The 72,089-nt window shown below is 39.0% G+C and overlaps 1 protein-coding gene and 1 long non-coding RNA gene across 2 annotated transcripts; both read right to left on the bottom strand.

The window, feature by feature from the left end:
- Positions 1-26,309: 26,309 nt before the first annotated feature.
- Positions 26,310-29,288, bottom strand: LOC147623626 (pentatricopeptide repeat-containing protein At5g39350-like). The gene has a single exon (XM_086820065.1). It carries the CDS (start codon positions 29,286-29,288, stop codon positions 26,310-26,312), a length of 2,979 nt encoding a protein of 992 aa, XP_086676191.1.
- Positions 29,289-29,793: 505 nt separating this feature from the next.
- LOC147623625 (uncharacterized) lies at positions 29,794-30,336 on the bottom strand. Its single transcript, XR_015269183.1, has 3 exons — positions 30,192-30,336; positions 30,029-30,084; positions 29,794-29,926 (listed from the first exon to the last, which is right to left on the bottom strand). It is a non-coding gene; the product is annotated as an uncharacterized LOC147623625 (long non-coding RNA).
- Between the last annotated feature and the right edge of the window lie 41,753 nt (positions 30,337-72,089).

Here is a 72,089-nt window from a genome sequence, read left to right as displayed (position 1 = left end):
TTCTTAGGATTGGTTGGATGGTATGAAAGAACAATATCCCATTTCAGTGGATCCAAGAGTGTCAAAATTCTTTTAATAAAATAAAGACTATCTTAGTAACTGATCGTATTCTGATTCACCTAGTGAAAAATTTACAATGAAAAAATTCAAGGGGATACCTAAATTCTTGTACTTAAACCTAGCAATGACTCTAGAGAAACTAGAATTAGTCTATCAATATAGAATTTTCAAAGAGAGTTGAATATCTTAGTAGATTGAATCATCTTGGTCTCTATATACAAGGGAATATGTTACCATTGTAGATTATTTGAAATTTGGAGCTGAATGTAATAATTTTATAAAAGGTTAATAAAATCAGAGTTCCTTTTTCTCCTTTTTTTGTAGTGAATAGATTAGAATAAATGTTACCACCAAGGTTAACGTAAATATTTTTTTATGCTTAGGTAATCATGAGTTGCAAAGGAAAAGGAAAAGTTGAACCCTCAGTCAATGAGAGCACGACGATGGTGTCAAAAGGAAGGCACTTCACAAGGCCCAACCCAGTCCATTCAAGGGTGAGAGGAAGAACCTTGTTTTGAATCCATTGAAACATGGATAACTTCAATGGGGATGATTATTTTGAAGTGGCCGGCTACAACGAGAGAAGAAAAATGGTCCTTGCTCATCTCAAGGTTATAGGGAATGCTTGTACTAGCTAGAGAATTATTGTGCTTCCAATCATTTAGACCAAAACCGACTAGAGTGGAATGATATGAAGAGGTATCTCTGCCAGAGGTTTTGTCTCCCAGAAAGAAGAAAAGATAAATGGATTTTTAGAATTGACCTAAGAAGGGAATACTATTGAAGAGTATCATCAGGCTTTTGTGAATCTTCTGTGATTTACTCCCGACCTTATTAAACTATTTTGTCAAGAAGCTTAATGAACCCTTATGCATGCTAGTCAAGAATGCCAAACCTTCATCAATATTAGAAGCTGTGGTAATGGTTAAAGAATTTGTTAAGTCCTTTCTAGTTGTATCAAAACCTTTGCCGTCAGTTACTCAAAGAAAGAGAAAGATGCCCCCGATTTGTCTAAGCAAAATCATGACATAGAAAGAAGTCAAAATTAGGGGCCAACTAGGTCAAACTTGAAGAAAGAACTTATTCTCAATCACCATCCGTAGATATGCCTTTTTGGATGGATGAATAACAAAAAAAAAAATCACAAAGAATAGGTGGTACATATGTTTTTATCAAGGCTATCATCATATAGGGGACTACCCAAACAACCCACCAAGACCTACTACCCCTAGTTATTAAAGATCCCAATATCAGAGGCCTGTAGTATTTATTAAAAGTAATTATGGACCTACTCCTTGAAATTGGGGGAATCAAAGAAGTCAGTTTCCTAATCGGTTAGCCCCACTAATCCTGTTACAATTCCAGATCATGTAGAGGAAGAAAAAGGACAAATAAATCATTAGCGAATATAAATAGGGTCAGAAAGTATAACTTAAGCTTAAAATAATATTGATGTTATTTTTACAAATAAATTATGGGTCCTCTTAGTCTTTTTATATATCAGTATAATCTAAGATGAGGATTGCAAAAAGATTCAAGATTCACATCATTCTAAGGTTTCTTAAGCCTTGCAAATGCACCGCCTATTTGGTAGAAATCGGTCCCTACATTAAACAAGGACTTGTAGGTTACCATCATTAAACAAGGAATTGTAGGTTACCATCATCTCAATAGATAATTCTACATAGCTGACCTGACTGTCATGATTTAGTTGCAGAATTTATGGTAACACCTAACATGAAGCCATGATCACGACGCGTCTACTATGATGACGAGCTATTCATCATGGATCATTATAAAACTCTTTTTGTATGCAGCTAATGGTGTAGTGAACAAGAGTAAACAAGAAGAGTACAAGAAGTTGCATCCTAAGTCTGTACAAAAAGCTACCTGCTAAGGGTGTAGCCTAGCCTAACACTCATAGCACTATATTGATAGTCCTTAGCAATAGGATAGGGTTTTGGGGATTAGCCCTTCTAGATTAGAGTCAATATTTATCATTATTGTATCTCATCTAATTCAGTAATATAAACAGTGCTAATTTGGTTTTAACATGCTCATTCAATCTGATTGTTGATCGTTGTGTCGCATTTCCTTTGTCCTCACAATTTTCACATGGTATAAGAGCCTCATTTACTCCATTGCATAGAATCTGCCTAGGCACCACCTAGCCTCTGAGATCAAGCACACCAGCATTATTTGCATCAGCTTTAGTCACATGTTGCCTTAGATCTGTAGCTGTTTTGCTCCACGTCGTCACTGCACAAACTACTAAGTCGGTATTCTACATTCTAGCATTTAGCATTCTGCACTTAGGTAGTAGATTTAACATCAGCCACTTTCGGTTACAGACTCAGATCTACATAATGTGCATCAGCTTCTAACCTTCTTGATGCCATGTCATCTTTTGATCTATTTGAAACCACATCATCTTTCAACGTGCTGAAGCCACATCATCGTCCGATCTATTGAAGCCACATCATCATCCAATCTCATGATGCCACATCATCTTTCGATCGTAGATCAGCTGTGTCTGAAACAGCTACTGAAGTCAGCTAACAGAATCAACTGTCAGAATCAGTTATCGAAGATAGCTATTTGAAACAGCTACTAGAGTCAGCTTCTTAAATCAATCGATGGAATCACGATTCACTTATCTAAAATAGCTGTCAAAGCAAGCTATCTGTACCAACTACTGGGGCCAGCTGCCTAAATCAGCTTCCTGAATCAGTTGAAGAAATCAGACCAGCAACATTAACTATCAGAGTCAACCATGTGAATCGACTTGCTACTGCTGACAAGCCATCGACCTGCTATCAACAAGCGTCAACCTGCTACTACCTATCATCAACCTGCTATTACTGTCGTCGACCTTCTACTAACATCAATGACTTACTCCTCACAGTCACTGTCTGTTGGCTTTCCGCATTCCGAAGTTGACATTCAGCGTTTGTTTGGATTTACTCATTTACCCAAGTTTACTAATTTAGTCATGTTTACTCATTTGACCAAGTTTACTACAGCCAAAATCACCTTTTGGAGTCAGCTCTCCAGGTGTCAAAATTTGAAGTCAAAATCAACTACATGTTCTACTGACTTAATGGCACCCAACTTAAGTAGTCTACACTTAGAGAGAGCTGAAAAACTCAATAGTATAAACCATGCAACTTGTAAGCTGAAGATGAAACCACTATTATTCTTCCAAGATTATTGGGAGATGATTTCTATGGAGATACCAATTGATCTGACTGTTGAAGCTTTAGCAAAATGGGACAAGAAGACCGTGTTTGTTCTCTACATGATAAAGATGAGTGTGATGGATGACATCCTCAGCTATTTGAGGAAGGTGCTAACTCCCAAATAACTTGAAGAAGCTGTATAAATCTAAAAGCACTTCAAGGCAAATTGCCTTGAGAGCTAAACTAAAAAATGAGATAAGGAAACCCAATGAGACTGCCCTATAGACTTCATCAAGTAGGTGAAAGGTCTGCATCCGACTGGCGAAGAATTTTGAGAAGCTCAAGGTGGCCCCATCGCACCAGTATTGAGCATTGTGGACCCCAATGAGCCATTTGTTTTGGAGACAAACTCTAGTGGGAGGCCATTAGGGTGGTTTTATTGCAAAGGGGATGCCCGGTTTCATTTGAAAGCAAGAAGCTTGATTGTGCCCAACCTAACTACTCAGCTTATGAGCAAGAGTTACTTACTAATATGCATGCTCTAAAAAAGTGGCAACATCGTTTGTATGGCGCTATGTTTGAGGTCTAGATGGATCATGAAAGTCTCAAGTGGCTTTCAAGTCAAATTAAATTAAAGGGAAGAAAAGCTCAGTGGTGGGCAAAGATCCTACATGAGTTTGACCTTACACTCCGTTACCAAAGAGGTAAATTTAATGTAGTGGTAGATGCGTTGAGCCGCATGCCAATGGTGGTAAACGAGTTGAGTTTTACAACCTTCAAGAGTGAACTCTTGGAATCATTACGTGGGTTATATGAGCATGATTCATCTTTTTCAAAAGTATGGCGTGTTGTACGCTGTCGCACTTATATATAGTAGCAGCCACCTCCCTCCTTAGAAATGAGTGCTAGTCCAAAGAGATTAGTCAAGGCTTCTACGAAGAGAAGAGGAGAGAGTTCTAGTCTGGATCAAGTGCTAGTCCAAAGAGACTAGCCAAGGCTTCTACGAACAACAATAGGAGCGAGTGCTAATCTGGAGCAACTTGACGAGTCTCTTGGGTTATATATCGAGACGAAGAGATCGGGGGTGGACTCTTCACAACCATTTGACACTAGTTCACTTGGGGGTGATAAAGTTTATCGAGGTGAAAAGTATAGACACTATTCCATAGATAATGAGTACCTTCTCTACAAGGCTAGAGTTTGCGTACCAACTATTGGTGATTTGCTGGCCCGAATTCTTATAGAAAGTCACGATAGTCCGAGTGCTGGTTATCTCAAGATACAAAAGACCTATGCACTAGACAAAAGATAATTTTATTGGCCTAGTTTGTTTTAGGGCATCCAGGAATTTGTGTTGAAATGCAAGAAGTGTCAGGTCAATAAGCTTGAGTGCCTAAATGTTGGAGGTTTAGATATTCCCAAAGGGACATGGGAGAGTATTTCCATGGATTTCATCACAAGTGGGCAACGGGGTGGAGTCGAGATCTGGGTACTTTCTAAACAAAACCAAACTTGGATCTTGACCTTAAAGCACAAACGAATGAGTATCATTGGGTTAGGAGCGATAGGAATCTAGAGAAGGTCACTTCATTAATCAAGGAGTAAGACCTATCTTGTTAGGCCTCAAGGAGCCACTCAATGAGGGACTTATTTGTGAGAATTAATGGGGTGAAGCTTGTTAAATTCTTAGAGGAATCACCCATGTTTCAGGCAAAAGGATTTTTTAGTTACGCCTACAAGGATCCACTAAATAGCCTTTTGCCAATGATAGCGTAGGGGGCCCCGAGTGAGTCACCTAGTCTCGTTAGGATAAGTCTTTCACTGTAAATTTTGATAAAATGTATGGGTAGGAGTCTTACATACATGTATCCCCACCTTTCAATGAATCTCTCTAGGTTTGTTGGAGAACCTACTCAAAACAGTAACTATATAGAAAATGTATGGTCTAGCGTTGCATGAAAAAATCAAGGTCCCACCAGCTTTTTTGTACTTTTGGATCTCAACAAGTGGTGATGAATCCTCTGAACAAATCTTAGGGTTTACCTCCATAGGTGTACTTACTATCTTGCACTATGTCATGTCGAATGCCTTCAAGATCTCCCAAGCGTACATTTGTTGAGAGATAAAGATCTTGTCCAAACTTCAATGCCCAAAAAATAATAAAATAGGCCCAAGTCCGTCATCTCAAACTCAAAGCCTAGCATCTCTCGTCTTTGTTGGATCAGATCTTCATGGTCACCAATAATAATTAAATCATCCACGTAAAGGACAATAATCACATACTTGCCATCCTTCCTCATAACATAAAGTTAGGATCAGATGTACTTCTAGAAAAGCCAAAGTTTTTTTACAAATTGTGTATCCTTTGGTACCATGCCCTTGGGACTTATTTTATCTCGTATAATGTCTTCTTTAGCTTTCAAACTTTATTCTCTCAATGGGGCAACTCAAAACTTTGTGGTTGTGCAACATATACCTCCTCCTTGAGGTGCCCATTAGGAATGCTGATTCAACATTCATTTGAAATACTAGCCACTTTTTGTGAGTAGCCAATGCAAGTACTATATGAAAAGTTATCATTCAAGCTGTTGGGGTAAAGGTATCACTGACATCAAAACCCTCCAGGTATGAAAATCCTTGTGCAATCAATCTAGCCTTTTACTTTTACAATATTCCATCACGTTTGTACTTAGCTTTCCGTACCCACTTGGTGCCTATTACCTTTCTCATTTGTACTTAGCTTTCCATACCTTTCTCATTTGTACTTAGCTTTCCATACCCACTTGGTGCCTAATACCTTTCTCTTTGGCGATCGATCAACAAGCTCCCAAGTGTCATTTTTTATAATGCTATCATACTCTAATTGCATTACCGCTTTCCACTTTGGATCCACCAAAGATTCTTCTAAATTTGTTGGCTCCTTTATTGAACCCATTATCTAAGCCACCATCAAGGCCATGTTAACAATGTGTTATGAAGACATTCTGTGCTCCTCTACCCTCTGATTTATGTGGTCCATTTGCTAAATTTTTTGGAACATCAGGTTGGGGATTGCGGTCATCAAAGAGCTGTTGTGCCCACTTTGGAAGTGGCTTACCCTGTGGAGTATTGGCATGCTGGTGATTGGTATAAGAGTCTTATTCCTCAAAAAACTCCTCCTCCTCCTTATCTTTTCCTAGTCTTTGAATAGACTCATGGTGGATTAAATCTTTGGTTCACAATAAAGTGGACAGATCTATGACCTCTATTGAGAAATGTGGTGCTAAAGAGCACAAGAAAGAGGTAGGGAGTGAGTTGAGTAGACAAGAAAGTGTGAAGCCTAGCATGAAGCCACATGAGCAAAGGGATATATCCCACATTGTTGTGCAAGCCCAAGGGTGTACCTCATATAAAAGGGGGCCATTTCAAGCAATTAAATCATATCTTTTGCACACATCTCAAGCCTCTCTATGAGTACAAGTCTTAATCTTGTAACCTAATTGTGCTTGAGTCTATTGCACACACTCATCATCATGAGTAAGCCTAGATTACACCCACATTAGATTAATTCACTCTAATCACATTAGATTAATTCACTCTAATCACATTAGATTCATTCACTCTAATCACATTAGATTAATTGTAGGATTAATGCTAACCATCTTGCTCATGCACATGATATCCATGGATTTCAACATGGTATTAGAGCCTCCCTCTCTCCTTAGAGCTTCTTTTAATCATTTCATTTAGTTAATCTCAACCCATTAGTATGTTTAAGTCACTATATCACCCACTAATCACAAGCTTATCTTCTTCATCCTCTTGTGGCCTGAATTTCTCAAGCTTGCCATTGCCCACTCCCTCATACATTAGCCAAGCCCTCTTAGTAGATTTCTTCTCACTCATAGGCTAATCTACAGCCGGGAGGATTCAGCGTATTTTGGTGTCAAGCAAAATTTGGCGCATTTTTGCTGACTAGTCTTTCCTCCTATTCTCCCACTACACATCAAATCGGGTCAATCCCTTTTAGGTGATCTTGGATGATGGTATAAGATACCCACATCTTAAATCTCATGCCGTTTCATCAACTAGGCATGGTAGAATCATCAAAAAACCAGTTCTTGGAAAACGAAGAGATCCGCCTGCTCTGATTTTGAGGTTTTTGAGCTAGGGTTTTTAGCATAGCCTAAGTTTCCTCATAAAGGCTACACTAAAATCCCCTTCAATGGATACTCCCTCAAGCTTAATTGAAGCCTCCAAAAATCAGTCTTGCTAATCATTATTTTTAAACAAAAATTGGGCTTATTAGGGTTTAAATTTGAAAACTTTGGGTGTGAATCTATAGTGGGAATCCCTCTCTTGCATCCAAGTCCATCTCATCCATTTTTATTACTCAATTTGAGCATTTTTCACTGCATTCAGCTCATTTTTCACTGCATTCACCTCATTTTTAGTTCATAGTTTACAATTGAATCATCTTTATCAACTTGAAATTAGTCATTACACAAAATATTAGAGTTGAATCTTGTAAGAGAGTACAGACACTGCCATAGAGACTTGTCACAAGCTCATGGTAAGACCCTCTCATGGTATCAAAACATTGGAAGTTCATTGGGGAAGGGTTAAATCCTTAGGAAACTTATCATGGAAAAATGCATGTTCATAAGCATCAAAAGTAAAGGAAAGGTGCATTAAACACTATCATGAGCATGCTTAAAGCACCAGTGCATGAGATAACCATAGCACACAGCATCGCATCCACATTAAAAGCATCAAAGGAAGCATCAAAGCCCAACCATCAAGTGGCAACAAGAAGAATCATCAAGTGGCAACAACAAGAAGAATGACGTCCACACCAAAGAAGCTGTCAAAGAGCCAAGAGTCAAGTGGCAACAAGAAGAATGACGTCCACACTACAGAAGCTGTCAAAGAGCCAAGAGTGAAGCCAAAGAGCAAAGACCAAGAGTCAAGCCAAAGAGCAAAGACCAAGAGCCAAGAAACAATCAACAAGGTGAAGAAGGACACGAAATTGACATGAAGAACAAAAGAAGCAACAAGGTGAAGGACACGAAATTGACATGAAGAACAAAAGAAGCAACAAGGGATCTTCATCAAGAAAAAGCAAGGAGATCTCGAGCCAGCAAGAGCACTAAGAAACATCTAGCTACCACCACTACCCTAGCCATCTGTTGTAAAAGAGGGGTCACCATATGAGTAGACACCCATCTTATCATCATTTTTGTGTCGTGTATCATACCCGACCACCTAAGAGTAGCCAATTGAGCACCCAAGGGGGGTAATGATCATTGTAACTCATACCCAACCACCTGAGAGTAGCCAATGGAGCACCCAAGGGGGGTAATGATTGTTGTAACTCACACCCAACCACCTCTAAAAGTAACCTTTAAGCTAGAAAGTAACCATGACAAAGAGCCTCTGAGTTACCCAACCAAGTTAGAAATGAGGGGGGGTGATGACACGTTGTAAACCTCACATCTGACCACCTTGAGTAGTCCAAAGATTTGGCACCAAGGGAAGGGGGGGTTGAGAAATGTGGTTGGCAAAGAGCACAAGGAAGAGGTAGGGAGTGAGTTGAGTAGCCAAGAAAGTGCAAAGCCTAGCATGAAGCCACATGAGCAAAGGGATATATCCTACATTGTTGTACAAGCCCAAGGGTGTACCTCCTCATATAAAAAGGGGGCCATTTCAAGCAATGAAATCATATAACTTGCACACATCTCAAGCCTCTTTATGAGTACCAGTCTTAATCTTGTACCAGTCTCTATGAGTACCAGTCTTAATCTTGTAACCTACTTGTGCTTAAGTTTATTGCCACTCACTCATCATCATGAGTAAGCTTATATTACACCCACTTTAGACTAATTCACTCTAATCACATTAGATTAAGTGTAAGATTAGTTCTAATCGTCTTGCTCATGCACATGATATCCATGGATTTCAAGAACCTCCACTGAATGTGGTTGTTCTACAAATACCATATCTCAGCTGGTCACTATCTTCTTTGACTCTAGATCATAGAGCCGATAAGCCTTTGACTCTTGACTATACCTAAGAAAGATACATTTCTTGATTTTGGCATCCATTTTTATTCTAGTAGAATCTAGAATGTGTATAACAGTCATAACCAAATGTTTTGAAATGTGACACTGAAGGTTTCTTACTCTCGAATAGGCCTCTTGAGCTGTGATCCCTTGGAGTGATTGTGTGTAGCTCCGATTGACGATGTAAACTGTCATATTCATCTGCTTCTTCCCAAAAAGAATTTGTTAATCGCTTCTTCATCATGCATCGGGCCATCTCCACGACTTTCTAATGATGGCATTCTACAATGCCCTTTTATTGAGGTGTATGAGCAGTGGGGTGAGTTGGTGCTTTATGCCATTCTCCTTGCAATAGTTGTCGAATTTTATTGATAAGAATTCTCCTCCTTGATTAGTGCAGAACTTCTTCACCTTCTTCCGTGTCCCAGTTTCCACAAACTTATGCCACATTTTAAACTTGCCAAAAGCTTCAAACTTATCCCAAAGGAAATACACCCAAATCTTTCTACTATAATCGTCGACTAACAGCATAAAGTAAAAAGATCATCCCAAAGAAATTGTAGACATTTTATCACATAGAGATCTTCCTATACCAGCTCTAGAGGAGACTTTGCCACCTAGTTATTGATTTCTCATGGAAATGCCTTCCATTGTTGCTTGCCCACTATACAATATTCATAAGGTTCTTTCAATTCTGAAACTATAGGCAAGTATGCTACCATGCCCTTTTTCTACATCTCCTTTAGCACAGCAAATCCAATGTGGCCAAACCACTCATGCCAAAGTCTCCTTATTTACCTATCTACAGTAGCTATAAAAGTACTTAGCTAGTACATATTGTTATGCCTTATAGCTTTACCAATATTCTTGCCACACCAACATCTAGAATCTCTGTCTTTATCTTCTTAAAGCATACTTCAATTCCATAATTTTTTATCGCAGCAGTAAATTGAGAGCAGGTTCCTCTTGATTTGAGGCACATAAAGCACAGTTGATAGCTTCTCTTCTCTTGACAGAAAAGATATGGTTCCATACCCTTTGGCTAGACATTTAGTATTATTCCCAACAACAATACTGATGGGTTCCTGTAGAGGCTTCCAAGAACTATAACAGACCTTCTCTGGTTATGTGTCGGGATGCACCACTATCCAAAATCCAAGATTCATCAATGCACAGGTAATAGCTTCTCTTCTCTTGACACAAAAGAGATGGTTTCAGACCCTTTGGCTAGACATTTAGTATTATTCCCAACAACAATACTGATGGATTCCTGTAGAGGCTTCCAAGAACTATAACAATCCTTCTCTAGTTATGTGTCGGGATGCACCACTATCCAAAATCCAAGATTCATCAATGCACAGTTAATAGCTTCTCTTCTCTTGACACAAAAGAGATGGTTCCAGACCCTGGCTAGACATTTAATATTATTCCCAACAACAATATTGATGGGTTCCTATAGAGGCTTCCAAGAACTATAACAGTCCTTCTTACCAGTATGAACATACCCTTCTATGGCCATAAAAAACTTGAGCTTAACCATGGCACTGTTGACCCTCTTTTTCCCTCTATGAAGACCTTAGCTTGCCGCTCTTCTCGTCAGCCTGCTTCTTTTTGCAGTCTTTGCCAATGTGGCCCTTCTTGTCAAAATATTAGTAGCTCCCTTGAAACTCCACCTTCTTGGGCTTCTTCTTCTTCTCTAAAAAAGACTCCACCTTTGCCTTTAGCATTAGCCACCACAAATATAGTGTCACTACCGTCACGAGTCTTCAACCACAACTCCTCCTCAAGCAACATAGTACTAAAATCTTCATAAAGTAAGAGGTGGCACTCGAGCCTAAGTGTTTAGTATGGTAACTGAGCCATCAAATTTTTGAGGTAGAATTCAAATGCACCTCCAATCCAACTCCTTGGGGGTCTTTGCTATACCAATAGTTGCAGCCATCTGCTCTTACAGATTTTTAAGCCATGTGATAAACACCTCTATAGTAGCAGTTGCTCCTTCATCAAACTTCTCAGCAATTGATTCTCCAGGTTTTGAATCCTAGTCTAAATCCAAGTCTCATAATGACTTCTTAGCATAGTCTAAGCATCACATTCCTTAGTATAGTATGTTGAATCAAAGTGAGAATAGAGTCACTTACACTAGTGACAATGGCACCGATCCACCCATGTGCTCTAGTGTAGAGCTTAGATGGCAATCTAGCCAGACTTTGGATGGAGGATATACTAAATGTAGAGGGTGTGAACACTCACAAGCATTGAATTCCTTAGCTTGTGATAACTATGTCCATATATAGTGTTACAAGTAATGTGGTAGGCATGTATACAAGGTGGTCAATTATGTTGTATGGGCGTGGCCATCGCCCGCATATCAAAAACGTGGCCAAGCATCCACGGCCCACTAATAATGAACATAGGTGTCTTAGAAAATATTCAAGGAATATTTCCCATACCGTCTCAGGGGGGCCGAGGGCTCTCCCCCCCACACCCCAGGGGCCATTGGCCCTCTTCACCCCCCAGCGAGGGTGATGCCCCCGACCCTAACTAACGCTTTTACCCCTGATCATCTCCTAACCATCAATGGTCACAACAAAGATCCCATTGGTGTCTAAGACGAGTTTCCCATATGTGCACCAATGGCTTCTCCTCATAATGGGGGCCTTACAAATGTGCACCATACATGTGAGATACATGCAAAGAGGTGGGCATTAAGTGTATACTAATATCCTCAAGTGAATTTACCCTACCTAGCACTTAGCTTTAGAGTTTTAGCTTGAGAATAGAAAATTAGGTGTGGGAGAAAATAAAGAGGGCCTTACAAAATAGAGCACATCCATCACCCACAATAGCAACACGAGGGTGGAGCATTTGAGTAAATGCTTTTCCAACATATATAAATTTGTTTACGTTCTTTTAATTTTTATGTGTCTTTGGTTTAAAGTTTTTTATGTGTACTTAAAATTTATAGATCAATATTTATATTTATAGATCAATATAGATCAATATTTATATTTTAATAATATAGATCAATATTTATATTTATAGTATAAAAACTATTAAGGACTAATAAAAAGTTCTTTTTAATATTTATAGATTGATATTTTGCATGTTGGTAATGTTTTAATGTAAAAAGCTTTAATATTATTTATTTATCTAAAACCTTTCATCTGCACATGAAGTAAATATTGCTAAGGATTAAATAAAATTTTAAACATAAATAAAAGCTGAAAAAACTTATGATACATGTACTTAAATGTTATTATATATTTAACAGTATAACATTTGAAAAGCGTCAATGATCATTATGTATTCAAAAATATATTATCATAAGAAATGGGATTTCTAGGTCCTCCAGTCAGAGTGTCAAAACCTCTTGTGAATCAATGGAGCAATCCTAAAGATTTCCTAGTGTGGCCTGAGAGGGTAGGAATTCTCTGGATTTGTCTTTACTCATCATGAGGGGCCAAAAGTATGAATTCCCCAACCTTTTACACAATAAACTTATCACCACCACCACCCATTATAATAATGATGTGAACATGCACTTGTTTTTTCACTTGCATTTAAAGGTGTGGTATCTTCAACCCAATCGTTTGGATAACCCCCCATTCCCAAAGCTTCTCCAAAAATTAAAAAAAAATCCTCACAATTATGTAAAATACTGATAAATGTTGATAAATCCTGCAAATGGTGAGGTTGTTGGCTCATGCATCTTAATGACATCGTTTGGTAACACTCCTTTCCGCTGCATTTTATAAAAACTGATAACTGCATCTTGAACCTGCTGGCCATGCTGCGCATACATGGCGAACATGGTTTTCCACGAGATCACAATATCCCCCACTAGCCTTTTGTCAAACATCTTTTGAGCATCAGCTAGATAGTACCACTAATGGATGTATATGTATCCCTCAGTAGAATATTGAAGATTAAAGTACCACTAATGCACGTGTATATATATCTCTCTGAGTAGCATCTTAAAGATTAAAGTATTGTTACGATTGTAAACGTATTGTAGGTCATTTTTTTTTTAATGCCTAACAAAATATCATTTTTGGTTGCACTTCAGATTTACTACAAGTAGAGATGGATGATAGCTTATCTTTGATTAAAAGTGACAAGTCAGAAAAGAAAAACTTCAAGCATGGAAGTTTAGGATAAAGAGTTTCCTTATATGGGAAAAGGATATTGAGAGTTTATGACAAGTGACGAGGAGGAGTCGGAAGAACTTCTACTGTAGAATAGATACAACAGTCTAAAACATGGCATTAGAACTTCTACTGTAGAATAGATACAACAATCTAAAACATGGCATTAGTGAGCCAAGAAAGTTATACATTGGCTTTCTTCTAGTGTTGTAGATTCCATGATTGGCCATATACAAAATAACCCAAAGGGATATGGGACACCTTGGTTAAGTTGTATATCACAAATAGCAAGGCTATAAATATATATTCAAAGCGAGAGCTGCATACTATCTCAAAGTAAAAGTTTTATATCAATGATTATTTATTGAAGATTAATGGGATTATTGATGCTCTTTTTACTATTGGAGCATCAATTGATGAAATGAGATAGCTTGGTGTGTCAATCACATTAAATGGGCTTGGAAAAGAATCTGATGCATTTTGGACATCTATCAAAACTTGAGGAAAATTTCTTTTACTTTCAAGATCTTATATCCCTTTTGATCACAGCAAGGAGATCAGGGAGGAGATGCATGTCGGGGGTAAATCGTCTTCTAGTAATATGTAGGAGCAAGCCTTCTACTTAGACACAAGTAGAGGTAAAGACAGAGGCAGATCGTCATTTTGAGGCCAAGGTGTAGGTTGATATGGAAACAGGAATCATGAACAATAACAACACAACTCTCAATCACAAACATGTAGAAGAGGCCACTCTAAAGGCATAGGGAGCCAAAGAGGCCGAAGTGGATGGTAAAGAAAATATGCATTGCTATTTTTGTGGTAAACTAGGAAATATAGCAAAGAATTACTATAAAAAATAGAATGAGAAGTTGCAACAAGGAAACTATTTGTGATGTAGCATATGCTTAGTTCCATGACTGCACATGTATCAAATTCATAAGATTTATGATATATTGATTTCGACCGTATAACCAGCAACAATGGTCAGTGATTCAAATAATTAAGAGTTTTAGACAAACCAATTTATGTAAAAATAGGTGATGATTCAACACACCCTATTGTGCATGTTCACAAAGTTCCTTTGTCTATGGAGGATAGAAAAATGAAGTATCGTGTTGATATGCCACCTCCATTATAAGGGTGTAAGCCTGTTGTGTGGATGTAGGTTGTGCATTATTGATGCATGTTGGTGGTTCATGTTAAACTTGAGTTCACATTTTCCCCTCTCGCTTCTAGGTCCATTCTCAGGCCTAGGTAATGGTTTGGTGTCAAAATTCACATCTAGAATAAAGTCGATATGGGCATCGAAAAAAGAGTCGAAAACATTTAAAATTTTGTTTTCTGTATGGTGTGTTTTTTGAAAAACAAAATCCAATGGTTTTTAGATATTATAGTCCTTATTAACCCAATTTTTAGGTACTTTTCAAAAAAATAAGATATGTAACAATATTTATAAGAAATTAATATGACAATATTTACCTACCAAAAATTTTACTAATGATCCCAAATACAAGGATATATGTAGCAATATCCACGTGATCGACCGGTTCATTGTTATCTAGCTCCACATTGAGGCTACTAAGTAGATGTTGCAAGCGCTCCATTGAAATATGCCCCATGCTCGTAAATTCTTCAACGTCAAGAAACTTGGCACTTGCAAAAATGACTACACAGGCACTCCTCTAATCGATGAAATTTAAAATGTTCATAGCACTCACGGGCTGCATGTATGTTGAATACACATGTGAATGTGGGTTTAAATGAGGAGGAGGTGGTACTTCATTTATATTTCATGCATGGCCTAGGTGATATATTCTAATTCTAAATGGAGAAGTGTCAGGCTGCCCAAAAGTTCAAATTGTGAATGAGAATTCAAATGTTGAAGCCACAAGTAACGGAAGTCATTTGAAATAAACATCAAAATAAGCGTCAAAATATTAAAAACGTGTTTTCGATTATTTTTTCAACTGTTGGATATTTTGATACTTATTTCAACTCTCGGGATTTTTAACAGAATCGCGTTGAGTCACTTATTGCATTTTCACATTTTTGCAGGTTGTAGAACATAAGCTTATTTCTTTGGTATTCTCTCCTCTGCACCTCCCCCCATCCCTTAGGAATGAACCTAAGCCCTTTCCTCAGGGGAGTTCAACTAAAAATATATAAGTATACCACGTGAGTTCAAATGAAGGGGTTATTTAATTCAAAATTTTAAGGTAAATTTACAAAAATACATTTACAGAAGGGGTTCTTTTAATCAATTTCAAAAAAAATCCCTATGTTCATAAAGAAAACGGGGTCATTTTATTAATGAAAATTTCATAGGTAAGGGGTTTTTTTTAATGCCCCTTGAACGCATGTGATACATAGGATTTCTTAATAGTGCACCCCCAAGGCCCTTCCCTGAACTCTTGCTTCTAATTTTATGTGTGTGTGTGTGTGGTATTTCAAAATTGCACCCCCAAGGCCCTTCCATGAACTCTTGCTTCTAATTTTATGTGTGTGTGTGTGGTATTTCAAAATTGCTAACATGTGTTTTGTTTGTTTTGCAGGCTCACAAGTTCTCCTTGGTCTCTCACAAGGCAAGCCCTCCCTTGAGAGTCCACCAACTAGTAGGTAGCCCTTGTCCTTTACCCTTGCCTTTGATTGTGTGTGTGTGGGGGGGGGTGTGATTTTGATGCTTTGCTACTAATATGTCTTGTTTATGTTTATTTTATAAGGTTTTCACTCATTTTCTCTCAAGGCTCAAGCTCTCTCTTGGTCTCTCCCACTCAAGCCCTCCCTCGATACTCCAATTACCTTACAATCTATCCGATAAGCACTCTAATATGATTGTCTTCAATTTTTTTCTAATATAAGAAAATGCTTTTGATGTTGTCCGTGCATGTGGGCTTTGGGTAGGTAGATCCTTCAAGACCATGCTCCTTTCCTTATTAGAGTCATGGCGTGAACATGGACATGATGATGCCCCATGCGTATGCCATGCAAACACTAAACCCTAAACAATGGCACCCTTACATAATCATGGTGTTAACATGGGCATGATGATGCCCCATGCTTATGTCATGCAAACCCTAATCCCTAAACATTGGCAACATTGTGCATAATCATGCGCATAACCACCTTTAATTGTGTGTGTAGACCATGGATCGCACACCACCCGCACACACCTGCATATAGCTGCTGCAACATCTCCACCTTGCCTACTCCACATGCAATGTCCCCCAGTCAATTTTACAATTTCATCTCCTAAATGAGCCCCAAGCAAAGGGCTATGTGGCTGAAGCCTACTTTGGGGGAAGGGTTGGCACTTTTGCACAACCTCCAAATCCCACCACCATCATACAAGCCACACCGATTGGATACTCCATGACAAGTCACACAAACCCACGGCTCGCTTGATAAATTTGAGTCATAGAAGACAAGATTGCTTGTCGAATTATTACCGTGGTTGTGCCTCCACACGCGCTTCTACCCCTCCATGCAAGCACCCACCCATTGCATGTTGTGAGGGGATACCACGCCCACACTCATCCCGCCACTTTGACACAAATTCCTCTGCCTTGAATCCGGCTCATTCCCAATACCAAGTAGTGGAGGGAAAGTTGGTCCTCAATGATGTCAACAAACGAGATGAAGACTCAAATCCATGAGCTATACTATATAGTCTTCGCCCATGACTTTATGAGTACATGGCATAAACTCGATCAAGTAAAGAAGGACCGCATCGTCAATCAAATCACGAATGAGTTTAATCCATTGTGCCAGGAAGTAAAGAGGTCCATTGTACATGGATTAAAGATCACATGGTGAATGTGTTGAAGCACTTGTGCAGTGAGGTTACACGCAGGGTAATGATAGGGGGAGAGAAAAGGCCTAGTATTATATATAAGATATTTGGGATGAGGAGTTCAGGAAGCACAATGCAAATCCCTACAGGTATGAGCAGCAAGAGGAGGCCATAGCAGTTGAGTGGATGGAGAGCATAGGGAGCTCCCATCTTGGGAGAGGTGGTGGGGCTGGGACACTTTTCACATGTACTTTGTAAGTATTAATAGTACACTCACTCACTTTTGTTGGCATAATGTGAATTTTATTTCTGTTATGTATGGCTGCTTTAAGAATTTCACTCACTTTTATTATTGGTTTCCAGCAAAGAGTGGTCAGTTGTGCAATGAATGATACGAAGGAAAGGTACGCCATAAAGCACCGCACGTATGCCCTCCTCGAGCAACTTGATCAAGAGGGCATCGACATCAAACTAGACAGATGTGGTCAATATGGTAAGAAATCTAACTTTGCAACCATGCTAAAGTTTTGCATCACTTGTCATTTCTAAGTTTTTGCGTTATAAATGTTTTTTGTATGGACCAATGCCAAACCCTAAGTTCACTGATGATTAGGTTCGGACTTGCTCACAAGGCACTCTGTAATGGAGCAATGTCTCTAAGTACTTTTTGTTGGCTCCATGTGGTTGAGCATATATTGTGAACATAAATGTGTTCTCCTTTTCTTTTTTTGGTTTTTGTTTAGGTGACTGTTTGTGTGTTGTGCTGCCTAAAGGGAAACTAATTTAAATGCATGTGCAAGGGAGTTTCCATTTGGATGCAGTACTATGCTAAAACATAGACTTTAAACTTTACATCGAGAATCACAGTTTTCAATCACTGTCAACAACTTAGAATGGAAAACTGACAATATTGATGACTAAAATAGCAGGTAAATCCTTCTAGGAAGTGTGGTTATATATATGGCGGGTGCACGTGAGTATGTGTGAATGTAAGAAAAGAGAAACCAAAAGCAAGTGTATGCACAAAAGTGAACTGGCCAAAAGCTAGTTCAAAAACCTGAGATGCCTCAAATCAAGAGCACTTTGTATTGTTGTGTCATTAGATCAATGTGCAGATGTTATGTGGGTTCAAATAGTGGATTAGCTCAAGTGAGTGCTATGAAGGTGGATAAGTATCCATAAAAGCATCTTTTAAATGCACTATGTAGTTGGTTAAATCTGTGAAGGTTCATGCCTATGAGCATCACACTTGTGAGGCTCACACTCATGATGAAAAGCTCACACCATGGAGGTTCACACCCGTGAACTCACACTCATGAAGCTTACACCATGAAGGTTCACACCCATGAGGCTCGCGCTCATGAATTTCATACCTCAAGAGCCACACTAAGGAGGCTGAGAGGTGAACAACCCTTCTCTGTAGCACCTGACAAGTAGAAATATGAGGGAACCAACCCAAATAATCATTGTAGATTCAGGATCGTAAGGATCATACCTCGGGGGTACAATGAGGAGACCAAAAGATATGAGGCTCACACAAGCAACCCCATAACCCAAATAATCATTGTAGATTCAGGATCGTGAGGATCATACCTCGGGGGTACAATGAGGAGACCAAAAGATATGAGGCTCACACAAGCAACCCCATAACCGAAAGTCCAAGGATAGGGGATCAACACCCCAGAGGCAACACTAAGGAAGGCCAAGAGGGCATGAGGATCATGTGCATGATGCTCACAACTGTAAGGTGATCCCCACGTGAAGCTAGGTAGGACCTAACCTCACACTTCTCCCGCCGTCAGATGATAGTTGTCAATGTGAGGTGTCATGTCAATGTGAAGTAAATGATGATAAGCATAAATAAATTAAATACATGGATACAACACCACAAAAGATTCCTTAACAACTCACACCTTAATTGCAATAAAATAAAGTGCCAATCACAAGAAATTAACACAGTAGTCTTAATCGCAATTAAACAAACTGCCAACCACACAAGTAATTAACACTAGTCTTGTAGGAAAACGAATATTACAAATTACAAGTTCTAAGTAACTTTTACAATTAGCTCTATATAATCATATAGCACAATACATTGACATAAGTGAAATGTTTAAAAATCAAGTTCTTATATTCAAAGGTACAAAGTGATGAATGACAACAAACTCGAATTAATATGGACAAATATATGATCATACACAAGACCAAGAAAATGTTCTCTCAAATGGAAAACTACAAACAAGCAATACTAGAAGTTCATTGAAGCTAAGAAACCATAGTAGTCAAGAAGATATAGGCAAACTATGAATGAAGAAATCTAGAAGTTGGCTTTTGTTTCCATGCAAATATGCCCTTCAGCTACCAGAAAAAATATGATGGTCAAAGTTAGATGTTGCATACTAAAAATGATAAATCCTAGAAATGCATTGATATAATAAATTTACAAGTTAAAAAAATATAAACCCAAAAACCTTATTACCTTCTAGAACATCAGCAACCTATGATGTTCCTACAAAGCTACTCTGAGGACACATGTGCTAGTTGCGCATTCCAAATGGTCCCTTTGGCATGCCACTTTTTCACTACATCTCCTTCGGCGGAGGCTTTTTTCTCTTTCTTCCACATTTTAACACACATTAATGCAATGTCAAGTGCTAGGTCCATTATGCTTTACAAGAACATGATTTCCAAGTATTACACTATGTGCATTCCCATTTGATTGAAATACCCTAGTCACATGCTCGAATCCATATGCATTATCAACCAAAATTTATTTCAAATCAACTAGGAACTCATGGTGTGATATTTCTTTATGCCAATCCTTATATATAATATAATCATTGGTGTACACTGCATCTAACATCCCCCAAAATGCCTTATGCCACCACTTCCATAATGCCATGCTCTCCTCCACTAAGTAAGTGGTTGTAAGGAACATCTAAACAAAAGTATTGCATGTGAGCATTAGTGGGTGCTAGGGATTGAGGTGGTGGGACTGGTCATTGACCATCTAGTTGAGAAATTATTGAGTGTTGTGGTGAGGTACAAGGTGCCAAACGACTATTCATTCAAGTTGGAACTACCTCATATGTCTCAACTTAGAAATGAACCTCTAGATTTCTTGAGAAACATAGCAACAAGGGCACCATCACATGTATGGTGGGACCAAACCTTTGAGAGTATTCATACAAATGCACCCCATGGTGGGACTCAAAAAAGATCTAGAATACTGTCTTTCATACCAAGAAGTAGCATGGTTGTCTAACACTGACGATCCAGGGGATGGCAGCACATTCCTTTTTTGAACATCAGTCAGAGAGAAAGATGGTCATCATAACATGGCGTGTTTACAGTTGATTCCATCAGTTTTGACCTTTTGAGCTCATTTCGGATGTCAAAAGTGCCAAATTCTACACCTAAAAAAGTTTTAAACCTAACGATGGAATTTTGGGACTCCTTGAGCCCTCCTTTTTAAAAGTGTGCTTCTTATTTCTTTTAAAAATTTCCACCAATGATCTAGAGTTCAAAAAATAAAGATAAAAAAGCTTGCACATGGAAACTCGCAAAAAATATTCACCACGCACGTAATACTGTATCTCAATGTGCTTCCTACAAGCATGAAACACCTAGTTCTTAACAATCACTATGCAACTTTGATTAATCGAACAATAACATTATCGCTTCCTTTTGAGAACCACCAATGCATTGGTTGCAAAGTCATGAAGATTAGTAATAAAAGAAGTAGAAAGAACCACCCAATGCAGTGGTTGGCATTCTACCACACAAAGATCTACATGTATAAGTTCAAAATCTCTAAAGGAGCCTTTGAATTCTTTCTCGCGCGAAAATGTGTGCCAATATTGCTTGCCCATCACATAAGCTTCACACACATGACGTCTCTGAAAATGTTGGTAGATGTGCCACAATCTTAGAACTTTGCATCTCTTTTAAGACTACAAAGCTCAGGTGTCCAAATCTCTCATGCCATAGCATGCTTATCCCGACATCGGCTTGAGAAATAAAAGCTAACATCTCATACAAGTTGTTGTGCTAGATTCATCTCCCAACGACGTTTTTATTGGAATCTATGATGACTCCACCTGCCCTATTGAAGAGAACCTTTAACTATGGCCATAATAGACAGTTGATTCCTCTTAATGTTTGGCACATAAAGGACATCAGATAACTTCTTAGTATCATCATTACTAGAAATAAAAGAAATGGTACATGAACCCATGGCTGGTCATTAGGTGTTATTCCAAACCGCTACTAGAGGGTTATACCAGCCCTTTTGACTGCTCATATATCTGGATGTTCCACTATCAATGATCTATGAACCATCTAATGTTGAGGAATGTTCTACCATTGCATAAATTTCTTTTATTGCCACAAATAGCTCCAATTCTGCTTGAGTATTGTTCCAGACTCCTTCAAAGGCTTCAAAAGTGACATTCTTCTCACTTGCTTCCTTCACACTCTACATGATTTGACCACATGACCAAGCTTGTCTAGTAGAAGCACTTTGCCTTTGACTTCTTCTTCTTCAAAGGCTTCAAAGTGACATTCTTCTCACTTGCTTCCTTCACACTCTACATGATTTGACCACATGACCAAGCTTGTAGAAGCACCTTGCCTTTGACTTCTTCTTCTTCTCAAAAGAATTAGGGTAACCAGAGCCCTTCTCCTTGCGTTTCTTTGCATTTACAAAGAATGTAGCATCACTACCATCTATGGCTTTAAAACACATCTCCTTCTCCACTAGCATTGCACCAAACTCCTCAAAAGTAAGAGGTGTGTTATGCACTTGCATGTTCAATGAGAAAGGTTGCCATATATTGTGACAATCTTAGTAGTATACAGTTGGCCAGGAACCCAGTTTTTCATGCGCGGACGAAATACATTGAGATACATTACCACTTCATCAGGGAGAGAGGTTTGGCAAGCGACATTGACTTGCCCTACGTCAGCACACAGGATCACGTTACTGACATCTTCACGAAGGCCTTGGGAGCTGAGAAGCTCCGCAGATTTTGAGATATGCTTGGAGTTCATGAGCTGGAGTTGAGCTTGAGAGGGAGTGTTGAGATGTCAAGCTCAACATGTGCTTACACTCACGAGGCGCGTGCATGACTGTTCGACATTTATATCACTGGCGGGTTTGGTAGCTGGCACCGACATATCTTCACTAGAGATTCGACAGCTCGACTACACTAAGTAGTCCACATCTACCCACCACTGCTCTTAGTGTCTTCACATTATGGACCGCTTGTATATACTCTATTATGTGTGTTAGTCACTTTATCTTCTTTGTAGACCTCTTTTGTTGTGTGAAGAAGAAGAAGAATTTTCAGCCTCTCACCTTGTGTATTCTCTTCTAGGGTTTGTACAAGCATAGAAATTACTTTTAGATTAGAGAAATGCTTCATGAGAAGCTTTCATTTTAATTGAGAATAGGTCATATGAATGACCATTCTTTGGGGGAGAGAGTCAGGTCAATTTTTCACTAGTCTTAGTGATCCCCACCACTGCCATCATCTGACCTTATAGATCCTTTATCCGTGATATAAACTTCTATGTTGCTTCTCCTTTAAAATGCCTTTCTGCTACAAGTTGATTCTCAAGGTTTTGAATCCTTATCTAATTCCTCTCATACTAGTTCTTAACAACTTGCCATGCTTCAGAAGCTGTGGTAGTATACTGAATCAAGATCATCACCAAATAATCAGTGATGCTAGTGATGATGGCATATAGCATATCTATATTCCTTCCCTCCACGCTAAAGTGAGCACAAGATCTAGTGGTGTGGCCTATATATTGGATCTGCTTAATTCGGAGTAGGACTTGCCTTTGCATCAACCCCTAAATTGTGATTTCCCATAACTCATATGAAGTAAGAATAGACCTAATCTTAAACTTCCTCAGAGTGTGAAATTTGTCCCATCTAGCTTTCCATCACCAAATAGTGAAGGAAGGACACGAGCGGCTATGTTATTTGTAGGTTGGGCCATCTCTCCAAATTTGCCTTCAAATAGCAAACGTCTAAAACTACCTTTGCATAGAGCCTATGCTCTATGGTACCATCTAAGAAAACACAATGGCAGAAACAGGATCAACATAATACAAAGCGTTGAATTGAAAGAAGTGGAGAGTAAACAATATTGCTACTTGCAAACTTTGATGTGACAAATTGATGGTTGTCCGTCCACCTGTGTGCTCCGAATAAGAAGCTTTGATGGTGATCGAGATAGACTCTAGATAGAGGATGAGATAAGGAACTCGATGATAAATTAAGGCTACCAAACTAGTCTATACATGGTACCCACCAGGATCGGTATAGACATAAGTCAGCCACGTCAGCCAACCCACAACTTGGTCCAAACTTACCAACCAACTATATCATCTGACTAGGACCGTATTAGACTACAATAATGTCCCATCTTGAGACCTCTTTTGCAACTCTCACGACTATCTCAGACCATGGGATCCTCAAACAAACCTCATAACCCAAGAACGATGTGTCCTCAATTTGCTGCCTCAATTTGTTATCCAGCACTCACTAATGTAGTCACTTAGCCCGAACAAGTATGCATCCTACTTGGCAAAGTGCCAAGGCTACATAAGCTGTCTCCTATAACCATCTGGGCATATTTGACCACCATCCAGTGTCTAAACTGGAAACTACCAGTGCCACAATAACTTCTACTCATCATAAAGAGGGCCTTACAAAATAGAGCACATCCGTCACCCATAATAATAACACGAGGGTGGAGAATTTGAGTAAATGCTTTTCCAGAATATATAAAGTTGTTTACATCCTTTTAATTTTTATGTGTGTTTGGTTTAAAGTTTTTTATGTGTATTGAAAAATTTCATATTTTATGAAACATTTAAATTTTTAGTCATCATTGGCACCTAATGAGGTCTTTTAAGAAAGTAAAAGAATAGCTTAGGCGAGGTGTGTAAGAGTTGTTTATGCTCTTTTAACTTTTAATGTGTGTTTTAAGTTTTGTCAATTGTGAAATTTTTCCTTTCTTATGAAACATTTTAATTTTGGGTCATCATTATCACCAATTAAGGTCTTTAAGAGAGTTAAAAAATAGCTTAGGAGAGGTGTATATTGGAACCTTTTTGGATGTATAGCTTTTTATGGGAGGTATAGATGTGCTTAGAGTGTGTGTCCATGTTTGTTGTGAATCTACTTGCCCCCATGAGTTTTACAAGTGCATGTAAGACTAAAAATAGCACACACATGTTAATCGCACATAATACATTACCCTGTGAATAAGCATGCACACACACACTCACATATCAAAATTAATAAGAACTCATAAAATATTATTTAAAAACTTTAGATTAACATTTATTATAGATAAATTTTAATATAAGATTTTTTTGAAGTATTTACAAATTAATATTTCTTTAGATTAATATTAATATTTAGTGTATAACTAGATAAATTATAATTACTAATACATATTATTGAATATATTAGTATAGATATATTTATTTATAAATATTATTTTATTTAGTGTATAAATAGATAATTAAATAAGAACAAATAAAAAGTTTTTTAAGAATTTATAGATTAATATTTAGTTTGTGTAAATATTAATTTTAATAATATAGATAAATATTAATATTGATAGTATGAAAATTATTAAGGACTAATAAAAAGTTCTTTTATAATATTTATAGATTAATATTTTGCATGTCGGTAATGTTTTAACACTTAAAAAATATATATTGTTTATTTATTCTTGTATTTATCTAAAACCTTTCATGTGCACATGAAGTAAATATTGGTAAGGATCAAATTAAATTTTGAACATAAATAAAAGTTAAAAAAGCTTATGATACAAGTACTTAAATGTTATTATATATTTAACAGTATAACATTTGAAAAGCATCAATGATCGTTATGTATTCAAAAATATAGTATCATTGTTTGGCTTGAATTGGCTCCTTTAAGTGTTGAAGTGTTAATTAACTTCTTTTAAGTACACGGATATAGATAGATACATATACCTAGGTGAATCCAAGAACATGTTCAAATTCACCTTATAAGAAAGTGCAATTTATAACCTCATGGTAGTCATCTACAAGACAATAAACCATCAACTCCATCATGCATAGTATGGCCTAGATACTATGACATCCCCACTATCGTCAGTGCCCAATAATGGGTGCAAAACTTGGTATCAATATATGTTTGTATAAGTACATAAAGAGAGAGAGAGAGAGAGAGAGAGAGAGAGAGAGAGAGAGGGTGGGAAGGGGGGAGAGCATAGCCTTGATTAAAGTCTTTGGGACTTAGTTGTGTTTGTAAACAGAAGATGGTTGGACGACACAAAGCTAGACTACCAAAACTTGGTATCAATATATGTTTGTATAAATACATAAAGAGAGAGAGAGAGAGGGTGGGGAGGGGGGAGAGCATAGCCTTGATTAAAGTCTTTGGGACTTAGTTGTGTTTGTAAACAGAAGATGGTTGGACGACACAAAGCTAGACTACCAAAACTGAGTAATGTTTTGCATTTATAACGTCTTGATCGGAGAAGATTGCTACAAACATGCCATTAGAAATATGGTAGCAAGGGTGGTTTTTATTAGCAAAAGAAACGGTCATTTTAGGGAGTAGCATCAATGTAGAGGATGCAATGTGCGATGATATACTGAAAGAAATGCAATAGACCCACCGATTGGAAATAGAGCCCCAAGTGATGCAGATAGTAACTCTCCTCAAATAACCCTAAAAGCTGAGCTTATGGAGCTCTATATCCTCTCGGTAACTCTACATTCGAGCATCTAGGGCAAGCAGGATCCAATATGCTGGTCATGAAAATAATTGACCTCACTAGTTGGATTGTGCATTAAGTTCGTGTATCGTATATGCTTTCACATATCTGGAACAAGGTTGGTGCCCCTTTTGACTGTTCTAAAATCACTTTAATTTTTTGTGATCCCCTGGGATTCATTTTGACCCCTGCAGGTGCTTTCATAGATACATATAGTGTCTTTAAGCTCCCCTAGCACGGTGACAGGGAGACAAATTGCTATAGAGCAACACACTCTGGTAGCATGTTTAGACCCTTCAACTCATGACTTTTGCTGCCTTGTACTCTCTGCCAATCGCCAAAAAGGAATTTGACAGCATTATGTAAGCTGCACTATTTTCTGGATCCAGCTCAAAAATCTTCCTTGCAGCATGTGCTCCACGCTCAATGTCTGCCTGATGTCTGCAGGCAGCAAGCAACGCGATGTATGACACAACAGTGGGCTCAAAGGGCATGATCTTGATCAGCCATTCTGCCTCCTCTAATTGACCTGCCCTTCCAAGCAGGTCAATCATGCTGACAAAATGATCTGAAATTGCAAATGCACCACCACTTTGCAACAAAAAACCAAAGCAAGCATCCACCAGACCAGCATGGCTGCATCCATTAAGAATGCTAAGAAGTGTGACATCATTTGGTAACACTCCTTTCCACTGCATTTCATAAAAACTGATAACTGCATCTTGAACCCGGCCATGCTGCGCATACATGGCGATTATGGTTGTCCACGAGATCACATCCCGCACTAGCATTTTGTCAAACATCTTTTGAGCAGCAGCTATGCTACCACACTTCGCATACATGTTTATAAGGGCATTTCGCACAGCAACATTTCTTTCAAACCCACTGTACTGTATATGGGCATGCAACCTGATTCCTTCTGCTAGAGCTGATTGAGAGGTGCATGCAAATAGAGCACTCACAAAAGATAATGCATTTGCCATTTCACCACACTGCTGCATTTGATTGAAGAGTAGGAGGGCATCTATAGCCTGCCCATGCTGAGCATGAATGGAAATCATCACATTCCACGGAACCACCCCGCTACCATCGACCATTCCAAGGAAAATGCTTTGAGCATCCTTCACACTGCCACATTTTCCATACATGCTGATGAGAGCATTTCTGACAACTACTTCTGCCCGAAATTCACAGCTGGTGATGTGGGCATGCATGCGCTTGCCATCTCGCAAAGCCGCTGACTGCGCACATGCCGACATAGTAGTCAAAAATGTGACCTTGTCTGGAAGCTCTCCCTCCATCTGCATTTGATCAAACATACGAACCACTTTGCTGCCAAAACCATGCCATACATATGCTGTCATCATGGCATTCCACGATACCCGATCCAACTTGGGTATTGTCTCGAACACTGCTTGAGCATGTTTCCAGCTTCCACCCTTACCGTACATGTTCAAAAGCGTGTTTCCCACAATGATATCTGACTCAAGATCTTGGTTTCGGATACATGCATGCATTCGCTTCCCCACGGCGAGCACTTCGAAACTTCCACATGCAGAAAGTATGCTGACAAAGGTGACTTTGCCTGGCATCAAGCCTTCTTGCAATAACTGGTCAAATAGTTGAAGAGCTTGCTTTACCTTTCCCTGTTGGATGGACATTTCAATCACTGCACTATATGAAAAGTTGTCCCGGACATGCATTTTATCAAGTGTCCTCCATGCATTTTCCAGGTTGCCGCACTTACCATACATATTGATAAGAGCATTCCCCACAACAATATCCGTTTCTAGCCGGTCATTTAGAATGGAAACATGCATTTGTTTGCCAGCACTAAGCATATGCTGACTAGCGCACATAGTGAGCACAAGGACAAAGGTGACCTTGTCACGAATAAAACCTTCATGTTCCATTCGTTTGACTTGCATAAAAGTATCTTCACTTTTCCTGTTTTGAGCATATGCTGATATCACAGCATTCCACGACACGGTATTCCGAAGTCGCATTTGATTGAACAGATCTTGAACACCTTCTAAACTGCCACATTTACCATACATGGTAAGAAGCGCATTGCATACGGTAACATCCGACTCCAGATCCGAGTCAAGAACAAGGGCATGCAACCACTCACCTACGACTAGCATCTCATCGCTGGCACAGGTGGCAAGGATGCAAATGAAGGTGACATCATTTGGGGTTACTCCACTCTCCTGCATTTCTACAAAGTGATGAAAGGCCTCTGTGCCCTGATTGTGCAGGGTATACACGGATATCATGGCATTCCATGTAGCCACATCTTGCTTTGGCATGGTGTGGAAAGTCCTTTCTGCATCTTCCACACTGCCACATTTTCCATACAAGTTGATGAGGACATTTCCCCCAACCACATGCAGCTCAAATCCACTATCGAGAACACAATGATGAATTGTCCGGCCTTTAGTCAGGCCACCCAAACCAGTGCATGCTTTAAGCACACTCACAAATGTAGCCTCATTAGGTGTAACTTCATCCAGCTGCATTCGTTCAAACACTTGAAAAGCCTCTATGCCATGACCATGCTGTGCATAGATTGAGATCATGGCAGTCCAGCACACCACATCTCGGGTAGTCATTTGGTCAAAAACCTTTCGAGAATCATCCACACATGCACACTTACCATACATGTTCATAATTGCCGTGCATAAAACAGCATCCATATTGAGTCCATGGCTGCACAAGATGCAGGAATGCAACCTCTTGCCTGTGGCAGAATTCTTCTGACTAGTGCATACAGACAGAATGCTAACATAGCTTAACTTGTTTGGCAATAAGCCTTCGTGGTGCATTTGAGAAAAAAGATCAGCTGCAGCTTGATCCTTCTTTTGTCTGACATACCCTCGGAGAAAAAGATTGAACATACCGACATTCCGCCGGGGCAGTTTGGAAAACAATGTCACGGCGTCATCTAAAGCTCCACAGCTTCCATACACTTGTACAAGAAGGCTGCTGAGATTAGTGTTCTGCTCGAAACCACTCTCAATAATCTGGCCATGGATGTGCTTACCACGCAGGATGGCTTTCTCCTTCACACACTGGCGCAATGAAGACACGTACGTTGCAGGACCCACCTGCACATAAGCCTGCCCCACTGGATGCGTTGTCGCCGCCTTGTATGGTTCATGGAAGCATCTCTTGATACACCCACATGTGAGAGCATGTGGAATGGCTGTTACCCATTTCCTTACATGTGGCCTAAGGATGTTTGTGGGGGCCAATCTCACTGAGTTGACCAACATCTAGCATTCATTGCTCGAAGATCATTCGAAAGCCATGAGATACCATCCTGCTACATAGTTTTTTTCCCCGAGAATCCATCCTGTTACATAGTTTTTTTTTTTCGTACACACCCGGGGCCCACTCAAGTGGGTGGAGCCGATTTCCCCTTCCAACAATTAGCCAATTATCATGGTCGGGCAAGGGCCACGTACCATCGGGCAAGAGCCACGAATTAGGCATCCCCCATGACCACCGCGATGAGTCGAGCGCTGGAACAGCGGAGGGGTCTCGTATGGATCCTCCTATCTCGGGTGATCCACCACCCGAGGAGGAGGAGTCACTCGAGTGTTCAAGGGGCAAGAGCCCGAGCAACCAAACACATCAAGCGAGCATAGGTGTCCCTTTATAACATGAGAGAGCCTAGTGGGACTTGAACTCATAACCTAGAGGTTACAAGTCACAAGCTTTGACCACTACACTAACTCAGTTGGGACATCCTGTTACATAGTTTGCAGGTACCTATTCGAGCTTGGACTCGTGAGTACCCCATTATTTGTGTGTACCTATTCGAGCTTGGACTCGTGAGTACCCCATTATTTGTGTGGATTAAAGATGCATGTTGTGATCAGAAGTCGTTGCTTATTCCTGCCAGTGTAAGCTTTTTCATTGAGAGGCAAACATCAAAACCCATATCATCATCACCATCATGGTTGTCTTGCAAATGTTACTCTTTTTACAGAAAACCAAAAGAGTTACTTACCGTGTATATCATCATCATGATCGTTGTCATTGTCGTCATCATCACCACCATCATCACTTGAAAACAAAAAAAACAAGGGTCATCATCATGGCATGGTCTCCGACTTTAAGACCAGTAATATAAACATTAATGGAAAAACTAATCTGTTGAAAGGCATTCTTACATCATGAATCAAGCACCCAATTGTGCGTTGTGGCCAAAGAAGAAGAACGAGGCACGTGCCACGTGAAGCTCGCGCGAGAGAGTGCAGAGAGAGAGAGAGAGAGAGAGAGAGAGAGAGAATTTAACAAAATATAAATAGAATAAAATAACATATCATATTATGATGTGTTTATATCCTTTATAATGCATTATATTATTTTGAATACCACATATTATGTTAAGTTATCAATTGTTTATCTTTTTTATAGATCAATATTACATGTTGCTTTTGTATTGATAATTTTATAGGAACTTATGTATTACTTTTATAGCAACCTTATATATCATTATATATTTACTATGCATTATATTATTTTGAATATCACATATTATATTACGTTATCAATTGCTTATGTATTTTATAAATCAATATTATTATTGTATTGATAATTTTATACTAACTAATGCATTACTTTTATAGTAGCCTTATTTTAATTTTATTAATTTAATGGTTGGCAAGAGATTTTAGGACTTAATTGTAGGTAGCAATTTGAGGAGAAGGTTGGCCCTTCCCTAAGGGAAATAAATATGTACCCTTTTTACAAAGAAATTAAGCAAGCAACTAATTTTGAGTCTACATGTAGTATCTTGTTTCACTCTATTGTTCTAAGCATTCCTAATTTGATTCAAGATCTCACACCTCCATCCACCATGAAATTTATCACTCCTCACCCCCCTAGCCAAAGAGGCTTTGCTGGCAAAGAATATTACTTAGGATAAGGGGGAAAAAAAGCTTAGGAGGGTGGAGTTGGGCCCTTCAAGCCCTCTCATCTTTTGATCCCCCCCAATAGTAGCATCAGTCTAGTGGTACACTCAACCAAGTGTATGGAATTTCTAGGAACCTTCTCTAAGGAGATCGTTAAAGATAAGGGAGTTGACAAACAAAGCGGAGGGAATTACACATGAGATCGGAGAAATAAAAGCAGTATCCTCCTCCCCCCCTTTCTTCTTAATTCAGTTGTTTAAACCTATTATGGTTATAGGTTTTCTATATGTCCCTAGACCACCTATAGAAATCATTTTTAAAAAAATAGCATGAGGCAAATTAAAATACCAAAGGATAGAAAGAGAAAGCACATTATCAACCAAATAGGTATATATCTTTCAAGTTTGAAACCTATGCTTAGGGAACTAGCTCCTTCTGGCGACCCCAGTTTAGTGCTTAGAAGTGTAAACCTTAAAAGCACGTCTAGATTGACTTTCCTAATGACATACCCATAGCGTTGAGATGCTATGTGAACCCCCTTGGGGAATTTTTGGGATGGATTAGCCCCCAAAATTCACCTTTAGTCAAATCAAGCATCAATCTAACCCTAATCCTAAAAATTATGCTTAAAAATTCAAAATGTATGCTTAATAAATAAATTAAAGACAGTGTTTATCTTGTTAAAAGCAAGTACGGTTTAGTGCTCTTAGGTGTGCTTCACTCGAAAAAAGGCACACTGTTTGAGAATCGAGAGTATATAGATATGAGGGGTTCAAGTTTGAAAACTTTCCTCCTAGGGGGAGATTTTTCCCTCATTTTTAGATTTTAAATTTGAATTTTATATTTCAAAATTATGGAAAAATCTCCCCCTGGAGGGAAGTTTTCAAATTTCAAATTTGAAATAGTCTAAGACTCAAGTTTTAGACTTGAGCCTACCACACAAGTCTAGTGAGTCCTAGCCTTTAGCTTTAAACAATAGTCTAAGAGTCAATTCCTAGACTTGAGCCTACCAAACCTAGACTTTGGCCTTAAATAATAGTCTAAGACCCCAAGTCCTAGACTTTAGCCTACTACACAAGTCTAGGACTTGAGTCCTAGACTTATACTACCTCTTCAGTCTAGGACTCGAGTCCTAGACCTTGCTCTTGTACACAAATCTAGGATTCTATTTTGGGAGTCCTTGTCTTGGGCACTCTCTAGGACTCAGGTCCTTGTGATGGGCCTTGGACAAAAGTCTAGGACTCAAGTCCTAGACTTGGCCCCATGCACACACACTAATATATGACCACATATCTATGATGTGTCAAGACGTATATACTACTAGGACTTGACTCCTAAACTTCTACAAAGGGCAAGGTATCGGTAAACTTGAGTCATGGGACTTTGGATAGCTAGAATATGAGGCCTAGACTCTCATCTTGCATACAAGTCTAGGACTCAAGTCCTAGACTTGGTCCTCACATCAAGTCTAGGACCCAAGTCCTAAACTTGGGCCTTGTAGTTAGGTTCTATTGGGCCTTGCACACAATTTTAAGACTCAAGTCCTAGACTTATTGAGCCTTTCACCCAAGTGTTGAGCCTTATACACACAAGCCCTAGACTTAGTGAGCCTTACACTCAACTCTCGAGCCTTAGACACAAGTTTAGGACTGAAGTCCTAGACTTGGGCCTTCCACACAAGTGGAGAACTAGAGTCCTAGACTTGTCCCTTGCACACATTTCTACGACTCTTATTGAGCCTTGCACTCAAGTATACGACTCAATTCTCTATAGCCTAAGACTCAAGTCCTAGACTTAAGCCTACCAACCCAGACTTTACCCTGACATAATAGTCTAGGACTCAAGTCCTAAACTTGAGCCTTGCACACAAGTCTGGTAGTTGAGTCCTAGGCTTATACTACGACTTGTGCTACCCCTAATCACGTACATCTCCCTATATAGGCCTTTCCAATGAAAACTCTTTCTTTTTGCATCATAGGTCACCTAAACGTCTCACCATGGGAGAAGAATGCATCTTAACAAAAACTTTTTACTTGAATGTTGAATGAGGTACAAGATACACTCTTTCCTTGAAGTATTATGCAATAAAAAATGAGGCAAATCATCACCTATAATACCATGCTGTAATTTTTAAACCATATGTGATGGCTCTTCATCTAGCATATACTCTCCTTGAAGTATCATGCAATCGAAAATGAGGCAAATCATCATGTATACCATGCTATAATTTTTGTACCATATGTGATGCCTCTTTATCTAGCATATACCCTTCTTGGATATCCACAATCCGATCCATATGAACTTCTGTGATGGCTACTACCAATGAACATGTCCACATCTTGGAAAGTGAATCTGCCACCACCATGTTGTCCTTCCCCTTCGGTATAAGTGATCTCAAAATCATAATTTTGAAGGGTTGTCAACCACCTTCTTTGCTTGGGAGAGAGATTGGGTCAAGACAAGAAATACTTAAGAACCCTATGGTCACTTCTTACAAAGAATTTTCTTCCATAGAGATAGTAATGCCACTCCTTGATTGGATGCAAGATAGCAATCATCTCTTGGTCATAGAGATGCATCTCCATCTCTTTGTCATCAAGTTTGCGACTTTCAAAATCACTCCATGATCTTGTTACAACATGGCACTAATGCATCTTCCACATGCATCTGCCCTTATAGAGTAAAAGGCTTGGAAAAGTCCGAGCATACCAAAATAGGAGTGAAAATAAGCATACTCTAGCTCTTCAAAGCTCTTATGGGTGGTAGTATCCTAAAAGAAAGCTTCATGCTTAAGCTTATCCGTCTCAATGGAGCAAAGCATTAGTGCAAATTGCTTCAAGAATGTACAATGAGTGTGAAGGAGATTTGTAAAGCTTGATTTTCACATAAACTATTATCTCTTGGAAGAGGTAGTTTCTGTTGAAATATGTAATGTAAACTAAATTTGGTTAAGTGTGTGAATGCATCCTAGACCTACAAGATATTGTGGAAAGATAAGAATGCCACATAAGATATTGTGTGAATGATGAGAGCCACATAAAAGAATGTGGAAAAGGAGGTGCCACATGGCATGATGATGTGTAAAGAAAATTGGGTCAATGGCTATCTATTTTAGAAGTCTTTCATTGTATGGTTAAACTATATACAATAGAGTTTTGTTAAGTTTACTACTCTCTCTCTCTCTCTCTCTCTCTCTCTCATGGATTTCTTGGTGTGGTTGAATCCACCTTAATTTATGCTTAATCTATGTTGCAAAACACCATGATCAATCCCATATTAGGATTTTCAACATGGTATCAAAGCTAGGATGATCATGGTTTAATAATATGTTCATTAGATTGTGGTTTGTTAATTAAGCATATGTTATATTTTTAGCATTTTCTTATGAGAAAATTTAAGCACACTCTATTATCATTAAGATTTCATTAGAGAGGGTATGAACTTCCAATGGAGTGGCAAGAAGAGAATCTTGCATTTGGAGACTTGAAGCTGCATGAAAGATGAAAATGAATATTTTTAGCAATGTAGAGATGTTAGAGATTGCATCGTCGATCATTAAAGAAGCTGCCAACAAGAAGGTTGGTATTTTGAGAGTTTTGCCTCACGAAGTTTGGTTTGAGCATAATAGAATGCTCAGTTTTGGAAGGGTTGCTATGTGTGATGGGATGAGTGGATCCCTAGGCATTGGGACAAAGAGCATGAGAAGGTGCTAGCTCTTAGCCATAAGGGATAAGCAATGTTGGGCTAGGCAAAAAACCCCATTTTTAAGCACACCAAAAGGGGGTTGTGCTATTTGTTTTTTTTCCTCATGCAAGATGAGAAATGTGGTGTGGAATCAAATGAAGGCTTACATGATTGTTTTCACCTGTGGTTTCTCAAGAGAAACCTTATGAAGCACCCTTGGAAAAAGTTGCATGCATGTTGTAAGCTCAAATTTTGAGCTATAGTAGCCATGTGGATGGATATATAAACCTCTTGAAAGAGGTTTGAGAAGATTGAAGCACTAAATGCTACAAGGTTATTTGATGGTAGAAATTTTCACAAAGACTTGAGAATGTGTGGGTGCCTTTAATTAACGATGGCATTTTTTGGTGTACACAAAAGGAAGCAAACAGTCAGCAAGCAAATAGTTCACTTCGAGCAGTGGAAAGCTCAGAATGTAGCTAGAGAAGGCAAACCCATGATGGGAAAATGAGTACAAAAGGTGGATACATCATGAAGGTGCTAACGGTAGCAAGGCATCAAAGAGATACGAAGAGCATGAAGCTTTGGGATTGTGAGCAAGAATAGGAGTTGAAGCTTGGGCAGTATGGTTGAGTAGAGGCAACAAAGAGAAGAGCCAGGCTTAAAAGCTTTGGCTATATTCAACTCGAGCAACATGGAAGGAAAAGAAAGCAGTGAGAAATAGTAGCAGGCAGACGTCCAGTAGTGTAGGCGGCTACTAACCCTTCTAGCTCATCATCGATAGTGGCCACCCCCTCTGCCTTCTTGTCATCCTCATCTTCGTTCTACAAGGTCCTCTACCTCGGAGTCATCTCCCTTTGCTTTGTCTTTCACAAGCGTTAAGGCCAATGCCTTTGTCTCGGTAACCCAGAGGCCTCTCTTAGCTCAAGAACGTCTCCAACGGGAGCTGCGTGAGCTGCATGCTATTAATCCCATTTTGGATTAACAAATATGCTCCTCCATTTAAGGACATCAATAAGTGTCATGCTTGCAAAGGCACTATAAAAGTTGTACACCATGAGATATTGGCCACCCAAGGCCTTAGTTAAGTAAGTTTTGAGCGCCCAAGTGTGAATAAGGGCCAATTGTATATAAGGCATTTTCTCATAAGGCCTTAGTTAAGTAAGTTTTGAGCGCCCAAGTGTGAATAAGGGCCAATTGTATATAAGTCATTTTCTCATAATGAATGGACACAATCTCCCTTTGTGCTATGAGAGTTCTTGCTTTTGTCTTGAGAGAGAGATTGAGAGAGAGTACTCTAGCACATGTGCCTTCTCTATACTTGTATGCTTGTATGCTTGTGTGGAGGAGTGAGAGAGAGTGATTACCTTGTGTGGTGGTGTGAGCGACTCTACGGTGAAAGCGTGGAGGTGGAGCTTGGAGGATTGGATCTTCTTAAGTGAGCTTGGAGACCTCAAGGGATACGAGCTCGAAGCATTGGTAAGTGCCCTACGACAGTTGTGTTCTATTGCTCTTTCCAAAGGTGAATGCATTGAGTTCCTTCTTGGAGGTGTGGTAGCCCATAACATTTTTGACGCCGCTGTGGGGAAACACCTTTGTTTCTTCCATCCTCTTTGAGTTTCATCTCTCATTACATAAGTTTCATCATTGCCTTTGCATTCTGGTAGTGCATTGGGTATGGAATGAATGGATAAGATTTGAGTGGAAGTGAAAGTTTGTGAGAAATTGGTTGTTTTTGTTGTGTCGTTGCATATTGGAGTGACCTTGGAGGAAAACTCCACTGTTTTTTCCTTTCAATTTTGATGTTTGTATCACCAAAATCGTGAACATGAATGAGCAGGGTGATACTCTGTTTTTATTTCATTGAAAAAATCTAAAAAAATCGTAAAAAAAATAAGGAGCCATTGGTTGTGTCTTAAACTCATAGGGTGAAAGCATGTATAGGTGGTACCAAAAAGAAGTGTCTTGGACACTCCTTTTAGCCACCCCTTTGGGAGGAGAAAGAGGCTTAAATTTGAAATAGAGGTGGGCTTGAAAATGCAACTGAGCATTCATTAAGGGAATGGCGTGCCCATTAAACGCTTATGAATATTCTCTCTCCTCCACTCAGTCTGCACTCGTCCTGCAATCCATTGGCCTGCCGTGACTCTCTCTCTCTCACTCTCTCTCACTCTCCGCCTCTCTCTCTCTCTGCCATAGCCTCTGCTTCCTGCCTACACAGAAGGGCCTCTCTTCCTGCCTAAGCGCAAGCTGTATTCATATGTGCTATCTCCCTCTCTCCCTCTCTCTCTCTCTCTCTCCATGAAGACTACAATTGTGCTTTAATGGTCTTCTTTGCAATAACCTCAGCCTCCTAGCTCCCTCATAACTAGCTCCACATGGAGTCTCATAGTATACAGAATGGCAATATAGGCTCCGTATATCTTCCCCCATTGTCTATCACACAACACATCCCGAGCTCCTTCATCCAACGTTCTCAGTGTTGCAGCACACGTCAGAGACAGTTGAGAGACTCATTTTCTCTAACATTTGTCATACATTATTTGAGGTGAAGACACCCCATTCAAATAACGAGTTGTTTTTAAAGCGGGCTACTGTCGTGGCATGCCTCAATGGCGCATCTGGTGTTGACAATCAAATGAGTGGTAGAGAAGTTGCCAAGGATTTAGGAGTTCATCGAAGGAATGTCATTGCGGGGCAGCTGCAACATGAAGCGGAGGAAGGGTCACTTCCCTTGGATTCTTGTCACCGTCAATTGCATAGGGCAAGCACCATCACCAATGAAATCAGGGAAATCGTGTTTCAATTTTGGTCGGTGGAAACTCGCATCTCCCCAAACAAGAAAGATGTTGATAGGCAAGAGTGCGCATGTACTGCATCCAGTGCATCTACTTGATTTGCCTCAAGTATATCACTGTGTTGAGAGTGTGTTGTAAGAGCTACACAGTTGCTCGCATATGTTTGATAGCGTATCCGGATATGCTCTTCTATACGATACTGATTTCTAAATGTCAATGGTTTAGAGTGCTTGACAGTACTAAAATTTTGTATGATAGGGCATTAGAGTGCTTTACCATGCTTCCAAATGTTTGCAAGTGCCTCACAGTGCATTACAATGCTTAACCATGCACTATAGTGCTTTACGAAGCTTTACAATTTATTTCAGATGCTTCTGAGTGCTTCATGGTGATTCCAAGAAATTCCAAGTCATGAGTGCATCTTAGTGCTTCTGAGCATTTTCAGACCACTTCTGAGTGCCCGACAGTGCACTATATTGCTTAACCATGCTTTATAGTGCTTGACATACTTCTTCAAGTGATCACAAGTGCTTCTAAGTGGTTCATAGTGGTTCCAAGTAATTTTATGTCATTCCAAGTGCATCTAAATGTTTATGTGTGCTTCTAAGTGCCTTTTGTTGCTTTTGAGTGCTTAACAGTGCTTCAAAAAGCTACCAGGTGCCTGAGAGTTCTTCCAAATGCTTCCAAGTGCTTATGCTCGTAATGGCTTAACAGAGCTTCAGAAGTGATAACAGGAGCTTCTAACTGCTTCCAAGTGCTTGTAAGTGCTTCCAAGTGCATCTAAATGTTTCTATGTGCTTCTAAGTGCCTTTTGTTGCTTCTGAGTGCTTAATAGTGCTTCAAAAAGCTGCCAGGTGCCTGAGAGTTCTTCCAAATGCTTCCAAGTGCTTATGCTATCGTAATGGCTTAACAGAGCTTCAGAAGTGATAACAGGAGCTTCTAACTGCTTCCAAGTGCATCTAAATGCTTCCAAGTGCTTCCAAGTGCATCTAAATGTTTCTGTGTGCTTCTAAGTTCCTTTTGTTGCTTCTGAGTGCTTAATAGTGTTTCAAAAAGCTGCCAGGTGCCTGAGAGTTCTTCCAAATGCTTCCAAGTGCTTATGCTCGTAATGGCTTAACAGAGCTTCAAAAGTGATAACAGGAGCTTCTAACTGCTTCCAAGTGCTTGTAACTGCTTCCAAGTGCTTGTAAGTGCTTCCAAGTGCTTCCTAGGGCTTCTAAATGCTTGCTAAGTGCTTGCTAGTGCTTCTAAGTGCTTGCAAGTGCTTCCAAGTGCTTGCTAGTGCTTCCATGTGCTTCTATGTGCTTCCATGTGCTTCTAAGTGCTTCCAAGTGCTTCTAAGTGCTTGCTAGTGGTTCCAAGTGTTTGCTAGTGGTTCTAAGTGCTTCCAAGTGCTTCTAAGTGCTTGCTAGTGATTCCATGTGCTTCTAAGTGCTTCCACATGCTTTACTTACTTCTAAGTGTTTGCTAGTGTTTCCAAGTGCTTTTAAGTGCTTCCAAGTGCTTCCAAGAAATTCCATGTTATTCCAAGTTCATCTAAATGGATCCTCAAGCTTCTAAGTGCTTGCAGGTGCCTGAGAGTGCTTTATAGTGCTTTACAACCATTTACAAGTGTTGCCAGGTGCAGAAAGTGCTACTAAGTGCATCTAAGAGCTTTACCCAATGAGTGTCATAGCTTTACACTGATTGAAAGTGCGTCATAATGCTTACCAATGCTGTAGGTTGCTTCAGAATGATTTATAATGCTTGATAGTGTGTCTAAATTTGTCTTCTTTGTCACAGAGGGACTTCTATATGCGGTTCCAAGTGGCTCATCCTAATATAAGGATCTCCCTCAGATGTTTTGAGGGTCTAAATCCATACTTCGTACGCAAGTTGAAGGACCGCAACACTTGTTGCTGTGAATACCATGTGCAGCTTGTCTACTTCAAGGAAGCTCTTAATCAGATGCACCAGGGAAGACATGGGCTACATGGCCGGCCATGCAGTTGCAGGTGCCTTGTTTGCAGTTCTCATGAGATGGAACAGCGTAGTGCGCGGCCTCTAATGCCACATTTCCAAGCTTAACAGACCTGTGGAAGTCTGTATTGTGCCCAAAACCTATTGACTGTGCTTATCACCGTAGACAATGTCTTTTGGGTACATGCCAACATTGTGGCATTAAACAGATCTCCTTGTTTCCACATGCAAAAAGCGATGACATCTCTATGATGATTGTCAAGCTTTTTGACGACGTTCCTACACAGGAAGTGGATGAGAACGGTCAAGCAAAAACTTGGAAAGATCTTGTTGTTCGCCAAGTCAGCCCAAGGATTTTCACTTCCTTGCTTCAAAGCAAATTGGGAAACTTCATTAAACACAATTATAAGTACAGATGGCAAGCTGAACAATTCAAAGAGTGTTTGGATAAATTTCCAGATGATGTAGTGGTGTTGGTAGTGAATTTTACAGAGAATTACTCCTTCAAGGTGTAGAATGAAATTCACTCAATGCATTGGTATTCAACTCAGGTGACAATCTTGGTCCACATTTCGTACCTGCGTGATATGCTTGGTACCATTCGGAAGACAACCCACTTCTACATCTCTGATGACAAAATCCACGACACTTTGTTTGTGCAGCACTGCTTTATTTTGCACAATGAGTGGCTGAAAGCTCAAGGATGCAGTGTCAAGCGACACTAGGTGTGGTCTGATGGCACTGCTTCACAATTCAAAGCAAGGCGCCCTTTCTATTTTGTAGCCCGATACTTCAATATGACAGGTATTGAGATGATGCACAGTTTCTTCGCATCCGGCCATGGGAAGGGCGAGCACGATGGGGCTGGTGCAGTGCTCAAAAGAGCTCTCACACAAGAGCAGCTGAAATCTGATGGATGGGTGTTACATAACGCTTCAAGTGTGGTGGCATTCCTCAACGCAACCCTCAGGAAAGAATGTCCATTGAGACAAGGAAGAAAGTCGATCGTAGATTCTGGGAGGTCAAGCTCGGTGATGTAGACAGAGATAGAGAGTGGGACTGCATGCAGGTCAAAGGGTCTCGATCCTTCCATATGCACGGGCTACGGTGCAGACCATTGTCCTGCTTTTGCCATACGTGCATGAAAGGCCAATTAAGGAGATGTGTAAACAAGGACCACGTTGAGAGGTGGCAGTACTTGCGAATACAACCGACTGTCAATGTTCAAAATGATGGAGAAGCATCCAACGATGATGAGTTACCAGGATCCCCCATGTATGCTGGTGGCCACCATGACAACCTAAGTGATGCCTTTATGGTTGGCCGGAACTTCGCAGTGAATGCAGAAGAGCCAGGTGCAGACTTCTACATCTTGAAGTGCACTAAAACCAAGCGCTTAACCATCAAATCTGAAAGGGATGAATGGCATAATTGTATTCAAAAGAACTCATTTGTCGTTGAGGGACTCTTCTACGACAAGGTAAATGGCCAAGATGACACCTACGTTCTTTTGGATGACAAGCCCCCTGCTTTTATCTACTCCCACCTGGTGCGATGCATCAGGTTTTCGATGTGCTCGGTAGAAGGTGAGCCTAATGTATATGAATTGTCAAATGATGTATTTGAACAAATCTATAATAGCATGCCCCAGAGGAGAACTTGTAAGTTCTAACTTTCAAGCTAGCACAATGCGTCCTCCTAAGAAGCACTATTTCGCACGTTCAACTCTTTGACACCACTTTCAGTAGTAGTAGACAAGCACTTTAAGACCACTTGACAAGCACTTCTAGTACCTACACAAGCACTTCTAGGATCTACACAAGCACTTTCAGATTACTTGAAAAGCACTTTAAGTACCTAGACAAGCACTTTCAGACCACTTGACCAGCACTTTCAGACCACTTGACCAGCACTTCCCAAACAATTGAAGTACCTACACAAGCACTTGACAAGCACTTGGAGGCCACATGGTAAGCACCTGTCAGGTACTTTTAGTACCTAGACAAGCATTCCAGACCACTTGACAAGCGCTTTAAGCACCTTGACAAGCACTTTCAGATTACCTGACCAACAGTTAGCCAGCCCTTTCTAGTACCTAGACAAGCACATGTTTAGTACTTTCACACCACTTGAGAAATTCTTGTCAAGCGCTTCAGTACCTGGACAAGAACTTTTAGTATCTAGACAAGCACTTTCAAACCACTTAACAAGCACTTCAATACCTAGACAAGCACTTTCAAACCACTTGACAAGCACTTTTAGTGTCTAGACCAGCACTTTTAAACCACTTGACAAGCACTTCAGTACCTAGACAAGCACTTTCAGACCATCACTTTCTTAAGAGTCCACAAAATGCAACCACAGTATAAACTAAAGAAAATGACACCAGATCGACACAAAATCGTGGTCAAAACCATTTTTGTTTGTATATATGTCAAGGAGTGTTGGAAGTTAGCCACACAATAAAGGCACGGTCTCAAAGTACATTAAGCTACACAGTAAGGGCATGGTGTCATGGCAGTGAAGGGGCTACAGGCAGTCCTTTGTACAATGGAAAAAATGCCAGCAAAAGCACTTCTAATTTGCTGTTTTACTCTTTGGACGCTTATACTTTCTTTCTTTAGGATCCAGGTTGGGGGTAATTTTCGGCAACGTGGGGGCTTCAATTTCTTTCATTTCCTCAACATTGTTCCGCACGATTCTCCAATTCGATCGTTGCAAGGCATCATCCCTGACATCAAAAGGGCCCTCTCTGACAGTTTTTGCTCTATCAGCACTTTCTGCCCACTGCAACACAAAGTCAGCCACATCCTTTCAGAAAATTTTTCCACTGCCCCTCAGTCTGCTTCTCCACTTCAGGAAGGATCACATAGCATGCAGGATCATTAGAGTACATTTTATACAATGAGTCATCTAGCACAAGTGTATTTGTCTTATTGAATTTCGGGAAAAGATGCTAGAAGGTATCCAGGTTTTTCAAGAACATTGGCCTAGGAGGATTATCAAAGCGCCAAGTGCAAACATGGCAAGCGGTGTGCGACATCCATCCACTCATGCATTTCTTGGCTTGAGGCAGGCACTTATCCATGGATGTCTCCAATTCCCTGCCTCTGTGGGAGGTCCACACAAATACCTCTGCAACCTGACTCAATGCAAGTAAGAACACCTCTGCATCCTGCCGTACGTAATAGGTGATGTTCTCATCCTCACGGACTTTGGAAAAGTACAGCGTTGAGACATTTGGGGGAATCTCTGTCCTGCGCTTATCGTGCACGCACAAAAGAACCTTGTTGAAGTCAACAACGACTGCCAGGTCTCGAGAGTCATTGAAGCGTCGAAACTGATAGCGTGGAGGACAGTGCTCAATGTGCTCTACCTCATCAGTGGGTGGTAGGGTTTTCGAGCCAACAACTTGAATTTTCACTACATGCACAACAATTAAGATGGTCAAGACACGCACAGACACTGAGACAAAGGACTTATATATTATATTGCCGTAAAATAATGCGACTTGCATGAGCAAAAAGCTACAAAGTTGCAAGAAGCTAAAGCTTCTTGCATGCTTGGGCTTTGGGAAAAATTGGGTTAGTACTTTTCTTGGGGTCCCGAAGAGGCCCATCCTCCACCTGCCTTTTCTTCTTCTTCCGCAGCTCTCCTGCAAATTGGAGGGTCTCTTCCATATCTAGGTCCAACTCCTCTTCAGTATGTACACCTTTGTCGACGTGGCTTGGCTCTCCAGTTGGAGCACTAACATGACTTAATGTCTTAATGACATCAGTACCTGGGATAGCAATAGGAAATCAAGTTAGGAGCACAGGTAGTTAATATGATCACAATGATCATGGATAATCATGTCTGAGGATAACATGTTACAGCAACCAAAATTACCTTGTGTGATCTCAGAACCAGGTGTCTCCCTCTGGATGCCTTCATCACCAAGCACATCAGTTTTTTCAGCAGACAGACTACAACCCTCAAAGTTTTTGTATTTCATCATCAAGGTGTCTAGGTCAAAGGGGGCATCCACATCATGCATGTACGAGGTGGAAGCAGCTGGGTCCACCCCCTCGCCAAGCCTCTGGCTCACCTGAGACATAGCAGACAATTACTGTACATATCAAAAGTAGCATGAATCCTGTCCTATGAAAGAGGCATGCCTTACCTATGGACTCCTCATATGCATTCCCAAGTGCGCAACATCTTGCTACAAGTGGTATCTCCCGCGAACAGTCCGGAACAATGCACTTGGGCTCAGTCGCACAGACAATGGAAAAGCAAAAGGGGTGGTACTTGTGGGCACATGGCAGATAATAAACGTCGGCCGCATGTTTGCTTGACAGCAGTTGGCCACAGGCCACACAAGATCCACCAATGAGCACAATGTCAGCACCTAGGACAGACTTGGCAGGCGGGGTAGGCACTAGAAGGGCTCTCCCCTCTCTCTTCAAGAAAGTGCCTACCTCCTTCATGAAGGAGGCCTATCTCCTCAGCTCACATAACACATGCTCCCTTTCCTCAACCGAAGCCTGCACATAATGAAAAACAACCAGCCATCAGAACTTTCAAGCATGTGTAAGTGGTTTGAGCACATGTCCTCAGTGGTCTGTGCACAGTGCCCTAAGGTCTAAGCACACTAGTGAGTGGTCTAAGCACTTGAAAGTGGTCTAAGTACTTGAAAGTGGTCTAAGCACTTGCAAATGATGCAACCACTTGCAAGTGGCTCTTCCAAGTGTTCTAAGCACCTGTTAAAGGTCTTAGAAATCGTATGTGCTTTGTGCTTTTGCTAGTGTTTTAAGCACTTGCAAGTGGTATGAGCACTTGAAAGCGGTATGAACACTTGCAAGTGGTCTTGAACTTCGCTAGTTGCCTAGGCACTTGCAAGTGGTATGAACACGTTGTCGTGAAGTGTGCGGTATAGCCAGGAAAGTACGAGACTTCTAGCTGTGAGAGTGAATGTCAAATCTAACAAGAAAACTCACACACAAAATTTCCCAAGGAGTATTGATCGTCACTATTTCCAATGACAAATTCATGTGTCGATTCACCTCAATACATCCTTGAATTCATCCTGATGATTGCACAAAATTGCATATCAAGTGTTTGTTCCTTTACTCACTGACTTCTCTCTCGAAATCCTTTGAACCATTCACATGTAGGCATAACAAGGCCTTCCAATTTTTCCAATATACATGTGACCAGTTACATCCTTTACATCCAGTGCCATCAAAACCATTATATCAAGATGCTCTTTTTCACCTGAAAACCTGCCTTAATATTCTAACATCTCACAAGCAAAAGATAGCATTTGGCATAGCTTTAACATACTCGTAATTTCCAAAATTCATTTGAGTAGAAAGTAAGGCGAATTACCCTCGACTTCAATGCATTTTTCACAAATCTCCGAGCTCCAAATTCTTTAGCTTTTTCCCAAAGTCCTTCTATTCATTTCCAAATTCTTTTTGATGTATGGGATATACGATTCTCTCAAATCGTATAGAGTGAGAGTAATTTTAAAGAAAATAATAAAAAAAACACTTAACTGATGATTTACATGCGTGTATCTCTTCATTTGTTTCACCAATCACAAGCTGCTCGCCGTCGACTGTTCGATGAAGGTCATCAAGAAAAAAAACAAGAGTATCTCCCTTAATAATACTCAAGATTCCCTCCAATTCTAACACCTACAAGACACAAACAGTGTGTGTATTCATGAAATTAAAAACACTGGTCGATTGGACGCTGTTCCTCTCTCTGCAGAATTTTTCCTCACGCTGAACTCGCCGCCGTCTGCCTCCGGTCCTTTTCTATTTTTTTCCCCGCGGAGAAGTCGTGCTTACCACCCTTTTGCAGCTATTCATCTGGATTTTTCCCATTTAGAAAACTGCGCTCGAATCTTCTTTGCGCATTATCTAGTAAATTTTAATAAAAGGAAATACATTTCCACGTATGCTGCCACCCACACTCCAATGCTTCCCATTGTTTTCCTTTTTAATGCCACACAATGTGCCCCTTAGTGTAATACTCCTAACCTTAGCATTAAGGTAAGGTGCTCAATGCAAGGTAGTTCATCTATTTTTTATTCCCCCGCATTCAATAAGTTCCTCGACACTGCAATGTCCATTGAATCTCCATTACTTTTGATGCCTCCGTAGTGTATAAATCATCATATTGGCCATGTGATTTATAGACTCCCCAATTGTTCATTCAAGTATTTTCCCATATCTTCATAAATACATTCCTTTGTGCATTGGCATACCCTCATGTTTGCATTCCATAGGATTCACTGATTTGACCCAATCGATACCATTTAGCAGAACCATCACCCTCCACACTCATATACAAAAACTCCTAGATCTGACTCAGCCTCAGCTTGTCTTATTGAACCTCATATACAATATGAACATATGTACATGGCATCATATAATGACTCGTCATGGCACTTAACTCATGCATCTGGATTTGTATTTGATGGCCTCACATGCACGGTTTCACACCATAGACGTGCCATGGCACGACAACGTGCAAGTGGTATGAACACGTGCAAGTGGTCTTAGAACTGGCAAAAGGCACGAACACTTACAAGTGGCCTTAGCACTTGCAAGTGGTATGACCACTTGCAAAAGGTATGACCACTTGCCAGTGGTCTTAGCACCTTCAAGTGGTCTAAGCATTTGTTAAACTTCTAAGGACTTAAATGCTACACCACTTTCAAGTGCTTGAATCACTTGCAAGTGCATATATCACTTGCAAGTGCTTGGACCACTACTTAAAGGATAGAAAAATGTTTGAGTTTTCAAAAGTACCTGCATAGTGGACACCTCCTCCTTCATCTCTACAGGAGACGTCACAGCACTAGAAGCCACTGAGACCACCCTCTCCAGCACTCCTGTCTCAGTTTACTTCTTTAGAATGAGAGCTTCATTTTCTAGGGGAGATGCTTTTAATATCTCCATGTCTGCTCTAAGTCTCTCCATCTCTACTATAATCGGGGCATAGGCCAAATAGGTGCCTTTGTTGCGTAGCCACAAATCCCTCTTCTCTGCTAAGACCAATTTAGCAGAACCAACCTTCGCTTCAACAATATGGGCCTGCCCATCAAGATCTTCAGCAATTCTACCTAACCATTCTATGTATAGGGGCTGGGATGCAACCTCAATCAGTTTTGCAGGGTGATTAGACAATGTTAAGGCGTAGGAGTCAATAGCATGCTTTGTTTGTCCATATAAGACAGGAACACCATAATCGGACATGAACTTGCTCACTTTGCGATTCAAACCTCCCCGTTGAGCCTTCACATTCTCCAAGACCATACCACCCACCACAGCCCATGCAATCTTGTGACTTTCGGGTTGAGCTTTAGCAGCTGCACAATTCTCAAAGGCAAACCCCCTAGCAAACTTTGTCATTAGTTCCCCATTAGAGGGGGCAGCCTGGTACACTTTCTGATACAAAAGACGGCAAGCGTCGTATAGGTGATCCTGCACCATATGCAGGAAGACCTTTGTCTTCTTCTTTTTGGGAACTTTGAAGACAGTCAGCCACTCCTCAGGTGGCAAATCCTCGACAATAAGGTCTTTGGGCAGCTTGCCCTCCATGCTCAAGCCGTACTCAGCATGCAACTCAGCTGCTGCTGCTCAGTAGCAAAAACGGGAGAGCTTGGGGTACTCAGATGACGCTGTCAATAAGAGAACAAGCAAACGTTAGTTCTCAAGGGGAGCATGCATTGACAGGGAAACAGTGTGCAAACAAAAGCCAATGGAGGAGACGTGTAAGAAGGATATGTGCATGCAGCAGCAGACATGGAAGAGGAGCACAATACCTTTCCGAGCGGACTTTTCTGTTGGGGGGCCGCATGTTGTCTGGGAAGCTTCACCTTGCTCTGGCATCGGTGAAGGGGTCTGCACGATTGAGTCAGCATCCGCAAAGGGTATCTTGCACCTCCTAGGGGGGTGTTCTTTTTGGGGGTGGAATCACTCATCTCTGCGCACACGGCTGTGAAACGGTGAAACCGTGAGTGATGCGAGGCAACAGAGGGATGAATGGGCAGGAAGCTTGCTTGGTGAGAGGGAATGCAGGAACGGAGCAGAGGGAGAAGGGGGGCGCGTGCGAGACAGGCCAAATCAATGCATGCTTTAAAGAGGGTGGCCCAATCCTTTTCATGATGGCCCACTGTTTTCCATATTACGAGAAGGGGGGCGCCAAATCATTGCATGCTTTGAAGAGGGTGGCCCAATCCTTTTCATGATGGCCCACTATTTTCCATATTACGAGAAGGGGGCGGCCAAATCAATGCATGCTTTGAAGAGGGGGACCTAATTAATTTTATGATGGCCCACTATTTTCCATATTACTAATTTTAAAAACACTAAACTTCCCTCCTTTTAGGGGCTATTGGTGGTACCACCAAAAGGTGAAAAAAGTGGTACCACCTATACATGCTTTCACCCCATATTACATTCTTTATACCTGGCATGATCATTTTGGAAGCATCTTGATAGGTAATTTGCACCCAAACTCCTCTCTGTCTCGACGCGAGAATTTTCCACGTGAAATTGCAGGAAAACAATTCACGATGTGAACTAATCCCTGTGCAATCTCACGGTGTGAAACGCTCCCAAAATCATCGCCCCGCAATTCACGAGACTACCTTGCTAAAAATAGGTCGTCTTATCCTGACACCTCTAACACCATGGGTCTAACAAAATTGTAATCCATGAACTAGCAGAAAATGCTTCACTACGTGAAACATTAAGTAGTTCATGACGTGAATGATTTACATTTCATGACGTGAACGATTTACATTTTGCAGCGTGAACTAGTTAGGAACTCACGACTTGAATGGTTTCCAGTTCATAATGTGAACTATTTCTACAGTTTCATGACGTGAACGATTTACATTTCATGACGTGAACGATTTACATTTTGCAGCGTGAACTAGTTAGGAACTCACGACATGAATGGTTTCCACTTCATAATGTGAACTATTTCTGCAGTTTCACAACTCAACTAAATCTAGCTCACGAACCTGGTATTGTCAAGGTTAGGGAAGTGCTTATGACCAGTAAAAATTATAACAAGGTAATGCGGATTTCTGAGTCCAAAGTAAAATTTAGAGCACATGAAAGTACAGAAATTAGTTCACGATGTGAACGGTTTACCGTTTCATGACGTGAACGGTTCTCTGACTTCTCACGTCGTGAAGTGTTATTTGCATTCTCACGGCCTCAAAAAACAAATCGAGAGTATCTTACCAAAAATCCAATTGGGGTCGCAAATTAGCAAATTGGGGTCTCAAATTAGCTTATCAAAACATATTCACATGCACTTGAGGATGTGAATGTGAATGTGAATGTGAATGTGAATGTGAATGTGAATGTGAGTGTGAATGTGAATGTGAGTGGATGGGAAATGTGAACCTATTTCAATCATGTGGCAAAGAGCCGAAAATGGTCATGGGCAGGAGTGAGGGAGAAATTCCAAACCTAGAGCCCATTATTGAAGAGCCAAGAGCGGAGGAAGGGTTTGTAACCCAAGATGAAGGGGATAATCTAAGAAGACCACCTATACACTAAGAAATACATCGAGCAAATGATTAATCATCCCACGTTCTTACAAGACATGGAGCTCTTGATTCTACAAAGGTGCATGGAGGCTGCTAATGATGAGCTAGAATGAAGTGGCTGGACCATCCTATAGACCAGAGATGCCTAGAAGAGCCAATGTTGGAATAGGACGAGGTCTAGGTAGGGGGGAGTAGCTCCTCAAAGACCAAGGGCGGATCCAAATATAGATCTTAATGCGGCCACAAGGATAGATTTGTTGAATATGGCTGCGAAAATGGGAAGAGGAATGTTCAAGGAATTAGGCACTGCTCTAGAATCCAGACTCGTCCCAAATGAAGCCACACATCATTTCAAAGCTCATACAAAAGTTCTCTAGGGACAGGGATCCGATTCAACATGTAGAGATCTTTGAGTCCACATGCGAAACCTGCAAGCCAGTAAGTGATGTAACTCCATTTACATCCCATCACATCCATTCATATATCATCACATCCATTCACATATCATCACATCTCATTCACATCCACATCCATTTACATCCCATCACATCCATTTACATTCATCACATCACATTCACATATCATCACATCTCATTCTCATCTACATCTCATCACATTCGTTCACATCCATCCATTCATTCACATCTCATCACACCCATTCACATATCATCATATCTCATTCTCATCCATTTACATCACATCACATCCATTCACATCTCATCACATTCACATCCGCAATCGTTTACATCCCATCACATCCATTTACATTCATCACATCACATTCACATTCACATCTCATCACATCCACTCACATCTGATCACATTCGTTCACATCCATCCATTCATTCACATCTCATCACACCCATTCACATATAATCACATCATCTCATTCTCTTCCAATTACATCACATCACATCCTTTCACATATCATCACATTCACATCCACATCCATTTACATCACATCACATCTCATTACATCCACTCACATCTCAGCACATTCACATTCAAACACAGTCACATCCACATCCATTTACATCACATCACATCTCTTCCACATCTCAGCACATCCACTCACATCTCATCACATTCACATCCGCATCCATTTACATCACATCACATCTCATTCATTTACATATTGTATTTTCATTCCTTAAGCTTCATTAATGAGAACTAATTCTAAACTTCCGTTTACTTTGGATCCTCGATCCTCCCAAGGATTCCAGATTCCCTTTTCTGAATAAGAATTATCCAAGTTTTCTCGATGGATATTTTCACATTCTTTCTCAAATTTCTCAATTAAGATATATTCAATATTCTTCTTTTTGAATAAAAGATTCATGGGATTTACAAAAATCAATTCTACCCATATTTCTCAATAAAAATAATAATACTCAAAATTCCACTTCTGATAAATGCTCATAATTTGAATTATGCCAAAATTCCTCTTTTAACATTTTATTGTTTGGATCTCGAATATCATGGGAATTCCTCTTTTTGCATAAAAATAAATTTACCAAAAAAATTTTTCTCTTAATTAAATATTTATGCATAAATACTAAAAATTTATTTCCCATGAATATAATGAAAATCACTTTTTGCATAGGATGTCTAATCCTAGAATATGGTAGGAAGTCCTCTTTTAGCATTATGCATAAAAATAAGATATGTATTATTTTCTGAAAAATTTACCATAGCTTCGCTGCTATTACTAATAATTCCCAATTTTTCCTAAAAGAATAAAAGCTTGTAATGAAAATATGATAGAAGTTTTTCTTTTATGCTTAAAATCAAACTATGTATTCAAATCATAATTTTAACCATAACTATAAGCATAATTATGATTATTCTACTAGATTAAGTTAATTTAGACATTCCTCTTTTCCCATTTTACTAGGATAATCCTTTTCTCATTTAGAATGAATGAAAGTAATCTTTATTTACTCATAAACAATCTAAAAAGGATTAACCATTATTTTCACTAATCCAAAAATCTTATCCTCTAGCTCATCGAGCCTAGAGTTTAGATTCGAATTAAGAGACTATCATTAAGCAGCACCCTTTTCCAAGAGATTTAGCCATAAAGATGGCTACTCTTTTAGAGAGAGAGAGATTTACTTAAAGAAAGCATTACAATTAAGCATACGCAATTTTGAATTACCTCTCTCTAGACATTTTCTCTTTCTAGGCCAAAATAGGGTAAAACCAGACCTTTCTTCTATTTCAGAGAGGGGATGATTACAAGAACAAAAGGGGGGGTCTTACACCTTTATACCTCAAAAGCTAGAGGGAGGAATCTTAGATCCTATCCCACTTAAAAAACGCGAGATGTCCTCATCTCACCAGCTAGAGGATAATCTTTTTCAACTTAAGATCCAACTTATTCTGGGGTTCCTTATAGTTTGGTCAACCCTCACAGAATCCTAGGATAAAGATCCCTTCTACAAGAAGAACATACAGAACTCATTATCAGAGAACAGTTCATTGAGAACATATCATTCATACCCTTAACACAATAATGGTCCATTAGACTGAAAATTCTATCTGAACATTCCCCACAGAAATTTCAAATATGCAAGTTCTCAATTTGTCATTCCTTAATTACATCCACTGGGTCAAAGGTTAAACATCACCAATCTGTCAGCACAATCCACTAATCTCATAGTGATGTGTTAAAAGTTATAATCATCTTCCAGTTACTACTATCATCACTAGGATTCATCCCATTCATCCTCATTGTGGCTTTGTTCAACTTATCTTCTTTCAACCAGAATTCAGAAATCATCATCTTTCAATCAGAATCCAAATCAATTCATCAATTCTCAACCAGAATTCAAAAAATCATATCAACCAACATTCGAATTCATCCTTTGGATAGCATTTTTTCTTATAACTTCAAGGTCTTAGATTTACTCGTATATATTGTCAGGTAAGAGCTGCAGATATACCCACGGTATATACGGGTAGTCATGGTCCTTGGAGCTATAAGGTAAATACCATCGTATCTAGGCCTCAAGCAAGTCAGGGATTCCATATAATTGTGGTACTTTCATCTGAAGACCCAATTTCAAGTTTATGAATCTTCATTCTGAATATCAATTTGTATGAATTTCATCACACAATAGACTTGCACTTGGATCATAGAGTCCAACACTTTTTTCATCAAGAGGCATAGCCGTTGATTCTTTTCCATAGAACAAGGGTTATCCGGGATTTACTTCAACTATCGTAACTTAACAGAATTGAATCTCATTTTAGGGATCCATCAGTCCAGCCTAACCCCATCCAATCCCATGGGTTAGCCAACCGCCCAACCACTATAGTGATAGGATCCATTTAGAAATTTTGTTATGTTTTGTCCCGGGTACTAGGGAAAAGAGTTCCCAAGCCCCCTAGCTGACGCTTCAAGCAAACTTCAAGATAGTCACACCACTTACACACCCAATATGAAATTACCTGTTTCACAGATTCAGCTGTCTTTAAAATAATCTTTTAATGAAACCATAGTATCACTGATCATAATCCTCCAAAATATCGAGCTTGAATTCTAATTTCCAATCATTCCTTCTTCGGTGTACCTATGGCATCATTGGCAACTAGAGCGCTCACCACCTATTCACTCAGGGGCCTTTTCAATAGTTCCTAGCTCATAGTACCCGGCAATATAATCACATAAGAAAATCCAAATGGACTCTCCATTGAAGATCAGCAAGATCAACCAACAGATCCATATAAAAGAGCCATGGACTCATCCGTTGTTGAGGACCAGCAAGGACAACCAACCAAATCCATGTTCGAGTTCAGAAAACAACTCTAACACCTTGTTCCATTTTTCTTCCTCGACACACATGTGGGTATCTTTGGGGCAACCCAGAGCCTGAGCATCGTATGGTCATCACCCTCTAGGCTCCTTCGCAGGTCACCTAGCGCTTCACTCATAGGCCGCTTCCTTGGTCCCTCATCCACCGTACTGGAAGCTCACCATTTAAATCGAACCAAGGCTACTCAAGACCTGACCGACCTTGCTACGCGAGATGTCCTCCATTGACTCTCCGTCAACTGTTGCAACTTTATCACTTAGGTCTCCACGACCTCATTCACAAGATGGTCAAAATGCTTCCCCAGCATTCTTGACATAAAACAATCCTTTAAAAACAGGTTTCATAAATACAGTTTCTAACAAACTCTCATCTTTCCACATTGTTCCACATCATTTCTCGTTATTCCACATTCTTCTACATCAATTCACATTGCTTATTCCACATCCAGTCGTATGTATTCCCATCGTCCTTTATCCATTCTCATCCAGTCACATCATATTACATCTCATCACATCTATCCATATCTATTCTCATCACATCACGTCCCATCCATCCACATCACATCTCATCCATTCACATCTATCCATGTCCACATCACATCTATCCACGTCACAACATATCCACATCACATCTCATTCATTCATATCACATCACATCAATCTACATTCATTCAAATCCACATCACATCCTCATATCATCACATCACGTTCACATCCATTCACATCTACCTAGATCCACATCACATCACATCACATCTCATCTATCCACATCATATCTCATCTATTCATATCTAACCAGATCCACATCACATCTCATCCATTCATATCTAACCAGATCCACATCACATCTCATCCATTCACATCTCATCATCACATTCACATCTCACCACATCCATTCAAATATTATCTCATCACACCCATTCACATATCATCACATCATCTCATTCTCATCTATTTACATCACATCACATTCATTCACATATCATCACATTCACATCCACATCCATTTACATCGCATCACATCTCATCACATCCACTCACATCTCATCACATTCACATCCACCTCCATTTACATCTCATCCACATCTCATCACATACACTCACATCTCATCACATTCACATCTTATCACATTCACATTCACGTCCACATCCATTTACATCACATCACATCTCATTCATTTACATATTGTATTTTCATTCCTTAAGCTTCATTAATTAGAACGAATTCTAAACTCCTATTTACTCATTGGATCCTCAATCCTCCCAAGGATTCCAAATTCCCTTTTCTGAATAAGAATTATCCAAGTTTTCTCGATGGATATTTTCACATTCTTTCTCAAATTTCTCAATTAAGATATATTCAATATTCTCCTTTTTGAATAAAAGATTCATGGGATTTACAAAAATCAATTCTACCCATATTTCTCAATAAAAATAATAATACTCAAAATTTCACTTTTGATAAATGCTCATAATTTGAATTATGCCAAAAATTTCTCTTTTAACATTTTATTGTTTGGATCTCGAATATCATGGGAATTCCTCTTTTTGCATAAAAATAAATTTACCAAAAATTTCTCTTTTCTCTTAATTAAATATTTATGCATAAATACTAAGAAATTATTTTCCATGAATATAATGAAAATTATTCTTTTTGCATAGGATGTCTAATCCTAGAATATGGTAGGAAGTCCTCTTTTAGCATTATGCATAAAAATAAGATATGTTTTATTTTTTGAAAATTTTACCATAGCTTCGCCTGTTATTACTGATAATTTCTAATTTTTCCTAAAAGAATAAAAGATTGTAATGAAAATATGATAGAAGTTCTTCTTTTATGCTTAAAATCAAACTATGTATTCAAATCATAATTTTAACCACCATAACTACAAGCATAATTATGATTATTCTACTAGATTAAGTTAATTTAGACATTCCTCTTTTTCCATTTTACTAGGATAATCCTTTTCTCATTTAGAATGAATTAAAGTAATCTTTATTTACTCAAACAATCTAAAAAGGATTAACCATTATTTTCACTAATCCAAAATCATGAAAATATCAATTCTTATCCTCTAGCTCATCGAGCCTAGAGTTTAGATTCGAATTAAGAGACTATCATTAAGAAGCACCCTTTTCCAAGAGATTTGGCCATAAAGATGGCTACTCTTTTAGAGAGAGAGATTTACTTAAAGAAAGCATTATAATTAAGCATAAATATTACCTTAATGCTAATTAAGCATAAATATTACCTTAATGCTAATTAAACATTAAGAAACTTAGGGAAAGCCTTATTTGAATAAAAACTAGCATTTTGAAAGCTTCTCAAGCTTGAGAGGGGTTGAGAAGAAGAAAGTCATTGAGATAATTTGAAAAAACCATATAAATCAATTTTACCTCCAAGTTTGGCTTGATTCTTTATTAGCAGCAGTGAAGCCCCCAACCAATCAATTGGTCCACCAAGAGGACAAGAGCAACTTCAAGAGTTGTTGGAGAGAGAGAGAGAGAGAGAGAGAGAGAGAGAGAGAGAGAGAGAGAAGCTCCAAGCTCCCAAGAGAGAGGAAAATTTAAGGGATAATAGAAAATATGATTATTTTAATATAATACTAGCATGGTATAGCTCCAATATATTTTTACAAAATACTAAGGGTCTATTTATAGGTGAGGGAGGCCACTAACCAAGTCCAACTGGGTTCTAGAATTTTTCAGCTTCAGTTTGACTCAATTTGGACAAGTTTTGGACCAGTTTGGCACCGTTTTTTATTTAGTTTGGTCCAGGAGAGAGGAGAGATAAAAATATCACTTTTTTGGATTAAAAAACCCAACCACATGTGTGAAAAAGGCGCCTACCTCAAGAGTCCCCCTCTCCTTACCAAGGTGTCAAAAATGCATCATTATTCTGAAATATCTCATTGTTTTAGTAATATCTCATAATTTTTAACTAATAAACATTGTACTCGATCAACTCTTCATCTTATGTGAGCATTTACTCATTTTTGGGTATTTTCTTTTATTCTTTTGGATTTATCTCATCCAAACACTTGGATTAATACAATTGGCCCATTGGAACGTTAATTGGATCATAATCCAAAAATTTCTGAAAACGGAGACCCTTAGGCTAAGGTCCCTTATACACATTTTCAATTAGTTCCTAATGCACATTGGAAAGTTCATTTTGAACTTCTTTTTCAAATGAATCCATTTTTGACATTAGGAGAATTTTTGTATCCAAAGATATCTCAATTTTGAATTATCTCTCTCTAGATATTTTCTCTTTCTAGACCAAAACAGGGTAAAACCATATCTTTCTTCTATTTCAGAGAGGGGATGATTACAAGAACAAAAGGGGAGGTTCTTACACCTTTACACCTCAAAAGCTGGAGGGAGGAATCTTACATCCTATTCCACTTAAAAAACGCGAGATGTCCTCATCTCGCAACAACTAGCAAATAATCTCTTTCAACTTAAGATCCAACTGATTCTAGGGTTCCTTTGTCTGGTCAACCCATACAAAATCCTGGGATAAAGATCCCTTCTACAAGAAGAACATACAGAACTTATTATCAGAGAACAATTCATTCAAAACATATCATTCATACCCTTAACACAATAATGGTCCATCAGACCGAAAATTCTATCATTCCCCACCGAAATTTTAATTATGCAAGTTCTCAATTCGTCATTCCTTAATTAGATCCACTGGGTCAAAGGTCAAATAGCAGTAATCTGTCAACACAATCCACTAATCTTATAGTGATCTGCTGAAAGTATAATCATCTTCCAGCTACTATCATCATCACTAGGATTCGTCCCATTCATCCTCATTGTGGCTTTGTTCACCTTATCTTCTTTCAACCAGAATTCAGAAATCATCATCTTTCAATCAGAATCCAAATCAATTCATTAATTCTCAACCAGAATTCTCGGTTGTTCCACTTTAGCCAATTCACTCTGATACCAGCTGAAAGATCCATGTCTCCTTCCTCAGCACAACGAATTCAAGGGTGCTAGCAGTGGAATTAGCACTTCTTGCGCAGGGCAGAGTCTCCCACTCGGGGCCTCGCCCACGAATATCCGTACAAGAGACTAATCCCTCGGTTCTTCCAAAATTGAGCCCAGAAAAACTTCCCTCGCCCAGCAAACATAGGCGATTCCTCCAGCATATTTTTATTCTGACGTAGTCAAGAGTCTTAACTAACCAAAATGATCCGATCGAACCCTCGTTCACATCCATCCATTCATTCACATCTCATCACACCCATTCACATATCATCACATCTCATTCTCATCCATTTACATCACATCACATCACATCCATTCACATATCATCACATCTCATCACATTCACATCCACATCCATTTACATCCACATCCATTTACAACCACTCACATCTCATCACATTCACATCTTATCACATTCACATCCACATCCATTTACATCACATCACATCTCATCCACTCACATCTTATCACATTCACATCCACATCCATTTACATCACATCACATCTCATTCATTTACATATTGTATTTTCATTCCTTAAGCTTCATTAATGAGAACTAATTCCAAACTTTCGTTTACTCATTGGATCTTCGATCCTCCCAGGGATTCTAGATTCCCTTTTCTGAATAAGAATTATCCAAGTTTTCTCGATGGATATTTTCACATTCTTTCTCAAATTTCTCAATTAAGTTAATTCAATATTCTTCTTTTTGAATAAAAGATTCATGGGATTTATAAAAATCAATTCTACCCATATTTCTCATTAAAAATAATAATACTCAAAATTTCACTTTTGATAAATGCTCATAATGCTCATAATTTGAATTATGCTAAAAATTCCTCTTTTAACATTTTATTGTTTGGATCTCGAATATCATGGGAATTCCTCTTTTTGCATAAAAATAAATTTACCAAAAAATTTTCTTCTCTTAATTAAATATTTATGCATAAATAATAAAAAATTATTTCCCATGAATATAATGAATATCATTCTTTTTGCATAGGATGTCTAATCCTAAAATATGGCAGGAAGTCCTCTTTTAGCATTATGCATAAAAATAAGATATGTATTATTTTCTAAAAAATTCGCCATAGCTTCGCTGCTATTACTAATAATTCTCAATGCATTACAATTAACCATAAAGATTACCTTAATGCTTAATTAAACATTACGAAACTTAGGGAAAGCTTGATTTGAATAAAAACAAGCATTTTGAAAGCTTGATTTGAATAAAAACAAGCATTTTAAAAGCTTCTCAAGCTTGAGAGGGGTTGAGAAGAAGAAAGCCATTGAGATAATTTGAGAAAACCATATAAATCAATTTTACCTCTAAGTTTGGCTTGATTCTTTATTAGCAGTGTGAAGCCCCCAACCAATCAATTGGTCCACCAAGAGGAGAAGAGCAACTTCAAAAGTTGTTGGAGAGAGAGAGAAGCTCCAAGCTCCCAAGAGAGAGAAAAATTTAAGGGATAATAGAAAATATGATTATTTTAATATAATACTGGCATGGTATAGCTCCAATATATTTTTACAAAAGACTAAGGGTCTATTTATAGGTGAGGGAGGCCACTAACCAAGTCCAACTGGGTTCTAGAATTTTCTAGCTTCAGTTTTACTCAATTTGGACAAGTTTTGGACCAGTTTGGCTCCCTTTTTTATTTAGTTTGATCCAGGAGAGAGGAGAGATAAAAATATCACATTTTTTGGATTAAAAAATCCAACCACACATGTGAAAAATGCACCTACCTCAAGAGTCCCCCTCTCCTTACCTTCATCTTATGTAAGCATTTACTCATTTTTGGGTATTTTCATTTATTCTTTTGGATTTATCTCATCCCAACACTTGGATTAATCTAATTGGCCCATTGGAGCCTTAATTAGACCATAATCCAAAAATTTCTGAAAATGTAGACCCTTAGGCTAAGGTCCCTTATACACATTTTCAATTAATTCCTAATGTACCTTGGAAAGTTCATTTTGAACTTCTGTTTTAGAGGAATCTAATTTAGACATTAGAAGATTTTTTGTATCCAAAGATATCTCAATTTTGAAGAATTATCTCTCTCTAGACATTTTCTCTTTCTAGGCCAAAACAGGGTAAAACAAGATCTTTCTTCTATTTCAGAGAGGGGATGATTACAAGAATATAAGGGGAGGTTCTTACACCTTTACACGTCAAAAGCTGGAGGGAGGAATCTTACACCACGTGAGACGTCCTTCTTTGACTCTCCGTCCTGCTGTTACAATATTTTCCACTTAGGTCCCCTCCACGACCTCATTCCACAAGATAGTGAAAATGCTTCCCCCAACATTCTTGACATAAAACAATCTTTAAAAAATAGGTTTACAGTTCCCAAACAAAATTCCCATCTTTCCTCATCATTCCACATCCTTTCATATCATTCCTCATCATCTCTCATCATTCCATATCATTCCACGTCATTTCTCATTATTTCATATTTTTCTACATCCATTCACATCACATCATTTCATATCAATTCGCATCCATTCACATTATTCCACATCAATACACATCCATTCACATCATCCCACATCAATTCACATCCATTCACATCATCCCATATCACTTCACATCCATTCACATCATCCCACATCCTTTCACATCATCCCTCATCATTCCCACATTCATTCACATCACCCCACATCATTTCCACATTCATTCACATCATTTTCACATTCATACACATCATCCCACATCATTTCCACATTCATCCACACCATCCCACATCATTCCACACATCAATCCACATTATTTCACACATAACCCCACATCACTCCACATCAACCCACATCATTCCCCATCACTGCACATCATCCAATCTCTACAAACAAGATGGTCTCTTTTCACTTTGAGCGAAAAGATGGTCTCTTTTTGCTTTAAGCGAATCAGGTTTGATTATCAACTTTCCCTGATCTAGTTATGAGAATCTTCATTCCGCATCAACCAGGTTAAAAGTACAGTTACTCTACTTTTCATACTGACATAACTTTCTAAGTTTCGGCCATTACTTGGCTCAGTTAGTTGCAACTTTTTCTCGACTCAATTCCATTAAATCTAAGTTTCCATTCACTTTTGTATCCTCGATCCTTTCAAGTATTCCAGATTCCTTTCCCAGGGAATCTAAGAATAAGTCAGTCACAAGTAGTCACAAGTATTCACGTTCATCCAACTAAGCATATTTTTGGTCTTTTTCTAAGAAATCCTTTTTCCATTCAGAATGTACCCAAGATTCTATTTTTCAAGAATCTAAACGTATTCCCAAAAGTCAATTATGTTTGCGATTTCTCTTTCTGATTAAAAATTAATCTATGTTTTCTCAATGCACCCCTATGAATATTTTCACCTTCTTTTCTCTATTTTCCCAAAATAAAATATCATGGAAATCCCTCTTTTAGCATAAAATATTTATGCACCCAAACTAATTCATTTTTATCTAATGAATTATATTCATAATCATTTCCATAATTCTCATAAATTGAATGAATCTAGAAAATTTGTGCATAACCTTCTTTATTTTTCCAACAAATGAACAATGCTCAAAACTCCACTTTTAACATAAAATTTATTTTGCATAAATTCATTCTCTAATGATATAAATTTTTCCATAGCTTCCCACATTTTCTATGAAATGATAATACTCAAAATTCCACTTTTAATATAAAAATTATTTATGCATAAATTTCATTTTCTAATGATAAAGATTTTACCATAACTTCCCCATATTTTCTATGAAATGAGAATGCTTAAAATTCCACTTTTAGGATAGAAATTAACTATGCATAAAATTCATTTTCTAATGATAAAAATTCTGCCATAGTTTCCTTGCATTTTCTATGAAATGATAATACTCAAAGTTCCTCTTTTAGAATAAAATTTATTTATGCATAAACCTTCATTTTCTACTGATAAAATTTTGCCATTACTTCCCCACATTTTCTATGAATTAAGAATGTTCAAAATCACACTTTTAACATAAGAATTAGTTTATACATAAACCTAAGCTTAAGCATAAACATTAATTCATCATAAATCAAGAAAAGCATATTTTTAAGAGAAAAACCATAAAATAAAATGCTTCCCAAGCATGAGGGAGGTTAGGAAAATAAGATTAACATTAAAAAGAGATCATAAACATCATTGTTTAGGCTTATCCTTGGTTTGCTTGATTCTTTACCTTGCAAAAGTTGTCGGGGCCTCACCCACGGATATCCAGACAAGAGACTAATCCCTCAGTTCTTCCAAAACCGAACCCAGAAAAACTTCCCTCGCTAGGAAAGCATGGGCGATTCCTCCAGGATATTTTTACTCTAACATAGTCAAGGTCATCACTAACCAAACTGATCGACCGAACCTATAAAGACACTCGATCAGATCAAGGAAGAAACTTGCACTTGGATCATAGAAACCAATGCCTTTTTCCTCATTGAGGCACAGCCACCATTGATTCTTTTCCATGCAACAATTTTTATTCGAGATTTACTTCATCTATCGTACCATAACAGAATTGAGTCTCATTTTAGGGATTCATCAATCTAGCCTAACCCCATCCCCAGTCCCATGGGTTAGCCAACTGCATAGATAAAATAAATTTATCTAAAATTCATCTTTGAATTTAAATAAAATATCCAATAATTTCAATATGCTAGGAATTTCTCTTTTTCCATCTAAATGATTGAATTCCAAATGTCATAGGAATTCCTCTTTTATCATTAAATATAATTACCATAATTTTCTCATTTCTTAATTATTTAATTACACAAACTTAAAAATTAGTTTTCCATTGAATGAGACAAAAACCATTCTTTTAACCTAGGATATTCAATCCTAGAATATGATAGTAAGTCCTCTTTTCACGTTATGCATAAGAATGAATTATGCATTAATTTCTTTAAAAAATTACCATAGCTCCGCTACTATTACTGGCAATTTTTAATTTTTATGAAAAGAATAAGACATAGTAAAATAATTATGATAGTGTAACTATCTTTTAGCATTAAATCTAGTTTATGGATTTATCCCATAATATTACCATATTTTTCAAGCATAAAAGTATAAAAACCATTTTCTTAAACCTCTAGCTTCACAAGCCTAGAGTTTGATTTGTGAATAGAGAATTGCTCCATGAGAAGCAGTAATTGAATATAGAATAGGTCATAGGAATGACCATTCTTTGGGGGGGAGAGAGATATGCTTAAAAACATTTCAATTTAAGCATAAATGAAAACTTTATAAGATTTATCACTAAAATTCACTAGAGAGCTTCAATTGCATTAAAGAGCCATTCAATTGAATACTTCTCAAGCTTGAGAGGGGTTGAGAAGTGAGAAACATTTAGAGATTAGAAAAAGACTATAAATCACACTTTACCTCTTATTTTGCTTGATTCTTTAGTCTAAGGAGAGGCCCCAACCGATCAATTGGTTTAGTATGTTGATGAAGACTCCAAAGAAAGTTGAGGAGAGAGAAATACTCCATTCTCTCCAAATTGTAGAGGATTTTTAGAGGATAATAGAAAATATCATTATTTCAGTATAATACTGGCATGGTATAGATCACATATTTTTTTACAAAGGGCTAAGGGTATATTTATAGGTGAGGGAGGCCTCTAACCAAGTCCAAGTAGTTTCTAGAATTTTCTAGGTTCAGTTTGGCTAAATTTGGACAAGATTTGGACCAGTTTGGCTCCCTTTTTTATTTGATCTAGGAGAGAGGAGAGATAAAAATATCTTATTATTTTTTAGTTTAAAACTCCTCCACACATGTGAAATAGGTGCCTCCTTGAATAGCTTCCTTCTCCTTACCAAGGTGTCAAAAATGTATCATTATACCCAAAATATCTCATTTTTTTAGTAATATTCATAGTTTTTTACTAATAAACCTTGTACTCATTCAACTCTTTATCTTATGTGGGCGTTTACTCATTTTTGGATATTTTTCTTTTATAAATTAGATTTATCTCCTCCCCACACTTGGATTGATCCTATTGGCTCATAAGAACCTTAATTGGACCATAATCCAAAAATTTGTGAGAATCTAGACCCTTAGGCTAAGGTCCTTTATACCTATTTTCAATTAATTCCAATTGCACATTGGAAAGTTCTTTTTGAATTTCTATTTCAGGGGAAACCATTTTAGACACTAGGAGGATTTTTATATCAAAAAATATCTCAATTTTGGATTACCTCCCTCTAGACATTTTCTCTCTCCAGGCCAAAACAGGGTAAAACAGGATCTTTATTTTATTTGTGAGAGGGGAATAATTATAAGATCAAAAGGGGAGGTTCTTACACCTATACACCTCAAAAGCTGGAGGGAGGAATCTTACATCGCAAAATAAGAGGTAAAGTGTGATTTATGGTCTTTTTCTTAATCTATAAATGTTTCTTACTTCTCAACCCCTCTCAAGCTTGAGAAGTATTGAATGGCTCTTTAATTCAATTGAAGCTCTCTAATGAATTTTAGTGATAATCTTATAAAGTTTTCATTTATGCTTAAACTAAAATGTTTTTAAGCATATCTCTCTCTCCCCCAAAGAATAGTCATTCCTATGACCTATTCTATATTCAATTAATGCTTCTCATGGAGAAATTCTCTATTCACAAATCAAACTCTAGGCCTGTGAAGCTAGAGGTTTAAGAAAATGGTTTTTATACTTATATGCTTGAAAAATATGGTAATATTATGGGATAAATCCATAAATTGAATTTAATGCTAAAAGATAGTTATACTATCATAATTATTTTACTATGTCTTATTCTTTTCATAAAAATTGAAAATTGCCAGTAATAGCAGCCGAGCTATGGTAAAATTTTTAAGAAATTGATGCATAATTCATTCTTATGCTACATAACGTGAAAAGAGGACTTCCTATCATATTCTAGGATTGAATATCCTAGGTTAAAAGAATGGTTTTTGTCACATTCAATGGAAAACTAATTTTTAAGTTTATGTATAATTAAATAATTAAGAAATGAGAAAATTATGATAATTATATTTGATGATAAAAGAGGAATTCCTATGACATTTGGAATTCAATCAATTAGATGGGAAAAGAGAAATTCCTAGCATATTGGAATTATTGGATATTTTATTTAAATTCAAAGATGAGTTTTAGATAAATTTATTTATCTATGAGAAATATTTAAATGGTAAAAGAGAAATTCCTATAACATTTGGAATTCAATCATTTAGATGGGAAAAGAGAAATTCCTAGCATATTGGAGTTATTGGATATTTTATTTAAATTCAAAGATAAATTTTAGATAAATTTATTTTATCTATGAGAAATATTATTAATGGTAAAATAGGATTTCCTATGACATTTGGAATTCAATCATTTAGATGGGAAAAGCAAAATTCCTAGCATATTGAAATTATTGGATATTTTATTTAAATTCAAAGATAAATTTTTTATAAATTTATTTTATCTATGAGAAATAATTAAATGGTAAAAGAGGAATTCTTATGACATTTGGAATTCAATCATTTAGATCGAAAAAGGGAAATTCCTAGCATATTGAATTAATGGGTATTTTATTTTAGATGAATTTATTTTATGAGAAATACTTGATGATAAAAGAGGAATTCCCATGACATTGGAATGCAAAAAGAGGAATTCCCATGGTATTTGAGATCCATGAAATCAAATGGGAAGAAGATGAATTTTTAGTATAATTCAATTTATGATTACTTATCAAAAGTGGAAATATGGGTAGAATTGATTTTTGTAAATCCCATGAATTCTTCTATATCCAAAAGAGGAATATTGATTATAATTCAATTGAGAAATTGAGAAAGAATATGGAAATAATCGTCAAGAAAAAGAACCTTTATCTAGGCCAAGTATCTGGCAGAAATTTAGAAAAAGTTCCATTATCGGTATCAAGGTAGTAAAAACTACTAAATGGGAAGAGAATGTGGAACGGATGAGATAAGATGTAAATGGGATGTGATAAGATGTAATTGGGATGTGATAAGATGTAAATGGGATGTGATAAGATGTAATTGAGATGTGATAAGATGTAAATGGGATGTGATAAGATGTGAAGGGATATATGATAAGATGTAAATGGGATGCGATAGGATGTGAATGGATGTGATAAGATGTAAATGGGATGTGATAGGATGTGAATGGATGTGATAAGATGTAAATAGGATGTGATAAGATGTGATGTAATGAGAATGGATGTGGATGTGGATGTATATGTGAAAGAATGTGATGTAAATGGATGTGGATGTGTATGTGAAAGAATGTGATGTAAATGGATGTGGATGTGTATGTGAAAGAATGGATGTGAATGTGTATGTGAAAGAATGTGATGTAAATGGATGTGGATGTGTATGTGAAAGAATCGATGTGGATGTGTATGTGAAAGAAGGGATGTGGATCTGTATGTGAAAGAATAGATGTGAATGTGTATGTGAAAGAATGGATGTGGATGTGAAAGAGATGTGATGCGATGTAAGGGGATGTGGATGTGATGTAGATGTAGATGTTATTAAGATGTGGTGTGATGTAAAGATATGTGATGTGATGTGAAATATATGTGGATGTGAAGTGATAGATATGAATGTATGGATAGATGTGGGTAGTCGTACATGTGAACGATTGGATGGATGTGGATGAATGAGATGAGATGTGTATGAATGAGACATGATGTGGATGTAATGTAATGTGGATGGGATGAATGAGATATGATGTGGATAGATGTGATGTGATGTGATGTGGATACAATGTATGTGATGGGATGGTGATGAGAATGAATGTGATGGATATGAATGAATATGATGTGATGGATGTAAATGGATGTGATGTAAATGGATGTGATGGACGTGAATAGATGTGATGTGATGTGAATCGGGATATGAATGAATGAGATGTCATGTCATGTCATGTGAATCGGGATGTGAATGAATAATATGGGATGTGAATGAATAATATAAGATGTGAATGGATGAGATGTAAATGGATGTGATGGACGTGAATAGATGTGATGTGATGTGAATCGGGATGTGAATGAATGAGATGTGATGTCATGTCATGTGAATCGGGATGTGAATGAATAATATGGGATGTGAATGGATGAGATGTGATGTGATGTGAATCGGGATGTGAATGAATGAGATGTGATGTGAATCGGGATGTGAATGAATGAGATGTGATGTGAAATGAATGTTATGAGATGTGATGTAAATTGGGATAGATGTGAATGGATGATATGTGATGCGAAGGAATGTGATGTGATGTGATGTGAAACGGGATAGATGTGAATGAATATGATGTGATGAGATGTGGATATGGGTAGATGCCAGTGGATGAGATCTGATGAGGATGAATGAGGAAAGATGTGATGAGATGTAAAATGATATGATTGGATGAGAATGGGAATACATATGAAATGGATGTGGATTAAGTAATGTGGATTGATGTGGAACAATGTGGAAAGACGAGAGTTTGTTATAGAATCTGTATTTATGACCTATTTTTAAATGATTGTTTTATGTCAAGAATGTTGGGGAAGCATTTCGACCATCTTGTGAATGAGGTCGAGGAGGCCTAACTGATAAAGTTGCAACAGCTAAACGGAGAGTCAACGGAGGACGTCTCGCGTAGCAAGGTCAGTTGAGGTCTTGACCAGCCTCGGTTCAATTTAAATGGTGAGCTTCCGGTACGGTGGATGAGGGACCAAAGAAGCGGCCTATGACTGAAGCGCTCGGTGACCTGCGAAGGATCCTAGAGGGTGCTGACCATACGGTGCTCGAGCTCTAGGTTGCCAAAGATACCCACACGTGCGTCGAGGAAGATATTGGAACAAGGAGTAAGAGTTGTTTTCTGAATTCGGGCATGGATCTGATTGATTGACCTTGCTGGTCCTCAACGGATGGATCTGATTGATTGACCTTGCTGGTCCTCAACAAGGAGTAAGAATTGTTTTTTGAATTCGGGCATGGATCTGATTGATTGACCTTGCTGGTCCTCAACGGATGAGTCCATGGCTCTTTTATATGGATCTGTTGCTGATCTTGCCGATCTTCAATGGAGATTCCATTTTGATTTTTATAAGTGAATATATTGCCAGGTACTATGAGCTAGGAACTATCGAAAAGGCCCCTAAGTGGACAGGTAGTGAGCATTCTGGTTTGCCAATGATGCCATAGGTACACTGATGAAGGAATGATTGGAAATTAGGATTCAACCGGATATTTTGGAGGATTATGATCAATGACACTATGCTTTCATTAAATGATTGTTTTAAAGATAGCAAAATCTGTGAAAAAGGCAATTTCATATTGGGTGTGTAAGTGGTGTGACTAGTTTTAAGTTTGCATGAATATCCGGCTAGGGGGCCTAGGAACTCTTTTCCCTGGTTACCTGGGATAAAAACCTAACCAAATTACTAATTGGATCCCATCACTACAGTGGTTGGTGGGCGGTTGGCTAACCCATGGGACTGGATGGGGTTAGGCTGGACTGATGGATCCCTAAAATGAGACTCAATTCTGTTATGGTACGATAGATGAAGTAAATCCCAGATAAAAATTGTTCTATGGAAAAGAATCAACGTTTGTGCCTCTCAATGAGGAAAAAAACGTTGGTCTCTGATCCAAGTGCAAGTTTCTTCCTTGATCTGACCGAGTGTCTTTACAGGTTCGGTTGGCGGATTAGTTTAGTTAGTGATGACCTTGACTATGTTAGAGTAAAAATATCCTGGAGGAATCGCTCATGCTTTCCGGGGGGCGAGGGAAGTTTTTCCGAGTTTGGTTTTGGAAGAACCGAGGGATTAGTCTCTTGTCCGAATATCCGTGGGGCAAGGCCCCGAGTGAGGGACCCTGCCCCGTGCTTGCAAGAAGTGCTACTTCCACTACTAGCACCCCAGAATTCGTTGCGCGGAGGGGACAGGGATCTTTCAACACAAGAGAGAGGGTGAGAAGAAGAGAACAACATACAAGGGTCATGTTCAGAGATGTCCACTTAGGCAACCCTAATGAGGGTTAACTCCTCGATGTGAAGCCGTTAGGGGCTGAATCCACCTCTGCTTGTGTCACCCAAGTAGAGATTCAAGAGCTAGGTAGAGAGCAAGAAGGAGGGAGCTATGGTAAGCTCAACCTTCACTCAATTCCACATGCATGCAAGAGGGTGTAAGAATATGGCACAACAGAAACAGATACAACAAGAGAAAGTACATTAGACAATGCAATAGAGATAATGGAGAGACTTTTAAATTTTTTATTATACCAAACAAGAGATAGGTATAATATGATGGTGTTGTCCACCCATGCGCTCTAGTGTAGAGCTTAGATGGCGAGATCTGGACAGACTCTAGATGGAGGGTGTACTGAGAGTATAGGGAATATATGCTCACAAGCATTGAAGACTCTAGATACTCCAATGCTCCAATTGACCTCCATACTCGGAGAGGTAGGAGCTTGTTGCTCTTGGACAGGTGGTCTGTCCATACACTGAGGTTTGGGCTCTCCTTTCTAAAGGTCAGGAGTTTCTTTTCCCATGCTGGGATGGTCTTCGTTCTCACTGGTGATGTCAAAGATGAGCACCGTTTGGCTTCACGCGGTATTGACTGATGGGTCCGACCTTATAAGCAAGGGAGATTCGAGAGATTTTACATCGTTCAAAAAGAGGGTTGTTTTGCACTAATTTACCCGAGAGTAGGTGCATGGAAATGTGGGACTACTGTGCAGAGCCCCCCTGTGAAAAGTCCTTTTTTTTAATGGTATAGCCGTACGCTTTGGGATGGTATGGGCGTACACTTCTCAAGGAACAGATGGCATGGGCATTTGCTTTTTGAAGGACATGGGCATGGCTTCACGGAGGAACAAGTGTGCCCTTTGAGATGGATAAGGTACGGGCATAGCAGGTAAATGGTATGGGGGTGGCAAGTTTGCCACAGGTGTATGCTTCAGACAAAATAACTAGTGCAGGCGTGGCACAAGTGGAACGACCGTACACTTTCTGAAGCTGGGGCAAAAGAGAATGGCACGGGCATGGCAAAACTGGCACGAACATGGCAAACAAGATGAATTCTTTGGAACGGGCGTACCCTTTGGGAAGGAACGGCTGTGGCATAGAAGGAATGGCCGTGGCAAAAGGGAACGGCTATGGCACTATCAAATTCATAGATTTTTTTAGATTTTTCAGGGGATTTAAGGGAATTTATTAAGGCTGCAAGTTTGACAGCCACCCACTATATTCCTTGAGAATGCAACTGTACCTACTTGGTTGAATGCAATTGAATGCTCTTTATTCCCACTTAATGCAATTATTCTATTTTTAATGCTAACTGCACATTCAAGGCTAAAGATCCTCCCAGATTTAGTGAGTGAAAAAGGAACAAGCATGGCACAAGTTCCACGATCGTGGCTTGTGAAAGGAATGGTCGTTTGCTTCTCAGAATTACCTACAAAATGTGATTTTTTCCTTGTTTCCCCCTCAGATTCTTGCAATTTCAAGTATCTTCCCACTATTTTTGGTGGGTTTTGATTTAATAGAGAGCTAGAGCTAGTCTCAAGCAATCTATTGATGCCTACAATGCTTAATGAAACCTAACTAATTAAGATTAATTTGTTAATTAAGCTATGGTGCAAACTTGATGAAAAAAGAAAAAAAATCGGACATTTGCATGAAAGTTAAGGGCAATGATTGAGCACTTACTCGCTTCTCCCATGCTCGGTGAAGATCTCAATCCTCCAATGCTTGATTGACCTCCATTGCTCCATGAAATCACCATCAACAAACAAAAACAAGATCAAACTCAAGCAACCAAGCGGTGGATTTGCACTCAAACTGGGCCAAATAAAGACTTTAGCAAATGAACAAAGTGGAGGACCCTAAGCTAAATGCATTCCCAGATAGCGATGCCAAAGATGTTAATCCTAGCATACTACCTTGCACACAAGAGAGAGAGAGAGAGAGAGAGAGAGAGAGAGAGAGAGAGACAAAATGCAAGGGTGGAGTCCAGAGAGGTGCACTTAGCCAACCCTAATGAGGGCTAACTCCTCGATGTGAAGCCACTAGGGGCTCACTCCACCTCTACTTGTGTCACCCAAGTAGAGCTTCAATAGCTAGGTAGAGAGCAAGAAGGAGGGAGCTATGGAAAGCTCAACCTTCACCTCATGCCACATGCATGCAAGAGGGACTTGGTAGAGAGCAAAGAGAGGGGAGAGAAGGAGAGAAGCTAGAGCAACAACAACCCTACAAGCACACACCAACAATCAAGAATGCAAGCACAACAAGCAAGCATACAACCACAAGATCATGAGAGTGAGTGAGTGAGAGAGAGAGAGAGAGAGGCAAAGCTCAAATGAGTGAGTGAGTGAGTGAGAGAGAGAGAGAGAGAGGCAAAGCTCAAATGAGACTAATGGGTTTGTCCCTTTTCATATTTCATCAAATGTCTTATATACAAGAGCTCATAGTTTACAATTGCTATAGCCGCCTATTTACAATTGGGGGCCCAAAACTAGTCTTCCTAGCTCTATGTACAACTCTTTCCTATGACCGACATTACACAAACCGTAAGCTTGGTCATCCCATGCCTCTTTTACATTAAACGCTTTGTGCGGTTACAAAAGATAGATTAAAATGAGCGTAGCCACACTTGAAAAGTAATGTTAACTAGAGTGGTTAACACAACCCCTATGGTGGAGATGTTGAGGAGCGTCAGCTATCCTTTGTGAGAAGTAGGGGTATGGACACAAGCCATTGGGGAATGAGAGGTCGATGAGATCAGTTGGTTCTATTGGTTGGCCAAAGTGGAGTTGGTGGCACCAGTAGATGAGGATGGCTTGGAGAGGGTGGGTAGGGAGCTCGTACAAGATCTGGGGGTGGGTGAGAGAGATGAACCCTTGGAAGAAGAACAGAGGTAGGAGAGTGATGCTAGAGAGGGGGAGCTTGGTGAGGATATAGTTGTAGGTCGTGCAGGAGAGAGGCTCCTCCATAAAAATGTTGTGCTGGTGGATAGGTTAAGGCGAACCCTCCAGTAGTGGAGGTCGAGGAGCTAGAAGGGGTTCTGTGGGGGGGGAGGGCCAGTAGGGGCAGCTCAGTTGATGTATCCATTAGAGCATCAACCTTTCTTTTTGTGGCACTGGAGGGGATGGGGCAGATGGTGTTGGCGGGGGTTGTGCTGCTCGTGCCTCAACTGCATCTAGCTCGGCCTCCTTCTCACGGAGTGACTCCTCTAGATTTCCTTGTATCATTGGAAATCGATTTGTGTCTTTCTAAGGGCCTCTTCAACAAGCAGTAGCACGATGCTGGGAGTCTCTGGTGTTAAAATTACAGCAATGTGATGAGCTATGGTGGATCAAATGCTAGAATCAACATCATTAACAAAGTGATTAGATGATAATTAAGATGTGATTAGTGAGTAATTAACTAATAGCTTAATGTAGGCATGGATAATCAAAAACCATCAAATTCTCAAATGCCAATGCCTCAATTTATAGAGTTTACATCCAAGCATCTAATCCCACTGATTTCTCCTTGATTCACTCCACCTCTTTTGCTTGATTCTCTCCACCTCGCCCAGAATATCTCCACACTTCCTAAATCTTCTCATGCTACCCTTGATTCACTCCACTCTTCCACTCCTGAGCCTGCCAGTAACATTTCTTGTTGGGCCATGGCAGCTACCTCCTTCTCATGGTATATACAATTTGTCATTTGAGTAATGAGCTCCCGGCCCATATGAGAGAACCCCAAAGCAAAGTACTGCTCCATGGGCCACATGTACACTCTCAGTGTATGCTTGACTTAACTAGAAGCTTCCTGTGTTGGCCCAATGAAGGGTCTCTAGTGTGTTAAAATGAGTAGAGTGAGGAGAGGAGGGGCTTGCTTCTGTGTAGTGATGAGGGAAATCAGCTGAGCTATCCAAGGGAGGGGTTTCAAAAAGATTCTGATAAAAAAATGCTTATTTTTGCCTCTCCTCCTTGGCTGCTTTGCGCCTTGCTTCTTGTAAAGTTCCTCCTCAGCCCTGAATAATGTATAAGCTTTTACCTTAATCCCTTGTAATCATCCCCTATTTCAGAATGCAAGAAAAATATTGTTTTCTCTTGTTTTGACCTAGAAAGAGAAAATATTCTAGAGAGAGGTAATTCAGAATTGAGATATTTTTGGATATAAAATTCCTCCTGACATCTAAGATGAATTCGCATGAAATAGAAGTTCAAAATGAATTTTCCAATGTGCATTAGGAATTAATTGAATATGTGTACTAAGGGCCTTAGCCTAAGGGTCCACATTTTCAAAAAAAATTGGATTAAGGTCCAAATAAGGTTCTAGAGGGCCAATAGGATTAATCGA

This window comes from Cibotium barometz, chromosome 26 (assembly GCF_041138505.1).
Source record: "Cibotium barometz isolate CiBa-2024 chromosome 26, ASM4113850v1, whole genome shotgun sequence".
NCBI lineage: Eukaryota > Viridiplantae > Streptophyta > Polypodiopsida > Cyatheales > Cibotiaceae > Cibotium > Cibotium barometz.
The sequence above is the reverse complement of the archived record's forward strand: the minus strand, read 5'-3'. Positions and strand labels throughout refer to the sequence as shown.

Coding starts and splice junctions, on each gene's coding strand:
- LOC147623626 (XM_086820065.1), bottom strand. CDS start 29,288: ATGTTGGTCAACTCAGTGAGATTGGCCCCCACAAACATCCTTAGGCCA.